This window comes from Martes martes, assembly GCF_963455335.1.
Source record: "Martes martes genome assembly, chromosome: 8".
Taxonomy (NCBI): Eukaryota; Metazoa; Chordata; class Mammalia; order Carnivora; family Mustelidae; genus Martes; species Martes martes.
In genome coordinates, this window is record NC_137895.1 from 100,948,068 (window position 1) to 101,013,571 (window position 65,504).

Consider the following 65,504-nt stretch of genomic DNA (forward strand, 5'->3'; position numbering starts at 1 on the left):
GGGGTTGTGGGATCGAGCCCCACATCGGGCTCTCTGCTCAGGAGGGAGCCTGCTTCCCCCTCTGTCTCTCTGCCTGCCTCTCTGCCTGCTTGTGATCTCTCTCTGTCAAATAAATAAATAAAATCTTAAAAAAAAATAAATTACCACCTGTAATAGTATGAGAAATACCAAATACCAACATATAAATATAACAAAATATGTGTAAGACCCATATATAGCAAATTATAATTTATTGTGAGTTATTGAAGAAAACTAACATAAATGAAGAGATATCATCATGTTCATGGATTAGAAATCCCAATATCATGAAGACGTCAGTTCTCCCTAAAGTGATTTAAAGATTCCAGTGCAATTCTAATCAAAATCCCAGCAGGCTTTTTGTGAGTGTATAGAACTGGCAAACTGATTCTAAAATTTACATGGACAAACAAAAGCCCAAGAACCTCCTCTTGAAGATTAACAAGGTGGAGAAACTTGCCTTACCAGATACCAGGACATAATTATAAAGCCATAATAATTAAGATAGTGTAGTACTGACACAAGATAGATAGATTGAGTACAGGGACACAATACAAGCCAAAACAGATTTACACATATATAGACATTTGATTTATGATATAGTTTGCACTTTTGAGCAGGAGGAAAAGGACACTTTTCAATGTTGCTGTGACAATTGTGTGCCTATATGAAAAAATAAAACCAAACCCCTACCTTAAGTCATACACAAAAATTATTCCCCACTGTAATATAAGCTAAATACAAAAGGCAGATTAAAAACCTTGGAGAAGATAATATAGAATATATTCATGAATTCAGTGTAAAGAAGCATTTTCTTTTTTTTATTTTATTTTTTAAAGATTTTTATTTATTTATTTGATAGAGAGAGAGATCACAAGTAGGCAGAGAGGCAGGCAAAGAGAGAGGAGGAAGCAGCCTCCCCACCGAGCAGAGAGCCCAATGTGGGGCTCAGTCTCAGGACCCTGAGATCATGACCTGAGCCAAAGGCAGAAGCTTAACCAACTGAGCCATCCAGGTGCCCCAAGAAGCATTTTCTAAGACTCAAATACACTATGAAGAAAAAAAATTGATCCATTTGACTATATTAAAATCAAGAACATCTGTTCATCAAGATAGGCCACAGAATAGAAGGAGGTATTTATAACATATAACTGACAAAAGATATATCCAGGATGTGTAAAGAATTCCTACAAATTAATAGGAAAAAACCAACTCCTAACAATAGAAATTACAAGCATGAACTAAAGATTTCAATTAGCACTTCACAAGAGGAAATTCACAAGGTCAAGATGAAAAGGTGCTCAACTTCATTAGTAATCAAACCAATGCAAATTAAAGCCATAATCAAATATCATTGTATGCGCCTGATTAGCTAAAAATAAAGTCTGAAAATAACAAGTGTTGGCAAGACTATGGAGTAAAAGCAACTCTCATATAGAGTTAATGAGAATACAAGTGGTTAAACCACTTTGGAAAATTTAGAAAATTAGCATTATCTAATAAAGTGGAAGATGCCTTATGATGCATTGATTCCACTTCTACATACATAGCAAATACATACAGCATTATTATAGATATATCTTCAAAAGCAAACCAAAAAAGCTATACTGTTAAGGAATGCACACACATAGGAGGAAACTATTAAGAAAAGTGAATAAGTGATTTCCATAGAAGTTAGAATACTGCTTACCTATGGTGAGGAAGGAATGATGTATGAGGAAATAGGGACACACAAGTCCCTTTCAAATACTCGTAAGGTTCTTTTTGTTAGCTTGGTTGGTAGTCACATGAGTATTCTTTCTGTAAGTATTCTGTTTATAAGTATTCAATATATTTTACATTTATGTTTTGTTGCATTTGTCTTTATGTGCGTTGTATTTCACAATAAAAATGAGCTTTGAAGAGCATCTAATTCAACAACCCATACTTGACAACCTCTTAGCAAACTTGGAATAAAAGGGATTTTCCTTAACTTAATAAAAGTTATTTTACAAAAAACAACACAGCAAACATTATTCTTCCTGGGAAAACATTGGAAGCATTTCCTTTAAAATCAGGAACAAAAGAAACATGCCAGCTATCACTGCTTGTATTCGACATTGTACTAAAGGTCCAGGCCAGCACAAGAAAAGGAAATTATAGATATAGTGTTGGAAAGGAAAAAGCAAAATGCCATCAGTTGCAGATGACATGATTGTAGAAAATTCCAAAAGTCTATAGAAAAATTATACAGAGGAGAGAGCTTATCGAAGTAGTCGGCTCTAAAACCAATATTGAAAATCAATTGCGTTTCTATATACCAATAAAACCCAATTTGAAATGGCATCTTAAGGATACCATTTACCATAAATAGAAAAGCAATAAAGTGCTTAGGAATAAATAAAACAGACGTGCATACTTTGTGTTTTTTTTAAGATTTTATTTATTTACTTATTTGACAGAGAGAGAGATCACAAGTAGGCAGAGAGGCAGGCAGAGAGAGAGGAGGAAGCAGGCTCCCTGCAGAGTAGAGAGCCTGACGTGGGATTCGATCCCAGGACCCTGAGATCACGACCTGAGCCGAAGGCAGAGGCTCAATCCACTGAGCCACCCAGGCATCCCCAGACGTGCATACTTTGTATGCAGAAAATGATACAAAGTCACTGAAAGGCATTAAAGACCTAAATAAATGAAGAGATATCCCAAGTCCATGATAGGAAATTTCAGTACCAAAGGATGTCAATTTGACTCAAATTGAACTTTGCTTCTCCATCTCCCTCTCCTGCCACTCTGCCTGTTTGTGCACTCTCTCTCTCTGTCAAATAAAAATATATATATTTTTTAAAAGCTATAGGACAATGTGTTATTGGTGCAGGTTTTAAAAAAGTTGACTAATGGAATAGAATAGTGTCCAGAAACAGATCCATGTATATATAAAACTTTGATACATAACCAAGTTCGTAAAGCAGATCAGGCAGAAAGGAGGGACTATTTAATAAATGACATTGGGATAATTCATTTTCCATATTACAAAATGTAAAATAGACTGTTAAAAAACACCATACACAAAAAAATAAATTCTAGGTAGACTTAGGGCTTAAATATAAAGAACAAAAGTTTAAAATCTTCTGAAGAACATGTAAGAAGAGGGTTTTCTGACAAAGAGGGTAGATAATGATTTTTTTAAAAATATTTTATTTATTTATTTATTTGACAGAGAGAGACACACACAGAGAGAGAGAGGGAACACAAGCAGGGGGAGCAGAAGAGGGAGAAGCAGGCTTCCCTGCTTCCCTGAGCAGGGAGCCCGATGTGGGCCTTGATCCCAGGAACCTGGGATCATGACCTGAGCCGAAGGCAGAGGCTTTAACCCACTGAGCCACCCAGATGCCTCTCGAGAGTGATTTTTTATACAAGATTCAAAAAGCATGACCACAAATGATAAATATGCCTATGATAAAATAAAGAACTCCTGACAATCAAAAGACATCATGAAAAAAGTAAAGTATAAAAAAAAAATTAAAAAAAAAAAGTAAAGTATAGGTCAGAAATGTCTCACAAAAGAGAAGATATTTGCAACATACAAAGCAGACATAAGATTAGTATCCAGAATATATAAAGAACTCCTACAAATCAATAAGAAAAATACAAACAACCCAAATGATTAGGGATTTCCCAGAAGAGGACATTCAAAGGGCTAATCAGAATATGAAAAGATTCTCAACTGCATTAATAATTATAGTAATGCCAAACAAAACCACCATGAAATACTATTATACACCTACTGGATTGGCAAAACTTAAGAAGTCTCAAAATATAAGTGTTAGAATGTAAACCAATGGGAACTCAAATATCAATGGTAGGAGTGTACGTTGAAAAACAATTTGGCATTCTCTCGCAAAGATTAGTATTCTTATGCCTCACAACATAGCCCTTTCACTGCTAGATACACACTTCAGAGAAACTCTTGCACATATGTTGGAGACAAATACAGGAATCCTCATAGCAACAATGTCTATAAAAGAGAAAAAAAAGAAAGAAACAATTCATAAATCCATCAATAGGAGAATAGACAATGATTTATTTGACATAGTCACACAGTGGCCCATTACATTCCAATGTAAGTGTGTGAACTCGAAGTGTTTCATGAACTCCAGCTACCTGCAACAGTATGGATAAATCTTGGAAACACCATATTGAATGAAAAAACAAACATGTACCAGAAGACAACATATCATACCATCCTTATCAAGCTTGAAAATCGACAAGACTAACAAGTATATTTAAGCTTAAAAAATAATGGAACAGGATGCCTGGGTGGCTCAGTCGGTGAAGCACCTGCCTTTGGCTTGGGTCCTTATTCCAAGGTCCTGGAATCGAGTCCCAAATTGGGTTCCCTGCTCTGCAGGGAACTTACTTCTCCCCCTCCCTCTGCCTGCTGCTCTCCCTGCTTGTGCCCATTCTCTCTCTCCCTCTGACAAATAAATAACATCTTTAGAAAAAAATAAATAAAAAACAACAGAATAATAAAAAATTGGAGAGAGTGATTATAGGGAGGAGACAGGGGAATGAGAGGATAGGGGAATCTCACAGATATAAGTTATTGGCAACTTTCTAGTCCTTGGGTTGGGTGGTGGGTTTACAGATATTAATTTTATTTTCCTATATCTATCATACATAACTATCATATATATAATATTTTGTGTGTCAAACTTTATATGTATGTCAAGTTATATTTGTATATAATAGAAATATGTATTTCTTAAATTTTTTGTTTATTTATTTGAGAGAGAGAGAGAAGTCCACTCCCCATTGAGCATAGAGCTTGACATGGGACTGGATCCCAGGACCCTGGGATCATGACCTGAGCAGAAGACAGACGCCTAACCGACTGAGCCACCCAGATGCCACATACATATGTATTATATTTGTATACCTATATACTTAAAGATAATAAAGTTGAATAAAAGAAAATACTAGCCAGCTATACAAACATTAAAAAAAAAAAAAAAGGATGACTCCAAGGTTTTTTCCCGGACCAACTGGAAGAATAAAGATGCCATTTAAAAGAGAGGAAGTGCTAAGGGAGAGGGACATTTGCAATTGAAAAGTCTGGAAGGAGGGAAGAGGCTGGATTGGAGACAAAAATGTAGGGGTCATCAGGAAAAAAAATGATTATCTATTTTAGAAAAAAAAAAGAGATTTAAAGCCCAGACACTGAATATCCCCTGGGGTGTGACCACAGGTAGAGAAGAGGGCCAAGCTGCGGCTGTCAGGACATGAGGAGCTAGCAAAGGGGCCTGAGAGGGAGGAATCAGTGTGGTAGGACAAAAATTAGGACAGTGTAGTATCTTAAAAGTCAGGTGAGGGGCACCTGGGGGTCTCAGTCTCAGCCAAAATAAAATCAATCTGACTCTTGATTTCGGCTCAGATCACCATCTCAGGGTCCTGGAATGGAGCCCCACATCAGACTGTAGGCTCAGCAAGGAGTCTCCTTATCCCTCTCTCTCTGCTCCTCAGCACACCCATGCTCACTCTCTCATCCTCTCTCTCTAAAACAGGTAAATAAGGGACGCCTGGGTGGCTCAGTCGGTTGAGCGTCTGCCTTCATCTCAGGCAGTGATCCCAGGGTCGTGGGATTGAGTCCTGTGTCAGGCTCCCTGCTCAGTATGGAGTCTGCTTGTCTTCCCTCAGTCCCTGCCCCCCTCGCTTGTGCTCGCTCGCTCTCTCTCTCTCTATCTCTCTTAAATAAATAAAGTCTTTATGATAAAATAAAACAGGTAAATAAATCTTTTTTAAAAAGTCAGTTAAGAAAGTTTCTAGAAGGGGACATGATCAACTGTAACAAAGGCTGCTGATCACCGAGTAAAATGACACTGACAACTGAACTTTGGCTTTGGAAACATGAAGGTCACAGGTAACCTTGATGAGAGGAATTTCAGCAGGGTAGCTGGGGCAAAAGCCTGAAGGGAGTAGGCTGAGAGATTGGGAGGACATTTATATGTCAAAATATGATGAGGCTGGGGCGCCTGGGTGGCTCAGTGGTTTAAAGCCTCTGCCTTCGGCTCAGGTCATGATCCCAGGGTCCTGGGATCGAGCCCCGCATTGGGCTCTCTGCTCATCGGGGAGCCTGCTTCTTCCTCTCTCTCTGCCTGCCTCTCTGCCTACTTGTGATCTCTGTCTGTCAAATAAATAATAAAATCTTTTAAAAAAAATGATGAGGCTATGGGGTGCCTGGGTGGCTCCATCAGTTAAGTGTCTCCTTTCAGCTTGGGTCATGATCTCGGGGTCCTGGAATGGAGCCCCTCATTGGGCTCCCTGCTCAGCAGAGAGGCTGCTTCTCCCTCTCCCTCTGCCCTTCCCTCTGCTCATGCTCACTCTCTCTCTAAAATAAATAAAAATAAAATCTTTTTTTAAAAAAGAATATGATGAGGCTGCATTAAAAAGGGTGATGAGGGCGCCTGGGTAGCTCAGTTGGTTGGGTGACTGCCTTTGGCTCAGGTCATGATCCTGGAGTCCCAGGATCGAGTCCCGCGTCTCGCTCCCAGCTCCATGGGGAGTCTGCTTCTCCCTCTGCCCTTCTCCCCTCTCACGCTCACTCTCACTCTCTCTCACCCTCAAATAAATAAATGAAAACTTTAAAAATTTTTTTTAAAAAGGGTGATGAAGATCCCTATTCATTGATAAATCAAAATAGCAATAAGTCAAAAAGGAAAGATGTAGGGGCACCTGGGTGGCTCAGTCATTAATCGTCTGCCTTCAGCTCAGGTCATGATCCCAGGGTCCTGGGATCGAGCCCCGCATCGGGCTCTCTGCTCAGTGGGATGCCTGCTTCTCCCTCTCCCACTTCCCCTGCTGTGTCCCCTCTCTAACTGTGTCTCTCTCTGTCAAATAAATAAAATCTTTCCAAAAAATGAGAATTTTCACAATATATCTTTTTATATATTGGAAACTTCTTTTTTTAAAGATTTAAAAAAAAATTTATCTGAGAGAGAGAGAGCACGAACAGAGTGAGGGGCAGAGGGAGAAGCAGACCCCCACCAAGCAGGGAGCCCAACGCAGGACCCAATCCCAGAACCCCAAGACCATGACCTGAGCCAAAGGCAGATGTCCAACCAACTAAGCCACCCAGGTGCCCTTATTGGAAATTTTCTTGCACATGTGAATGTACTACCAATTCAAAATAATGAATTTCAGGGGCACCGGGTGACTCAGTCAGTTAAGCATCCGACTCATGATTTTGGCTCAGGGTATGACCTCAGGGTCCTGAGATCAAGCCAGTGTCAGGCTCCAAGCTGGGCCTAGAGCCTGCTTAAGGTTCTCCCTCTCCCTCTGTTCCTCCCTAAAAAAAGAAAAGAAGAAGAAGAAAACACTAATGAATTGCAAAAATTAAATAGTTTAATTTGAATTAATAAAAGAGAAAGGAATGGGTGGAGAAGTGGAAGAGATGATGAATACAGACCATCACCATCTTTTGAGATGCTTTGCTGTAAAGGGAAGCAGAGAAGGGCAGACACTGGAGGGGGAGGAGGAGCTAAGAAAGCTTGTTTCAGGCTGGAAGAAATTACAGCGTGCTCACATGCTGCTGGGATAATCAAGTAGAGAGGAGAGTGATGCTGCAGAAGAGGGAGGACAGCCCTTGGAGTGATGACTTCGGGTGGTTGAGAAGCCCAGGGATCCCTCAGAGAAGGAGAGGTGGGCTGCGATGCAGTGGCAGTGGGGGGTGGGGGAGAGTTCTCTCCTGCCTCCTTCTCTTGGAGAAGCACCAAGCGGGGTCATCAGCTGAGAGTGAGAAGAGCTCGGAAAGACATTGGACATTTGAGGATAGGAAACAGACAGAAATTTACCCTGTCTGACAAATACTGGGAAAGCCCAATGAACACAGAGGTAACGATAAAGATACCAGCTGAGCCAGACACAGGGAGAGAGTTTATAGATTGCGGGGTGTGGGAAGGTTCTCATATTCATCTGAAGACACATTTATCATTCTGTATTTCATTGTCTCCTTCACTAGATTCTAAGTTCCATGAGGACAGTGATGACTTTGTTCTTGCTCTCTGTTATATCTTCAGCCAGTAGCACCGTGCCCAGCCTGTAGTGGGTGTTACAGAAAGAGTCATCGAAAGAATGAATGAATCAAGATTGCTAGAAATAGGGGCGCCTGGATGACTGTCGGCTAAGCATCTGCTTTCAGTTCAGGTCACGATCCCAGGGTCCCGGGATCGAGCCCTGCATCGGGCTCCCTGCTCCGTGGGGGAGCCTAGTTCTCCCTCTCCCTCTGCCCCTCCCCATGCTTGTGCTCTTTGTACATGTCCAATACATACATGTCCAATACATAAGTAAAATCTTTATTAGAAAAAAGAATACTAGAAACAATGGGTAATGACCCAAAGTCCTCAGTAGTGTAAAAGGCACTTCCACGGGGAGTGAATATTCACTTGGTAAGTCTGACCCACAAGCACCACATAATGAGTCCTCTTAGAGCATATCCTCAGGACATGGGGCTTACTGGGGACCAGGATATGGGGACCAGGATATGGCGTGATTTGCACACCCTGCTTCGCACGGCCTGCTTCGTGTTCAACGGGTACCGTCTTTCCCTGGCCACTGGGAAACCCTAGGAGGGCAGCATCCTCACTGCTGTTCTGACCTCTGAATGAAAGGCTGTCAGGGACGGACAAGCAGGAGGGCAACTGCCGCAGATGCTGGTTAGAACAGCAGGCTTCCTTCCAGCAGGCGGGAGTGCTAGGCTAATGACAGTAATAACACAGAGCATGAAGGGCAAGAGTCTGGAGGGGCGTGGGTGTGAGCAGAGACTCAACCTACAGCATTCAGCACAGGGCAGAGATCAGGGAGGGCAGGCAGACAGAGAGGAAAGGCAGGTGGAGAGCAGAGCAGAGAGTGGGCAGGGGTCCCGGGTGAAGTTTACCAAGCAATAAATAATGAGCATCTACTATGTGCCAGGCTCTGAGGTGAATAAGAGAGTGAATAAGACAAATGAGATCTTTGTTCTCTAGTGTATGGTGGCTGGGGGGTGGGGTGGGACAAGGGCAGGGGAGGGAATAGACAGTACACAAATATAAGATCATTTCAGAGAGTGATGAGTTGCAAAAACAATGAAACATATTGAAGAAACAGGGTGGGTGAGTGAATGACAGAAGGGAACCAACCAGGTAAAGAAGCGGGTGAAGGGTGGGCATTTCAGGAAGAGACACTCAAAAGTGTCAGGGTGCTAAGGGAGTCATTTCAGATGTTCTAGAACATCAAGAGATCTGATCTGGCAGGAGCATTGTTGGAACATCGAGGAGGAGTACAAGTTGGAGGGCTTCACCTAACAATGAGCTCATATTTATTCCAAGTACAATGAAAAGCCACTCAAATATTTTAAGCAGAGAAGAGCATGAAATGATGTGGTTATAAAAATATTACTGGATATTGTGAAGACTAGTTTGTGTAGGGCAAGGGCAGAAACAAACAACCAGCTAAGAATCTATTGTGCTATTTCCAGGTGAGAGATGATGGCTTGAACCAGGATGGAAGTAACAAGGGTGGAGAAAAGTGGGTAGATTCGGGATATATTTTGCATGCAGAGCTCACAGAACTTGCTGGTGAATTAGATACAGGGCAAGAATCCGTGAGAAAATGGAAAGGAAAAAGATGTTCCCTAGGTTTTCAGCCTGAACAAGTAGTTGTCGTGTCCCAGGATGGGACACAAGGAGAGAAATGGATTGGTGGGGGAAGAATTCAAGCCATTTATTTTAGCTACATTAGCTTCACATGGCCATTAGACATCCAAGTGGAGATGTCAAGCAGGCGGTTGGATAAATGAGTCTGGAGCTTTGGGTATAAATTTAGGACTCACTGACATTTACATAGTATTTAAGCCCTGGGACTGGATGACATCACTGGACAGAGAATGTGGAAAGAGAAGAGAGCCAAGGACTGAGCCCTAGCGAGCGCTAACATTTAGAGGTCAAGCAGAAGACTGAGAAGGGAAAGCCAGTGAGGTTGAAGGGAAACGAAGAGAGGGTGGTGTTCTAGAAGTGCAATCAGAATAAAACATGACTGGGACACCTGGGTGGCTCAGCGGGTTAAGCGTCTGCCTTCAGCTGAGGTCATGACCCCAGGGTCTTGGGATCGAGTCCCGCATCAGACTCTAAGGAGCCTGCTTCTCCCTCTGCCAGCCGCTCCACTTGATTGTGCTCTCTCTCCAGCGCACGCTCTCTCTCTGACAAATAAATAAACAAAATATTTAAAAAATAAAAATAAAATAAAACATGATTGAGAAGGATCGAGTAGGACCGAGTGAGCGTGGGGATAGGGGATACTACTTTTGATAGAGGTTAAGGAAGGCCTTTCAGAGGAGTTGACATTGGATCTCAGTGAAATTTTAACAAAAAAAAAAAAAAAAAAAAGTGAGTCATTGTGAAAAGCCAGGGGAAAACATTTCAGACAGAGGGAATAGTAAGTGCCAAGGCCCAATGGCAGGTTAAGATTCTCTAGTTCTAGGAACATGGATCATTTCCAGTGTGACTGGGCCATAGAGTGTGAGGAGAGGAAATCAGAAAGCAACCTAGTGTACAGGTCATATAGGGCCTTGTAAGTCACAATGAGGAGTTTGGATATTCTGAGTACTAGAAAAGCTGAGTAATGCGACTCGATCTACTTAAAGATCATTTGAGTAGGAGAATGCACTGTAGCAGGGCCAGAGTGCCATGGGGGATCAAGCCTTTGGGACAATCCAAAGACGGTTCGAGATCTTTACCCCCACCCCCAGCCCCACCTAGATCCCCTGCACTCTGCATCGTCCACCACTGTTGAAATGGAGTTGGGGATGCGGAGCCTTTGGTGACTCAGAATCTCAGAAACTGGCATGACCATGGGTATCCATGCAGTTGGGTGAAAGGGTTGCAGAAGCCCACTCCCAGAACCCCGGGAATCAGACCGCCGGTCACCCTCCGCTGCCCTCTCCAACACTCCACCTGGGACCCAGCTGGGCGCAACTCCTGTGGCGCGGCAGCAGGAGGGTTAAACCGTGCGCGGCCCACCGCGGGAGGGGGAGAGGCGGAGACCTTGCGCTGGGAGCTGCCGCGCCGAGCCCAGCCGAGCCGAGCACCTCCCGAGCCGAGCCGAGCCGAGCCGAGCCGAGCATCTCCCGCCGCCGCCGCCGCCGCAGCCGCCGCCGCCTTCCCGCGCCCCGGGCGCCCACCCCCCACCCTCTCCAGCGCCCCGGCTGCCGGCCAAACCCCCCGACCATGCCCCGTGCCCCACACGCCCCCGCGACCCCCCAGCCCCGCGCAGCCCCGAGCGCCCGCAGCGGTCGCGCCGCCGCGCCAGGCATGCAGGTGAGTGAGAGGGACCCCCCACGCCCCCGCCCGCGGGAGCCCGGCCCTGCCCTTCCCGACTCCGCGCCCTCGGCCCCCCGCCCCTCCCGGCGCCGTCCCTCGCCAGGGCTCGAGCAGCCGGCCCCTAGGCACGCCTTGCCCGCGGTGCTCTCCATCCCTCCGCGGGTCCCGACTCCATCCTGCCCTCCTGGCGCAGCGGTCACCGTCCTCGCGGCTGCCTCTATCCCGCCTTCGCTTCAGCCCTCGGCTCCGTGCATCCTCCTGCCTCGGGTTCCCTATCTGCTCTCGGCGCTGCCTCCCTCGCAGTCCTTCGCTGCCCTCCTGGTCCTCGCTTTCCCCCCCACTCCCGCCGCTTTCCAGCCTGTCCGGGGAGCGCGGGCCCGTGGGAGGGGTGGGCCCGGGGCAGCGCTGGGGATGGGACCCGGTTCCCCCACCCTAAAGCTCCCGCCCCACCCCCAGCTCATCTCCTGCGCACAACAGGTCGGTGAGAAGCGAGGAGAGGGTGGGGGTGGCGCGCCAGGCTGGGGACTGCGGGCTTCCTGGAGGGGGTGGCTAAAGGGGATGCGGGGCTCGGGGACTGGAGTTGACGTAGGTTTTGGGGCGGGGGGATGCACAAGGCAGAGAGGCGAGTGAGTCCTGGAGTCGGCTGGCCACAGATGTCCCCATGAGCCCTTCTCCGCTTCACTGGTTCGCTCTAACCTCCTTCCTCCCTCCCTCGCTCCCTCCCTCCAGCTTCCTTCTCTTCCCGTCCCTCTCTCCCTTCAGCCCACCAGGCTCCCATCCCCGTATCTTTCCAGAGCTCCATATCCCTTTACATTTGAAGAAACACTTAGCAACTCCTCCATTTTTCCTGCTCTGTTTTCAGTCCCTCGTCCCTTCCTCTTCTCATTTTGTCCTCAGTGTGATGTTCTCTCCTTTTCCATTTCCTTTCTCTGCGTCCCTAGTCTTTTCCACCCCTTTTCTCTCTTCCCCTTCCACTCTCTCCACTTCCCGTCCTGGCTAGACCTTTTCGTCCTGTCCTCCTGCCCTGTCCCCTTCTTGCCTTGATCCTGCGAACCCCTCGCCCTCCCTGTTTCCCTCTCTCACTTGTACTCTTAGCTTATTCTCCCTTCAGCATCCTCCAAGCTTCCAATCTTTGCACCCACACCCTTCCCAGTCCTTCCCAGTCCATCCTTTCAGGCCCTCCTTTCCCTCCTCCCATGCTCTGGGCCCACTTCTTCACCTTCCTCCTCTCCTCACTCCTAACTAACCCTCCCTCTCTCAGCCTCTTACCCTTCACCCTTCTCCCCACTGCCCACTTCCGCTTGCCCTTCCCCAGACTTTCCCATCATATTCTCCTGTAATTCTCTGAGAGCACTTAGTGTGCAGGTTTAGACCCAGAATCCAGAGCACCTAGGTGTCATATCCTCATTCACTCTGGGGAACCTGGCCCCCTTGGAGCCACCTCCCCCCCTCCCAGCTCTGAGAACATGTCCTTCCTCTTTCAAAACCCAACTATCCAGCTTCTCCCAGGACTCTGCCCAGGAGAGCTACATTTGAGGGGTGGCCTCTCCCCAGCTCCACCTCCCTTCAGAGATCACCTATGGATTTGGATGATTTAACACTGAGCAAAAATTATACTCTGTAGTTTCTCTCCCACCTACTTCTGTCTTTCTCTGCTTCTTTCTTTCCATCCTTCCATCCGTTATTTCCCTTCTCCTGAAGATGTAGATTCCCCGGGGGCCCATCGGAAGAGAAAAGCTTGGGACTCCAAGCAGGCTAGGCAGGCTGGAGTGTTCCCCTTGTGCGCTTGCCACACACACACACACACACACTCACACACTCACTCAGATTGACTTCCTCTTCCCTCCCCCACTGTCAGACTCCCTCCCTAGCGGTAGGTGCTCAAGGAATCACAAGGTTCTTGGCTCTAAATTAAGCTCCAACAAGAGCTTGGAGCTGTGGGCAGAGGAAGTGAGAAGGAAGGAAGCCAGAGAAGTTAAGAGTAGACCCCGAGGTGGGGAAGTTGCAAGGATCTCTGGGCATTAGTAGCTAGGGGCTGGGGGCTAGACAGGAACCACTCTGGGAGATCCATGCCCACCCCCCCCAAGAAGGATGTTAAGTGGCAGCTGGCAGCCTAGGGGGATAGATCCAGGTAGGACTGGTGGCTGAAGGAGCTGAGGAAGTGCTAAGGGCAGGGTTGGGATGTGACGACCCCTTCTCTCCCCCAGTAAAGGCTGAAAATCTGGGTCACAGCCGAGGAAGAGCTCGGACATGAAGTCCAAGATGTGGTAAGTTTGGTACAGCAGAGGAGCCTGGAGGCCACTTCTCCTGGGATATGGGCCCCTTCCCTCCTAGGTCCGCCCTGGGCCTTCCTTCTTGAGGGCCAGACTAGGAAGGGAGGAAATGGGACCAGTCTTCCCAAGGCCCACCTGCTTTTCCAGAGAAAGCTGGAGGAAGACAGCTGGGATCTCTGGTATAAGCCGGTGCTCCGCATACAGAAGCCCAAGACGGGCTTGTGTCTCACCCCCTTTCTCTCCCTTCTTGCAGGCCTGTGCTGCTGCTGTCCCACCTCCTCCCTCTTTGGCCACTGCTGTTGCTGCCCCTCCCACCCCCTGCTCAAGGTTCCTCCTCTTCCCCTCGAACCCCACCAGCCCCAGCCCGGCCCCCCTGTGCCCGGGGAGGCCCCTCTGCCCCACGCCATGTGTGCGTGTGGGAGCGGGCACCCCCACCAAGCCGATCCCCTCGGGTCCCAAGATCGCGTCGGCAGGTCCTGCCAGGCACGGCACCCCCTGCCACCCCGTCTGGCTTTGAGGAGGGCCCACCCTCATCCCAGTACCCCTGGGCCATTGTATGGGGCCCTACAGTGTCTCGAGAGGATGGGGGGGACCCCAACTCGGCCAATCCTGGATTTCTGCCCCTGGACTATGGTTTTGCAGCCCCCCATGGGCTGGCAACCCCACACCCCAACTCAGACTCCATGCGGGGTGATGGAGATGGGCTCATCCTTGGAGAAGCGCCTGCCACCCTGCGGCCATTCCTTTTTGGGACCCATGGGGAAGGTGAGTGCGAGTGGGAGAGGCTGGTGGGAGGTACGAGGAGGTGGGGAGGCTGGTGGAAGTCTCGAAGGGCAGTAACAGAGATCTTATCTGTTAGCTCCTCCCACAAATGTGTCAGGCACTGTGTGGGCACAGGGACAGAGATGAAATGTGCTCCGAGCCCTGGAGGAACTCAGGCCCACCAGCGAAAACAGATGTGTAAACACTCGGGGACGAGTAGACGAGTCAATGAAACAAATGCTCTAATAGAGCACACACAGAATGTCTTTAGGAAAAGAAGGAAGGGAGAGATTACCTTTGCCTGGGGATCAGGAACCTTCCAAGAATGACATTGGAGCTGGACCTTGAAAATGGAGTGGGAGTATTCCATGCAGAAGAATACCGGGAATGAAAGGAACCTTCAGGGTGACATTTCTGCTCAAGGAATGCCAAGCTAGGGACAGTGGTTTGGGGGTGGGGCTGGTGCAGAGATGGACATTTCCACCCCCTAGTTTCCATGCAGAGAGAGGGGTTGGTTCTGACCTTGGAGCTTCCTCCTCACCACATGCATACAGAAGATTTGGAAATGTGGAGGAAAAGGACTAAAAACTTCCGGGAAAGCTGATGCTAAGAATGAAGGTGGGGGAGGGGGGCAGTTCAGGAAAGCAGAAAGAGTTGGGCACTGTGGATTCGAATGGCAACACTCTGCAAGATTATTGAACCCGAAGCCTGATCCCACCCCCACCCCCTCTTGGCTCCTACCACCTCCGGCCTCCCTAAAACTTTCTCCCCACCCCAATCAGGTGTGGACCCCCAGCTCTATGTCACAATTACCATCTCCATCATTATTGTTCTCGTGGCCACTGGCATCATCTTCAAGTTCTGGTAAGCTGCAGGGAGGAGGGTGCTGGCGGATGGGGCAGGAGGGCAGAAGCAAGGGCAGCATTTTTGCTGGAGGTGGGCTAGGAAGTGGTAGATTTAAGCAGGAAAACCCTTGGGGAAAGTTGGTAAGGATTTGGGTGGGGGAGACTGTGAGAAATCGGGCAAATTCCTTTTCCCAGGGAAACACAAGGATAATGGAAGAAGCAGGGGAATTATTTACATGCACTGAGGGCCTGGACATTTCCTCCAAGACAGAGAAAACTGACCCATTCTGCAGAGCCCCTTCTTGGGGCTGTCTGGGGAGGAGGAATTAAGTCTGGAGCTTTCTTTGCACGCATTTAATAGTGGGTCACTCAGTCCTTCACACTTTACTGCGAGAATCATTAGACTCAGGTGTCCAGGTCATTAGCTGATTTTGAACTAGAACTAAATCTTCCAGGCGCCTGCTGAGGAGAGAAATGGCTCTTCTGGGTATGCATGGGGGAGGGTCAGTCTCGAGGGACTCCGTGTTGATGGGGAGGAGGTACTGATTCCGCAGGTCTGGATCAGGTCCAGAGGATGGTTTACATCCCTGAGCCCCCTAGGAGGGTAGGAAAAGTAGCTTTATGGACTCTCAGTCTCAGATATTTGATATAGGGAACTGTTAAGAGGCCAATTTCTATCCTGTAGGATGTTGGGGTGTCTGAGGGAGGCTGGGCTTGGCCAGCACTGCAGGCCTGGGATGGGGGCTTCTTAAATGTGTGAGAGAACCTCTTTCCTTCCCGTGTACCAGCTGGGACCGAAGCCAGAAGCGGCGCAGGCCCTCTGGGCAGCAAGGTGCCCTGAGGCAGGAAGAGAGCCAGCAGCCGCTGACAGACCTGTCCCCAGCTGGGGTCACTGTGCTGGGGGCCTTCGGGGACTCGCCTACCCCCACCCCTGACCATGAGGAGCCCCGAGGGGGACCCCGGCCTGGGATGCCCCAGCCCAAGGGGGCTCCAGCCTTCCAGTTGAACCGGTGAGGGCAGGGGCAAAAGGCTGGGAGGGTTGGGAGGTAAGGCAACTTTGGTCCGGAGCCTTGGTTGGGGGTGTTCCCTCCAGGGTGGGTGGGGAGGAAGTAGACCTACCCCCCCTGCACAGCCCCTGGCCCTCCCTAGGACTGGACCAGGTCCTTTCTAGGGTACCCTTCCTTCTCCCGTTCTCTGTGGATCTCTGTCCTGTTCTCACACTGTCATTTAACTCAACTCTGCCCTCTTATCCTTGAGTCCCTTTCTTTGCCTTGGACTTCCCTTCGATTCTGGCCTACCCAGTGGTTCCTGACTATGCCCTTTCCCTCTTCCTCTCAGGATTCCCCTGGTGAATCTGTGATGCCCCCCAATGTTGGGGTGCCGCCAAGCAGGAGGCCAAGGGGCCGGCACAGCCCCCATCCCACTGAGGGTGGGGCAGCTTTGGGAGCAGGGGGCCACAGGGGCTCCTGGCTGCTGCCCTTGCACACCACCCTGGAACCCTCACTGGCCCCATAGGCGATCCTACCTGCTCACCCTCCTTTAGGTGGGGGGCCTCACATATTTGTGGCTTCTGGTCCCCCAGCCCTCCCTTGCACACTCACATGAAAGCCTTGCACACTCACCTCCACCCTCCTGGGCCATCGCACATACTTGCGCTCTTGTACAGCTAGTCTTCTGCACCCTCACTCCACTCACCCCACCCCTGCCGACCCCTCCCATTCTCCGTTTGTTTCACACTCTTCACTCTCTCTTCCTCCCACATTCTAGGCTCAGCTCAGTCACTCAGTGGTCAGTGGGCGACTCTCCAGTTACCTCTCACTCGCATTTCCTGGCCCCATGTTGTGGTGTTGTGTGTTGTGCTCATGCTGTCCCTCATGAACACCCACTGATCTCATTTCTGTGGCCCCTGCATGCTGCCCCAGAGGTGGGTGGGAGGTGAGCTGGGGGCTTCTCATGCTCCCATCTGTCATGGCCTCATTTCATTCCATGTCATTGTTCCATTGTCTCCCCCATCCCACTCCAAGGGCGTGCTCATTACCCTGAGGGCTCCCCCATGGGAATGGGGGTAGTGAGGCCCCAAACTTCTTCCCCCTGAACTGCTAAATTCTGTTGTCTGGGAGATGGGTTTTGGGGAGTCACCTGCTGCACTACATGAGAAAGGGGCTCCCATTTGCCCTTCCCTTCCTCCTAAGTCCCTTTTGTCTTGTCTGTCCTGGCTGTCTGTGTGTGAGTCACTCTCTGGAATTCAGAGTCCCTGAGCCAGTCCTCCACTTCCCAGCCTCTCTGAAGGCCTCCCTAACCCCACCTGGGCTGCCAGGGACTGGAGCCAGCTGGTTCAAGGCCATGGGGAGCTCTGCCTCCCAATCTATCCCTCCCCTTCCTGGGCTCCCTCACACTTCTCCCTCCCCGCCCTCCTTGGTTTTTCCATTTCTCCTTCCTTTTGCCTGTCCGCCCCCCCTTCCCCTCATATTTGTCCCTATGTCTCACCATTTTTCCACCTTCCTCCCTTCCTCCTCTCTTACCTGGCTCCTATGCTGTGATATATATTTTTGTATTATCTCTTTCTTCTTGTGGTGATAATCTTGAATTCTTGTGGGATGTAAGTTTCAAAATTTTCAAATAAAGCCTTTGCAAGATACCAGAGTCCCCTGGTTCTGCTTATGAACCCTGAAGAAAGGAGAAGGAGGAGGCAAGGGGCACCCAAGAAAGGAGGAAAAGAAGGATGGGGGGTTGGAGGGAACTCCTTAAGACTCAGTGTGACCTGGCCTGCTCTGACCTGGAGTTAGGGTTCCTGGGCTTTTTCTTGGGGGGGGGGTAGGAGCAGAGAGGGAGAGGGAGAAAGAGAATTTTAAGCAGGCTCCCAGCCTGCAGGGAACCCGACATGAGGCTTGATCTCAGGACCCTGAGATCACAGCCTGAGCCGAAATCAAGAGTCAGGCACTTAACCGACTGAGGCACAGGCGCACCTCAGGCTTTAACTTGGGAGAGAATGAAAGGGAGAAACTGAATGGAGCAGCCAGAGCAAGAAAACCTAAAAGGGTGGCTTGCTTCTTACTTGCCAGTGAAGGTCCAGAAAGACCATGAGAAAGGACACAGAGAAAAGGGATAGGCAATGAAGCAAGCAAGAAAAGGAGGAGAGAGCTGCTAAGACAGATGGAGAGTAAGGAGTAAAAGGGGGAGAGAAAAACAAGAAAGAGGCTGCCCTGCTTGGTTTATTTTCAGCCTTGCTCCCTAACTTGCCCCCATCTACAGCTGCCCCCCAAAAGCTGGGCAGCATTAGAACCCCTGTAGTTAACTCTCACTAGCTTTCCCCACTCTGCCCTCTCTGAGAGAGAGGTGCTGCTAGGGTGTGGGGGTGGAATCAAGGGATATGTTTGGAGGAGGGAACAGAGGCTGCCCAGCTGGGATCAGTCACCTCTGAGCCCCCCATTCTGGGTTTGGCTCTAGCAACGGCCCTGCAAAAGCCCACACATCAGCCTCTCAGCTGTTGCTAGGCTCTGTTGCCATGGTAACCACCCAGGTCCCATTTCTCCCCCACCCCCATCTGTGCCCCACTTGCTCCCTGGAAATGGGGAGCTCCGGGGAGGAGAGGAGACTTTAGTGAGCAAGTCTGGGCTGCCCCGGACTCTGAATGCCTCCATGTATTTATCTGTGCGGTTAGCATCAGGAGGGTATAGGTTGGGTCGGCATGTGTTTTAGGTGTCGGGGAGCTTTACTGTCCACTTAAGGAAGAGTGGCTGAATCCATAGAGCCCACAATGGGGAGTTGGGGATAAGGGAGCCTATTTCTCAGAATCAAAGCAGTATGTACCTTTAGGGCCTCAGACCCCATAAGAGAAAGAGTGCTACAGAGGAAAAAGGCAGAGCAGGGGCAAGGAGTGATGAGCCAACTAAAAGCAGAGGTGCAAAGCCAACAAGCTGCTGAGGAGGGCTCAGAGTCAACCCAGTGGGGCCTGCAAGAGATCCCAGCAGCAGCTGGTGGAGGGAGAAGGGTGGATGGAACCTGAGGGTGCAGGAAGTGCTGAGGACATGGGTCAAGGGCCGTGAGGTAGGGATTGGAGGTGGATAGGAGAAGAAGCCTCACTAACTTTTCTCTTCTTCCCCCCTCCCCCCACCCAGGAATCTAGTTTTTGTAAGGTTGGGGTGGGGGGAGGAGCACTGGCCTAGAAGAGGAAGGAGCTTAAGTGCCTGGAGAGCATGCTGGGGCTCTATCACCCTCAGCAATTGTAGTTCTTCTGAGGGACAGTGTGACCCCGAGGCTCATCCATATGCAAAAGGCACGCATGAAGGCCCCTAATGAAGAGGGAATTAATTATTGCCTGATTAGCCTGCTGTTTCTCTAAATTTAAATAAATTAAAATACACCAGCAAGACCCTGGAAACTCCTCACCTGTTCCTTCTTCCCCATGGAAAGTCAGATGGCAGGGAGAGACAGAGGTGAAAGGAGACATCCTCGCCTTCCCATTTGCCCTAAAGGAAATGTCCCAAACTAGATCACATTGTCAGGATAACTATGAAGAGTTGGGAGGCCCTGGGGAACAGATCCTAACCTTTATCTCTCATATAATTGAAACAGACTACGGGGCCTTAGGAGGTCCTTGAAGGTTGCAAGTGGTTGAGCAGAGAGTCACTGGTTAGTGACAGACCAAGAACACAAACAAAGGCCATACTACCCTTTTGGTTCTTGAAGGCCACACATCACAAGCACCACTGGGACCAGCATCTCTCATCACTATGCTTTCTTTGCCTCCTAAGCTGTGCATCAAATGACTCAGCCAGTCTTCTCTTAAGCATTTTTCTGGAATGCTTACCATTATGGCTCAGACCAAACCAGGAAATGGGGAAGCCCCCAGGAGGAGGGATCTCCCAGGCAGAGCTCAGGGTGTGGAAGTGATTCAAGATGGAAACAGTGTGCCAGCTGGAAAACCCCAGGCTAAAATTAACAGCCCTCCTCCCCCTACGCCCCACATTTATCTCTAAAGCTCTTCTGTAAGAAGTTCAAAGCACTTAAAAAACTGGCTTCTTATAGCAAGGGCAGGAGCAGGGCTGACAGTTGGAGACACTGAGGCTCAGGGAGTACCAGTTAATGAAAATAGGAAAAGAACTAGGAAGGAAGAGGAGAACTGGGAATTAGAGTGATTACTACGATTTGCTCCCACTTCTCTCAGCCCCCAAAGTCGATGTTTATGGAATTAGCAATTTCCAACCCATGCAGCAACTAGGTCTGGTCACATCTGAGCCCTTAAGATCTTATCCTGCCAACTGTTGCTACTCAGTTAACACAGACTGGGTGAAGAGCCCAAAAAATGTGATCAAGACAGTAGACACTTCCAAAAGGACACAAACTATAATTACAAACCTAGGATACATATCTTCTATTTAAACCTTTAACTTAAATGTTTATTTTTAGGTGTCCTTTGCTACTTCCTTATTGTGATTTTGGAAAAAAAATCACTTAAATCTTCAGAATCTTATTTTCATTATCCCTAAAGAGAAAATTACAATTATTTTTATTTGCATTATTTTGCTTTCTCAGCAAGGTGCTATTATTGTTAGTAAGAAGGACTTCAATTCTGCTTCAGTCAAAATAGATCTCAGTCGAAGGGGATTCTTGCCAGATCGGGGTGCAGGCAGCATTCATTACTCAAACAGCATATATTCAGCATCTACTATGTACTCAGAAAAGCAGTGGTTAGAATACCATGTACGAGACCGTTTCTTACAATGTTGCCGAAGAGTCAGATATATGAAATAGTTAAAAGAGCAACAAAAGGTACGGACTAAATGCTGTGGAAATTCAGAGAACAGAACCGTTATGCGTTCAAGCAATCCTGTAAGGCTTCCTCAAAGAGTTCATGCCGTGTTCATTTCTACGACAAACGTTTACTGACCACTCACTAAATGCCAGGCTCTGAGGATACGGCAGCTAACGATTCAAAGCCCTTGCCCTCATGAAGCCGGTATTCCAGCAGGAAGAGGTGGACAGCAAACAATACAGTATAGGGGGTGATGAGTGCTCTATTTAAAAGTAGAGCAGGGTGAGGAGATAGAGATGTGGATGGGGCAACAAGAACATAGCGACCCTAAGCCAAGAGTACAGAGGTGTGGTCGGGAGAGGTTATCAGTTACTTTGGGGGCCTAAGTAGGGACCTCAGAAAACGACTGACACATCCTCATCCTTTCCCACAATTCAAAGCATTGAGACAGTCTTGAGAGTATAGCAAAAAATAATGGTAACCTCCTATATCAGTCGTGCGCGCTGAAGGAAGGAAAACGAATCCATAGTCTTTTAGGAATTCCTACCTTCCCCCGCCCCCCACTCCAACCCCGTACCTGATGCATAATTCATAAACCTGTCGGTTTTCACCCTCCCACTTCCCCAGAAGTCCCTTCCGGAAGCCCGGGACCGTAATTCCGAAGGTTCGGCTTCTGCCCTCAGCGGAACCCGCCTTCGCTTCCGTTGTGGCGTCACATCCACAAAGGGCTCTAGCGCGTCCCTGGGCGGAAGCCACTTCCGCCCCTACTTGTCGTAACTTCTGCCCTGAGTATTCCGGAGCGCTGGCAGCGCCGGAAATGCTCTGCCGCTCCCGGAAGTGACTCGACCTTTGCATTCCCCCCCTTTCCCCATTACCACCCCCCCTGCATTGCCATTTCCCTCCCTCCCCCCTTTTCGTTTCCGGCGCTCCCGCCTTCTCTCCGCCGCAGCTCTACTCCGAGTCTGTCGGGGGGAGGGAGGGAGGGAGGGGGCGTGGAGGAATCGGGGTTCTCGGGAGCACGAGCTGCAGCACCACTTCCGGGTGAGTGTTAGGGGAGGGAGGGAGGCAGGGGGCCACCCACTGCCTCGCGCCCCCGCCCTGCGGGTGTCTCGCGCGCATTCCGTGCGTGTGAGTGTGTGGGTCTGTCTCGCGCCGAAAGTGCGTGCCCGCGCGCTCCGCCTCGCGCTCTCCCCCCTCCCCTCGCCCCCTGCTGGTCCTCCCGCCCCACTCGGCTCCCTCCTTTCCCAGCAAACGCCGCCCCTCCCGCGCTCTGGCTCAGGCTCTGGCGCCGCCGCAGCCGTCGCCGCCGGGTGAGTCTCGCGCCGCTGCAGCCGGCGCGCGCCAAGCTCTCTGCTCCTCCCCCCTCCCCTTTTCCTTGGGGGGGCGTGGAAGGGGGGGGGTCCACGGTGTGACTGTATGTGTGTCCGTCCCGGAACCGGAAGTGGTTGTGGAGGAGCGGGCGATGGGGAGGAATGGGGGGGCTTAGGGGGCGGGTGTCTGTCTGGTGGGTGGCAGAGTTCAGCTCCCTGGAGGGGAAGGAGGGACGTCCCAAAGAAGGGTCTTTGAGGAAGGGGTCGGGGGCGACACCAGGAGAAGGCTCCCAGGGGCTGTCTCAGGGGAGCGAAGGCTTTTTGGGGACAGCTGAGGTGTCCAATAGATAGACCCCTGTGCAGGCTGAGGGAGGTACTTCTTGGCGCAAGGCCTTGGGTAGGCAGGGGCGAAGTCCTCGAAGAAGTGGGGGGGAGGCCAGAGGAAGTGGCTGGGCCTGAACTGGCACTGTGCCTGACACAAGGGCTTGTGCATCCCCCTAGTCTTCAGTTTTGTCTTCTGAGCCAATCCTCTGGGGGCAGGGGCCCATCTCTGTCTCCAACTCCTCTGTTCTATGACCCCTGCTTACCTGTGGCCCGGGGGAACGAAGAAGAGCCAGTGTCTGAGCCCAGGAGTGGAACCCAAACACTGGTGATAGAGTTCATCTTAGTTCCTGGGAATTGAATTTATTTCCCTCCTATCTGCATAGTGGGTGGCACTACACTCTTTATTATACCATTGCATCTTTGGATTTGGGGGGTCTGCCTGCCTTCCAGAGTGACTGCTGAGTGTCAAAGAATTCCTGAGGTTCTCTGCGGGTCCCCTGGTGGCTGCATCCTTACTGGCCCCAGTAACCCAGACAATTTGTTTACAGAAAGTTCAGGAGCCCTGGAAAGGAGAAGGAATAAGACGACAGGAGGAAGAGAGAGAGAGGGTAAGACAATTTTGGGTTAATGGCTTTTCTGGTTTGGGGGGGGAAGGGGTCATAATTAAATGGGCTTTTTGGGGACAGTGTGACAGAATTCTTCTAGTAATAGCAATTGTGATACTTGTGTTTGATGTGAGAGAAAAATTATCTCTTGAAGGTGGCCAGGAAGTTTTTGTGTAAAAAGTTAGCACTTTACCCCATCACTTTCCGTTCCCACCAGTATTCAGAAATGATCTGTGAAATGCCTGAGTGAAATCACTGAGTAGGGCTGCATTATATCCAAAGGAGAAATTTATTCTGCTTTAGGGACAAATGAGCCCCAGTCGCCAGTATGGTCCTTGTGGTATAGCTTGTGGAATTGCTTTTCTGCATTTGGAACAAGCAGAGCTGAGTTTTTTTTTTTTTTTTTTTTTTTTTTTTTTTAAAGATTTTATTTATTTATTTAACAGACAGATCACAAGTAGGCAGAGAGGCAGGCAGAGAGAGAAGGGAGGAAGCAGGCTCCGCGCTGAGCAGAGAGCCCAATGCGGGGTTCGATCCCAGGACCCTGGGATCATGACCCGAGCCGAAGGCAGAGGCTTTAACCCACTGAGCCACCCAGGCACCCCAGAGCTGAGTTTAGAGTGGGGTTCATATTAATGTCACAGAGGGGTGCTTCAAGTGGACCTGTTGAGTGATTAGAATCTATGACACAGGGTTATTTCAGTTTGGTGTGTCAGAGTTAAGTTTTCAGGGGGAAAAAAAACCCTGGTTCGTGGGTAGATAAAATTGTATGGAGTGAACCTCAGAAGTTAGTCTGGAAGAATTCAGAATACAAGGTTTAATAGTGGTAGAGTTTTAGGTAGTCTGAAAATGACAGTGTAAGACCCAAAAGAATTTGAGTTCAGAGCTTATAATCCTAGCGATCTCTTCTGAGGACTAATTCCAGTCTGGTTTATAAAATTTATTCCCCATAGGTTTCTGAGGCAAGTTGATAATTAAATATTAAGTGCATATTTCCTCTTCAACTGCCCCGCCCCCCTTTTCCCTGCCCACTTTTTTTTCTCCCCCTCATATTTCCCAGATCATCATTTGTAGTGAAGTAGGCAGGACAGGCTGTGCTCTTCTTCCCACAGGGTACTGAGTACCGTGGTCCAGCGGTACCCAGGGTAGAAGTTGCTGGCTCGGATGGCCAACTTTGTGGTCATAGTGGTCCTCTTGGTGTGTTTGGGCATGGTGTGATGGTCTTTCCCAGGAGAATTGGGATAAACCTGTTCTGGGTTATTTTGTACTTGGAAGACTTCACAGATGGTAGGAAGGCCCCAGAGTCTATCAAGATGGCCCTTGCTGAGTGCCCTTAGAACCTGAGGAAAAAGATTTTGTTTCCTTACCGAGAAAAAACTGGCTCTCTGTGTTTCTTCATTTCAAGTCCTTTAGCTAATATTACAGCATTTCTGCAATTGTGCATTTTGGAGCAGTTTTTCTCCATAGAACGTCTGAGGTCCCTGGGTTCAAGTTCTTTCTGTAGGTGAGTTGAGTTGATTGTTCTTTGCATCTCTATTGTTAGTGCTTCTAGTTGATGATTACTGAGCTGGAGGCTATAGACCTGATACTCTTGGGTAGTGCCTTTGTAATTATGTGGTCTTTATGTAATTGTCAGTAATTGTCACTAGTAGTCCTTGGCACATGGAAGTATTTCCCTAACTCTCTTCCTTTTGGGAGCACTTGAAGCATTTTCTTTCTTTTTCTTTTTTGAGCTGCCTCCCATCACCATATGCCTTATGAATTTGTTTTAAGGGGTTTATTCTCCTCCATCTTCTACCCAAATAGAAACTTAGTAGAATAGTAAATTATTCAGAGTCAACCACTGATGTGGGACCTAGAATTAGATTCCAGAAGTCTTGATTTCTAGGTTCATTTTCCAGCTACTACACTTGGTTGCTGCAGAGTCATCTGTGATTTTCTCAAGACTTGTTGTGTTAAGGGAATATTGCTTTCCTGAAGAAAAATCGGGGTTTATTTGAAAAGCAACAATTTTTTTAAAACATAGTAAGTGCCGGGAAAGAGACTATGGTCTTTTACCATGTCTACCAAAACCACATGCTGCAGGCGGTGGCATCTTTGTTCCTGGATGGCTGGTCACGCTGGGGAAGGACGGACTGACGGACAAAGCTCTGGTGTAAGAGTTTAGGTCTTACTAAATGTCTTGTGGGTGTTACTTAATAATTGTCTTTTTTCTTCACCTCCTCAGTACTTCCAAGATTTCTTTTGAGATTGGAAAAGAAATATATAGTACTTTGATCCTCTTGAGAGAAAATACTGTTCAACTTAACTATAGTAAACCTTCGTTTTTATTAATGGAATGCTTGGAGTATGCTGCAGTAGTAAAGTTGAAATTAGAACCCAGATTTTTAATCTGCCAACATTCCTTCTACTTACTGTTTTTCTTTCTTTCCTGCTCTTTGGGTCTGTAACAAAAGCCTGCTACTTCCTTCCCAGTCTAGGGTAAACCAGTTCTTTTTATTATCATTGATATATTGGCATAACCATCAGAACTGGCACTCTGTGTAGATGGGGTTTCCCCATAATATCATTGGGCTTCTCCAGGTTTTAAGAATGTTGGTATATGCCTGCTTGAATGTTGGGATGGTTTGGGAAGGAGAATTGTTTCATGAAACATAGAAAGTTAAGAGGTTAGGGACAGTAAAAAGGTCTCGAGTGATCTGGCACCAGGAGCACCCTGTTACACAATTCCAGGGGGGCACCATTTACATTGTATTCTGGCAAGAGCCTTTTTTTTTTTTTTTTAAGATTTTATTTATTTGACAGACAGATCACAAGTAGACAGAGAGGCAGGCAGAAAGAGAGGGAGAAGCAGGCTTCCCGCTGAGCAGAGAGCCCAATTCGGGGCTCGATCCCAGGACCGTGGGATCATGACCTGAGCCAAAGGCAGAGGCTTTAACCCACTGAACCACCCAGGTGCCCCAAGAGCCTTCCTTCTTGGCTCTCCATTTGATCTCCTTTCAGGGATACAGGGATAGAAGTCAGCCTTTTCAGAACAGTAGTGTAGCATAGAGGTGTCATTTTGCAGGCAAACATTGCTCCTAGTTGGGTGAGCAGAACCCTCCGTGTACCCCCCTCTTTGGGGCAGACATATTTATCGGCAGCCCATGAGTCACATTTATCATCGTGTCCTGGGACCAGCTGTGGTTCTTGTCTTACGCTTTGTTCTGTTAAGATCCAAAGCAGAGTGATAGCCTGGGTATCCAGGGAAGTGGAGAGGGCTTTTATTCAGGTTCATCCCTCTGGATGGTCTGGCCTTTTTACTCAGATTCTTTCATTCTAAAATCAGTGACCTTGGTGGCCAAGTGAGGTCTCCCAGGTTGTGGACAGAGAGTATCCTCTTTAACTGCATTTTTAGCTATTACCAAAATTTCATTTTTGGAAACATTTATGGAGAACTCTCTAAAAAATGTATAGTCCCTTCCTGGAAATGTAAATTTTAATTGGTGCATCAAGTCACAATGTCAGAGAGTATGTTACTTCAGTTGTAGGGTTTGGGTCTGTTGTAGAACTCCCATTTTTTTTTTTTTTTAAGATTTTATTTATTTATTTGACAGACAGAGATCACAAGTAGGCAGAGAGGCAGACAGAGAGTGAGAGGGAAGCAGGCTCCCCGCTGAGCAGAAAACCCGATGTGGGGCTCGATCCCAGGACCCTGGGACCATGACCTGAGCCGAAGGCAGAGGCTTTAACCCACTTAGCCACCCAGAACTCCCATTCTTAACATGCCCTTTGGTATCTGCATTCAGATCCCCGCCCTAATATTTACTGTTTGACTCTGTGACTCCAGTTTCCTCATTTGAAACGTAGGGATCCCACTGCCTACTGCATCGAGTTGCTGTGGGGATTAAATGATGCAATCATTGTGAAGTACTTGGAAGGACTTAGAACAGTTCCTGAACACATCGAGCACTTAGTAGATGTTCATGGTGGTGGTGACATGGTCCTGTCTGCCACATCACTTTGGTTTTTTTTGTTTTGTTTTGTTTTTTAAAGATTTTATTTGTTTACTTGATAGAGAGAGATCACAAGTAGGCAAAGAGGCAGGTAGAGAGAGGGGGAAGCAGGCTTCCCACTCAGCAGAGAGCCCAATGCTGGGCTCGATCCCAGGACCCTGAGACCATGACCTGAGCTGAAGGCAGAGGCCCAACCCACTGAGCCACCCAGGCACCCCTGCCACATCACTTTGTGTGCCGCGTTGGTAAAGAACCCACAGGGGTTGTTTTCTTTCATAAAGTGTTTCACCTGAGCCACTAGTAGGACAGTATGAATGGATCTAGTCTTTACTGGAAGGGAGGGGCCTTATGCCTCAGAACCCTATCTGAAGATAGTCTTATTTTCAGGCTTTCAGTTCCTCCCTCCTAAATTTTCACATCCCTAATGTGTTTACTTCCTTTGGGGGAGATTATAAATTAGACCCCCCCTTTCTTTACTGTCCAGCCTAATTTTCTACTTCATTGCCATCATATAACACTACTCTTGTCTGTGTCATTTCTCTCAGTTAGAAGGTTAGACAGATGGGGTTGTGGGTTATGGTTTGAGCCCCTAGTATTGTTTTCAAAATCTGTATGTATAGAGTCCACTGTCATTCAGTCTATTAAATGTGGACTTGCATACTGGGTGAGGAGTTCTGTGTTCGAGACCGTGGGGAGATCCAAGATGTGATCCCTGCTTCCCAAAGGGCTTGGCAGGATTGGATCGCCTTAAACTGTGATCTGATCATTTCTTGATTTCTGTCAACTAAGAAGGATCCTAGGCCCCTTTGTAAAGTTAGTGCTGGAAGGAAAAGGTTGGCACCTGTGTTGGAGATTGTTCTGATGTATTTTTTTTTAAACCTTTTTTTAAAATTTTACTTATTTATTTATTTGACTGACAGAGATCACAAGTAGGCAGAGAGGCAGGCAGTGGGAGGGGAAGCAGGCTCCCCGCTGAGCAGAGAGCCCAGGACCCTGAGATCATGACCTGAGCCGAAGGCAGAGGCTTTAACCCACTGAGCCATCCAGGCGCCCCTGTTCTGATGTATTTTATAAGTTGGGGAGCAGGATGTGCCTGTGGTTGATTCTGGGATCGCTTAATACTGAGCCTTATTTGTGTAAAGTTGTATTCACAGATTTGGTGCAGTCCTCTCCTCTCCTCTGCTACTTTTTAGGAAAGAGTAGGCTGCAATTCAGTTCTGCTTCCCTTTATAGGTTTTGTGAAAATTGAGAATGCTGTTTAATAGAGCAGAAAAAGTGGTAAGATTTCTGGAGAAGAAGGAACAGGGTTACATCTAGAGTGATGTCCCTTCTGTTTTTCCTTCTTTGTTACAGATTTTCCTAGTTTCCTTAATCTACCTCAAACCTGGCTTCTATGCCCAGCGTACCCTCTAGTACTTAGTGGTTCTGGTATCTGCCTCCAGCGCATCCTGAGTGGGACCCACTCGTGGCTGGAAGTCACAGGTCCTTCCTCCCCACCTGAATCTTGGTTGCTTCTGGTTCAGACTAGCAGCATGATGTTAATGTTTTATTTCTGGCTCTTGGTCATTTCCCCATTCCAACAGTCTCATACTCCCTCTTCATCTACCTTCTGCTGGACTGGATCTTCCTGGGTCCAGGATTTGGGGAAACTCCTCTTGAATAATTGCCATTAACATACTACCTTGCTAGGAGAAGTGACCGGAATGGGAAAATGGCGGGATGCCTAGATTCCCTATCCATCTGTGACTTGCAACATGATTCTGAGGGATTACTCTTTTTGCTTATTCTTCCCTCCCAAAGTTTTAAGCTCATTTATCATCCACACACAGAGAAGAACTTGAACTCTCAGAAGCATGGTGTTTGAGAATCACAAGGCAGGCATCTAGTACCGTGTTATGTATTCTGGCCCACTGTGGTCCCTTTTCTGAATCCTGTAAGTAGAAGTCTGGGGTGCTGCTGCTACTCCTGGTGCTCGAAACCTCTTTTTTTTTTTTTTTTTTTTAAGATTTTACTTATTTATTTGACACAGAGAGAGAGATCACAAGTAGGCAGAGAAGCAGGCAGAGAGAGAGGGAGGGGCAGGCTCCCTGTTGAGCAGAGAGCCAGATGCGGGGCTCGATCCCAGGGCCTTGGGATCATGACCTGAGCCTAAGGCAGAGGCTTAACCCTCTGAGCCACCCAGACGCCCCTCGAAACCTCTTTTAGACTGGTAATTCCAGGTTCTCACTGCTCCGTTCAGCATGTGTGGTACCCAGTGCAGGGCTACGGAGACCTTGGTGGGATTGTTGGGGCATGGTCCCCAGGTATCATCTAGTACTGATTGGGATTCCTGCCAGTTTCACTCTTCAGTTCCCTTGGGCATTTTGTGTTCTGGCCTAGAACCTTTTCAAGCTGCATAGAACTACAAATGTGTCAGTTGGAAGTCTTAAGATGTTTTATTTCAGGGAAGATGGATCTGTGGGAAAAAGGAAAAGAGGAGCAGGGATAGGTATCCTGGCTCTTTCTAAGTTGGTCAGTGATTTACTTTATGTGACCATGGGTACATCCCTTCCCTGCTCATGACTTGAGTTTCTCTTTTTGTCACCAAAGGGAAGTACAGCCAAGTCTATTTCTTTGGCTTATGGGAGACATTCTGTGGGTAAGTGATACGTGTATTAAGTTCTTTCACGGGCATCTGAGGTAGGATAGGCTCTGTTCGATTTCATGCTGAGTGGCTCTCCGGAACGAATATGGTAGATCCTAAGATCTTCACTGTAAATTCACAGCCGTGTGGTCAGGTGCCAAAGAAGAGGCCAGGAATTCCTCAACTGCCCTTCTCCATTACTATGTTTCTTTAGAGTTAGTCGTGAGTGTGACGCGGTCTCTCTTTCTCTCTTCAGGTAGAATGGAAGAATCTCACTTCAATTCTAACCCGTACTTCTGGCCTTCTATCCCCACAGTCTCAGGACAGGTAGGTGGTGTTTGGTTTTTGCTCCTTCTCTTTCGCCTTCTTTGTTCAACTCTGAGCATAGGTTCTATCACTGTGGAGACTGAAGCAAGATAAATCACGTGCTGTTTCACCAGGTCCCTCACCACTAAGAGTCACAGCATTTCTGTCCTGGCTTCTCTCTGGAAGCACAAAGATACTGTACTTCTTGCTCTCCCAGGAGGACAGACCATGCAAAGTGCTTAGGGAACAGACCAAATCAGGCTCTTTCAGAGGTGGCCGCTCGCCTCCCCTTTCCTTTTGTTTTAGATTGAGAACACGATGTTCATCAACAAGATGAAGGATCAGCTGCTGCCAGAGAAGGGCTGTGGGCTGGCTCCACCCCACTACCCCACCCTGCTGACAGTGCCTGCCTCAGTGTCCCTGCCCTCAGGCATCAATATGGACACAGAGTCCAAGTCAGACCAGCTGACCCCACATAGCCAGGCATCCGTTACCCAGAATATCACCGTGGTCCCTGTGCCGTCTACAGGACTGATGACTGCTGGTGAGCCACTCTGCTCTTCTCCAATCTGAGGTGTTGATCTTCCATGATCAGTACCCCAGGCTGGAGGGCTCCAAGGACATGGGGAGTGGGATATGTGTTTGATTACTCAATCACATTTTCATTAAGTGCCTACTGTGTGCCTAGCAATGCGCTAGGCATTGTGGGGGATACAAAGAAGTAGAAGATGCGGTCCCTGCCTTTGAGGAGGTGACATTCTTTCCTTCTCTGAATCAAGGAGTCTCCTGTTCTCAGAGGTGGAGAAGAGAAGGGAGTCAATCAAGGGGTAAATCTCACTGTTACCGGGGGTGGGGTGGGGACAGGGGTTAGGAGACCATTATTTTTCTACAGGGTTTGGGGTTTCCTATATACTCCGGGCTGGGGTGGTGGTGGTGAGGGGTTGGTTAGACAATGATCTGGGGGGAAGTAAATAGGATCAGGACTGGACAACATGACACCATCTCCTTTTTCTCCCAATCCTAGGTCCTGGTTTGGTAATCACGTCCCCCTCAGGCTCCCTTGTGACCACAGCCTCATCAGCTCAGACCTTCCCCATTTCGGCTCCCATGATTGTCTCAGCTCTTCCCCCTGGCTCACAAGCCCTGCAGGTGGTCCCTGACCTCTCCAAGAAGGTAGCATCAGCCCTAACAGAGGAAGGAGGAGGAGGTGGTGGTGGAGGTGGCAGTGTGGCTCCTAAGCCCCCTCGGGGCCGGAAGAAGAAGCGGATGCTGGAATCAGGGCTGCCTGAGATGAATGACCCGTATGTCCTCTCCCCCGAGGATGATGACGACCATCAGAAAGACGGCAAGACCTATAGGTAAGGATCAGAGCCAGGGCAGCAAGGGGTAAGGATCACTGTCTCAGCTTACCTCCCCACTTCGTGTCTTGCCCCTAATCGGGCTCCGCGTGGACAGCTTTCCGCCTCAGATCCACTTGCATGTCAGGTGTTCTGTTGTGGGGCAGGAACGTAGAGCTTCCAACTAGCACTTCTCTAGTGACTCTTCCCCAGGACGCAGACCCACTGTACGCCTTCCTTTTTGGGGTTGTCAGCATTGACTAATTTTTGGAATGACCTAACGGAGTTTCTTCCTTATGATAAGGCTTTAGACTGGGTTTCAGACTCCGTCTCCAGCTCCTTTGTGCTTTCTACACTTTCCATTCCTATTTTTCTAAGAAACTGTTCTGATAAGCCCCTAACCTTAACCTGCGTGCCATCCACTGGTTCTTGGGCCATATCTGAGCTCTGAGACTGCCTGACCCTGCATGGTTGGGATGATGGGAGGGGTCTGTATGAAAAGATGGGAGGAACAGGATATCGCCCTTCTCTCCCGCCACCCCCCACCCCGGACTGTATGCTTATAAAATGCCTGTTTGCTCACTTTCTAATTCATGAAAGTCATTTGGATTCTCTACTTCCTTTAAGTTGTCCATTGCCAAATAGTCTTATATTTGCATGTGGCGATATACAAAAAGAATTTCAGAAGGAAACTCCCTGCCCCTTGAAAGTTGGACGTCTTTTAATCCCCTTGAAAACTGTCAGGGGCCCTAGTGGGTTTGGGAAGTCTGGTCCCAGGTTACAGAGTGGGATAACCACTGTCACAGCTTTGATGCAGACAGGGGCAGATGTGCATGGCTGGGAGACTGGGTCTGTCCTTAGTGTACCGAGATGGGCAATGTTGTTCCCATTTTAGGAGCGAAGGGAACTGCGGCACAGGAAATGGACAGAGCCTTGGGCTCATGGATTCAGTTCCCGGCTCCACCACGAACTTGCTGTGTGACCCTGGGCAAGTCCTTTTCCCCTCTCTGGGCCTCAGTTTCCTCATCTGTAAAATGGGGAGAGTTCTGTTTATGCCTCCCATTTGTTGGGAGTATATGTCATCTAAGATTTGAAATGTTGGGAACTTCAAAAGAAAGAAGCAGTAGTTGTCATTTAGCATTTATTTGTGTTTGTGTTGTACGCTTCTACCGTGGAGAGTAGCCACGACTACAGAGTGTTTAAATTCCTCTTTTAAGTGAAAGTGAGGGGAGTGTTGCTATGCAGAAAGTACTGAGCACTGCAGAATTCTAGCTCCTAATCCGAAAGTTCACTGCAGCTTTATTATTACAGGTGTATCCCACTTTATACAATAAAAGTGTTCCTGGAAAATGTTTACATCATATCATTTTATAAAGGTACCTGACAAGTTTGATTCATTTAAAAGCATCTTTTATATATCATTTTATATAGTGGAAATCCCTTTTATTTTGTAGAAATCTGGATTTTTATGTATTTGCTCAAAGTGAGGTCATTGTGACCTGGAGATACACCTCTAGAAAATGTGTTGTGAGAATAATGGGCTAGGTCTCTGACCCTTTGGAGCTTTGCACATGGATTAGGGTCCCCTCATTCTGCCAGAGGTTTCTTTTTGTTTTTGTTTTTGCATTTGCTTTTGCTTGTTTATTTTTTGGACCCTCATTAAAGCTAACTCTGGACTTCCCAAACTATGGGAAGGAATGTGAATATACAATTGGAAGGAAGCCCTGGTAGCATTTTCTACACCCTCAGTGTTTTTGGAATTCTTGACCGGCCCCACACCCAGGTGACTAAGTAGAACTCTGAAATTAAGGGCGCCTAATTATATTCTAGGTGAATCCAATTTCTTCAGAAACTCAGAACTCTGGAGTTCCCAAGGAGTCTTTTTAATCACACACACACATACACAATCCCTGTTTCCGTGCATGTGTGGGTCAACCACATCCATTCCTGTGGTCAGTGGCATTTGACTGGGTATTGTTGGACTTGGGTTCTGTTAGTCTGGACAAGTCACCTTCTTTCTAGCTCTTGGTTCCCATCTTGTAAAATGGGAAGAGCAGTCATGGCCCCCATTTATCATGTGGAAATGTTTTGATTATTTGAAATTGGTTTTAAATATCTTAGGGGGAAAATTGGGGTGATTTAAAGTTATTACTGTAAACAGGGTCATTGTATTATGTGCCCCCAAAGGGGCCCAATTCTTGTGTTAGATGTGACTGGTGCCCCCTGGCCTAGTGAAATGGGGTGGTGGCTTTGCTGTTTCCTGCTGACTCCCCACTGCTACAGAGCTCCTAAATCAGATTTCTTTCCAACCTCCAACACCTTGCATTAAAGGACTTGTGCTCTTTTATCTGGCTTCATAGGATGTTCAGAGTTGGAAATACGTTAATGGTCACCTACACCACCCCCGTCCCTGTAGTTTTAGTCTTCTGAACATTCCTGACAGATGATAGTCTGCCTGTCCTTGAGTATGTCTAGTGTGAGGCATCTCAGAATAGGTTAGAATCATAGCTTTGTGTAGTGAATAACTGTTTGCCCTTTGGCAAATTACTTAACCTCTCTGAGCCTTCTCGTTCCGTTCTGTAAAACGGATAATATTTGCCAGGTTGTTGTGAGGAGTGGAAACAATGTGTCTCAAGTGCCTGTAACTGTTATGGGGCCCTGGTAATATCCAGCACAACAAATGGCAACTATTATTATCATTATTATGATCGTCATTTGAGACTCCTTATTTTGTTGCCAGTCCATTGTCCATGGATTTAAGTTTTGTAGATTCCTCTCTAGTTGAAAACTTGGATAAAGAGAGTTATTTTCTCTCTTGTAGTTAATTTCATACTAAGGGTGCAGCTGTGTGTTCAACACTCACACACAAACTATGAGCTTTTGTTTGAGTTAAAATGAATGTGTTGTTCCACCTGTCCTAGAAATTGTAGCAACCAAGGGAAATTATGTTGTAATGTTAGTACCTTCCCCCCCCAAGTGACAAGGTGTCCAGTTTCCAACCTCAGTGGAATGCATAGTGGCATGAGCTCATCCATCAGCACTGGTACTGTTAACATTACCGCAATTTTATTATTCGAGAACACTCTTGGCTTACCTTTGACTGGCCTGGGGGTTTGCTGGCCCTACTAGGGGCAGCTGTTTATCTCTCCATTTTACAGACCAGAAAATTGAGGTCTAGATTGATAAGCAAGCCTGTAACTGCACCCTGATTAGAGCCCAAGTGTCCAAGCTTCCATTGGCTGTGTCCTTGGGCCTGTACTAACTATAAACAGAACCTCTGCGCCTCCCATATAACGTTTGGCCATGCCAGACAACGGCCAGGGATTGGCGAACTGGGAATCCAATTTCCTTCAGAGTTTTCAGGTGCTCGGAGAAACAGAAATTGACCTTAATGATTGGAATTTTAGTAGAAACATGAATCATAATTAGTAGAAACAATAATAATACCCCCCAAATAATGTCACATTTTTTCCTTTGAGGAGCACAGAGTTCTTTTTAGTCTTGATCTCATTTATTCTCTAAAAATTCTCCTAGGATCAGAAGAAAGCGGAGGTCCTCTCCCCATACCATACTGAGGCCAGATGAAAGAAAGAAGTTGGGGAGGAACCAGAGCAGAGGGGACTTTTTCCCCACTTGCCTGGCTTCCAGGTGCTGCCCTCTCTACCAGCTCATGCTGTGCACTGCAGGGTTGTTGAGGAATGAGAGCATTCCAGCTCATAGATAACTCCTACTCGATAAAGTCTGAGCGGGTGTGGCTTATCTTGCTCAGAGGCTCCTTATTTGATACGGTTGGGCAACAGCAAGAACAGGAAGGATTACCCACCCAGGTGATGGGTGAAAGTGTATCAGCTGTTCGCTGATGTCTGCCCAGAGTGCTGGCTCTGGCTCCATGTGCTCGGGAAGAGGAAAGGGTTAGCATGGAAGCTGTTTCACAGATTTTTCCTCCTAAATGTTTGAGGGAGAGACAGCTCACTCCTTGGCTCTTTACAAAAGTGGTTCTCACTTGATTGCCCAGGGGCTCAGGGGTGGAGGTGGCCGGTAGAACACCAGATCCAGGGTGGGGGCCAGACGTAGATGGTTTGGAAAAGCCCCTCTAGATAATTCCGATCCCTCTCCACCCCCATCCTTCTAGGAATCACTGGCTAAAAGGAAGTAGGAGAGAATCTGAGAGAAGGCAATTACGTGAGGAGACAGGAGAGAAGTCCTTCTGGGGAGTATAGTCAGTTTGTCCTCCTCAGCCCTTCGGGAACTTGAGAAGTACCCAAGGGATGAACTTTGTGCACAAGAAGTTGGGGCAGGGAGCCCTTTCAAAGTCTGAAATCAAGTTATAGGCAGAAGGAAAACAAGTTAGTCAATACCCCTGGCCCAATTAAATCCACATTCGCCTAGAGGCAATAATAAGGTTTACCTGTCTTTTCTGGTTGAATTTTTGTTTCTCTACATACTTAGGGAGTCAGATCATTTGAACATTTACTGGATATTTGTATCATGTGGGTCTGTATTAGAAGCGTAAACTGCCAAGATAAGTAGAGCAGATCCTCCTCTCAGGGGCCTTTGAGCGCAGTTGCGGTAAAGAGCAGATAGGCTGGCTTCTGTGGAAGTGGAGGGAGGGTGCAGCGCGCTGCTGGTGGGACGGTTCTAACCACTGCCCTCGCTTGGCCCAGGTGCCGGATGTGCTCACTGACATTCTACTCAAAGTCGGAGATGCAGATCCACTCCAAGTCACACACCGAGACCAAGCCCCACAAGTGCCCGCACTGCTCCAAGACCTTCGCCAACAGCTCCTACCTGGCCCAGCACATCCGTATACACTCAGGGGCCAAGCCCTACAGTTGTAACTTCTGTGAGAAATCCTTCCGCCAGCTCTCCCACCTCCAGCAGCACACCCGGTAAGGCTGCTCTTGGTTTTGTCCTGCCGCCCGGCTGTGACCCCTGCCCCCGAGGCCGCGTTGCCCGAGCCTACTCTTCTGTCCTCACAGTTTCTCTTTTCCCTTTCGACTTGGCCCTTCGGGAGCCTCCATTCGCTCTCGTTACTGTCTCTGAAAAATAAACTCTGTGTTTTAGCAGTTTGTCGGGGCCTGGGCAATGGTGGTCTCCAGTCCCCAAGTCTGGAACGGTCTTTGTGGTTTCTCTCTGTGTCTGTGTTTGGAAATCTTCTGCAGAGCAGGCCCTGCTTATACTATATGCTTCAGTTCAGAGCCAAGGTGTGCATTCAACTTCAGGTCCATGGGGAGCAGGCACTATTGGTCTTTGTTCAGATTACTATTTGGAAGCAGGGTATCTGTGGTGAGTGTGTAACCTTAGAACGAAACAGAGGGTTGACAAGCCTGAAATCGTTAAGGTGACCAGGAGCCAGGGGTCGCAGCTCTTCATCATCTCACTGCCATTCTAGCCACGGACGTAAGATCAGCAGCAACCTAGCTCTGGGTGTCCTCGTCATTAGCCTCTCCAGGCCGGAGTGTGTTTGGGAGGAGGGAGGAGGGGGTGCTCTCATCCGTCAAGCAACATCATTTCACCCAGCAGAGAGCTGAGCCCATGGTGTCGAACTGCTTCCTCCTCCCCCCTTCCCTCCTCTCCTCTCCTCTCCGGCAGGATCCACTCCAAGATGCACACGGAGACCATCAAGCCCCACAAGTGCCCGCACTGCTCCAAGACCTTCGCCAACACCTCCTACCTGGCCCAGCACCTCCGAATCCACTCGGGGGCCAAGCCCTACAACTGTTCCTACTGCCAGAAGGCCTTCCGCCAGCTCTCCCACCTCCAGCAGCACACACGGTAAGGGAGAGTGGCGGGCTACTGCCCCCGCCCCGCTGGCATGCCCTCCCCACCCCCGCCCCGGACACACACAACAACCCGCATGCGGGGGGCGGGGGAGAGACCTGGCTGGAGGAGAATACGACCGGCGTCTGGGAGAAGAAGAAGCCACAACCCTGGAGGCACAAGCGGACGCTCAGAACCTTTCTGGGGCACAAGCAGCGTGGGGAAGATGCAGTGACTGTGACATTCCCTGACCCATGGGAGGAAGAGACTCAATCTAAGGCGGAGACAACTTCTGCCTTCATTTCTCTTGCTCCAAACACCAATACACACATCTTGCAAGATTTTCTCGTTGGTGCCAAAGCAAGGGCATGTGATTGGAGAAGACCATACCACTAGCCCTTAGGGCACCAATTATGAACAGGAGACATAATCGGACTTTAGCTGGTTACCAGCCTCGTGAGCCCTACAGCAACCAGCAAGGCTCCAAGGATGCCAGGAATAGAGAACAAAACAAAACCTGTCCGAAACGGAGTCACACAGAATTGGCAAACAAAATGAAAAAGTTCGTACTTCGTAAGGATGCCCACTGTTTGTCCCATGAATCTGGAGTGACTTGGAGGAAGCAAACCTGCCAGCCGGGGGAGTTGATGATGTCCTTCAGGCGAATCTCAAGTTGAAATGGAGTCCAGAGTTCCTGGTCAGGAGCCCTCTCACCTGGCTGCTTCCGGATGCGGTGACCCCCCTCCAAGTGCTCAGACATCTGGCATTGCGAAGAGGAGGAGTCGGGCTTTCCTCACAAAGAAACCTGTCCTGTGACGTTTCCAAGATTATATTCGGAGGTCCAGAAAAGCACCTGGTTACAAAGCTGGCTCTGAAGTCCCTGATGAGGAGCAGGTGTCCGCAGACCCTCAAGTCCTTGGCTCATCTCAGTGGAGGGGCCAGTAATGTTTGGGAAAGAGGTCACATTGGTACTAAACTAGGCATTTCCTGCCCTTAGGGGGCCAGACTGGGAAAAGCCCCAAGGAGTTGCCATGCGTTTTAATATCACTGCTACTCTCCATAATTAGCATAACTCTCTGCTTTTCTTTGATACCAAAGCTTTTTCTGGGAGCGGTGTTCAAGGCTGAGGGAATAGGTTTTGGTTGTGTGGTGGGGGCCAAGGAAGTGTTCTATGTTTCTTTTACCCTACCAGTGTGTTTACCTTATGTTTCTGAACATTCATTAGGGACAGCTACTATAGGAGCTGACCTGTATGCCAAATTACGGACTGCCTGTCTCTTGGCTGCCAAGCCACCGGTCCCTCCTCCCCCAGCAGAGGAGCTTGAGCTGAGTGACGGAGGCAGTGAGCAGAGATCAGGCACTGTGGCGGGATCAGTGTGAGAGAGGAGCTGAGGCTGGGACCTCCTGGAAACCCAGCCTGTACTCCCAGAGGAGGACAGGAGTGGCCTTGAGGAGGTCGGTTAAGGAACCAATCCCTGAGTGGCCTTGCTGACATCCTTTTCCTGTCTCCTTTTCTCATCCCATGCAGAATCCACACCGGTGACAGACCATACAAATGTGCACACCCGGGCTGTGAGAAAGCCTTCACACAGCTGTCCAATCTGCAGGTAAATTTTCCACCCTCCACGCGGGGCCTTGCGTCTAAGACTTGGGTCATGGCGCCATTTGAGTAGTGCAGTGGTTCTCAAACGTTTTCAGGACCCCTTTACGCTCTTAATAATTGTTGGGAAACCCAAAGAGTTTTTGTCAATGTGAGTAATACCCATCTACACAGAGAATGTGAAACTGAAAAACTTGAAAAAATATTTAGTGATTCATTTAAAAATAACAAACCCATTGCAAGCTAACATATATAACATCTTTTCAGACATATACACCCCAAAAATTTTTTTTGAGAGTGCACACTAGCAGAGTCGGGGAGGGGCAGAGAGAGAATCCTAATCCTAATCCACATTGAGCGTGGAGCCCAAAGTGGGGTCAGTCTCACGACCCTAAGATAGCCCAAATCAAGAGTCGGATGCTTGACTGACTGTACCACGCTGGCACCCCGGCTGCACGTTTTGAATGTTTAGCCTACCGGAAGCTGGCTAGATGCTCCTGCCTGCCATTCTCAGTCTTTGCTCCTTTAAACATCACAGAATCTCTGTACAGTCATGAGAGAAGGAGAATGAAAAGGCAAACGTGGTCTAACCATTATTTTGAAAAGTGTCTTGACTTTGGAGGCTCTGTGGAGAAGTCTTGGTATTCCCTGTCATCACCCCCATGCTTCGCCTTGGGAACCACTGGGCCAGTGGGGCCAGCATACCCTCCTTCCCACTTTTCAGGATCCTGGAATATGCTGCAGGAGCTACGCCTCTTCCCTTAGCCTGTAACTCCTCAAGTTTTATTGAAAGCAGTTCCTACTACCTTCAGATGGAGAGAGAAGCTGGCAGGCTGACACCCAGCTCAGCGCTCTGGCATTAAGGGTCAAAGAGGCAGGAAGAATTAGTCTGATGCCCTTATCCTGATTGCTCCTCATTTTCCCAGTCCCACAGACGGCAGCACAACAAAGATAAACCCTTCAAGTGCCACAATTGTCATCGGGCGTACACGGACGCAGCCTCCCTCGAGGTGCACCTGTCTACGCACACGGTGAAACACGCCAAGGTGTACACCTGCACTATCTGTAGTCGGGCATACACGTCGGTGAGTGCTCATGCTCGTGCTTGCCCTTCATTTCTCCACAGGCCAGGAGGACTACAGTCCGCCTTACCCCATTTTCCCGGAGGGAGAGGTGCTGTCTTGCCCTAGCACCAGCTCACCAAAATCAATAAAGAGAGGAGAAATTAAATAGATCTGTAGCTAAGGAATTTGGGGGGTGCCTGATTCCTTAAGCCTATAGAGGAAGATTGCTACGCAATGATTCTTAATTTTATTTAAACGTAAGGCAAAATAACTTGCAATTTGGGGAGAAAGATTTCAGTTAGATGTTTTCCATTAGACTCCAGGAAAAGGTGGCAAAGTCCTTCCATTCAAAGATCTTTGGGGAAATGACCACTTTTCTTGAGGCAGGTTGAATGCCTACCGTGACCATGAAGGTTTCCCCTCTCCTTCCTGCCCAAGAGTGAGCACTGGCAGAGGCTCCTGGGGAGAACTTGCCCACGGCTCCAGAATGTCTCTGTTGAAGTATGGCTCTATTTATAAAGTAAAATAAGAGCCCAGGATGCTGGTTGTAAGTAATCTCTTTCCTTCTCTTTCATCCCTCAACTCTTTTTCACCATCTCCTTCAGGAAACGTACCTTATGAAACATATGCGGAAACACAACCCTCCTGATCTCCAGCAACAAGTGCAGGCGGCGGCAGCAGCGGCAGCAGTGGCCCAGGCTCAGGCCCAGGCCCAGGCCCAGGCCCAGGCCCAGGCTCAGGCCCAGGCCCAGGCCCAAGCCCAAGCCCAGGCTCAAGCCCAGGCCCAGGCCTCCCAGGCATCACAGCAGCAGCAGCAGCAACAGCCACAGCCACCACACTTCCAGTCCCCTGGGGCAGCCCCCCAGGGTGGGGGTGGCGGGGACAGCAACCCCAACCCTCCACCCCAGTGTTCCTTTGACCTGACCCCTTATAAGACGGCGGAGCATCATAAGGACATCTGCCTCACTGTCACCACCAGCACCATCCAGGTGGAGCACCTGGCCAGCTCGTAGAGACCTGTGCTGCCACCCACTGGGAAGAGGGGAAAGAAGTTCTGGTCCCTTCTTTCTCCAACTTCTCTTGGTGGGAAAAGTCTTCTTCCTTGACAGGCCTTGGCTCCATCTCCTTGGGCCTCAGGCACGGCCTTCCTACACAGGATACCATGCTTATTCTCAACTCCTCTTCAAAAGGAACATCAGCCCTCCTGATTGGCAAAGGAATAATACGCTGGTAGTATAATCCAGCAGCCTCCCCTTCTAAGCATAGCTTTTCAAAATTGGGGGTTGGTGCTCAAGGGAGGGATTTGCTATGACCTCATAGAAACTTTTCCAGTGTGGGCACTTACCCTCTCGTTACCCTCATAATCCTCAAAGTTGGGGTTGGTGGAAGACTAGAGGCTGGTCCTCCCAGATCTCTGAGAGAAGGGAGCCCTAAAGGCAACCAGCCTCCCATTCTATTCTTGCCTGCAAAAGAACAGAAGTTTCTCACATGCCCTGACCCCAGGAGCCGTCTTCCCCTCGTGGTCTCACTTTCCTACCTAATGCTGGAAGAGGGAGATCTGGGTGGGGGTCAGACCCCCTTTATTTCTAAAGGGGCAAGGGCTGAGATGTGGTCCCCAAGGGGCCAGAGATCCCCAAAATGGTCAAGGGTGGCTTAGAAGTGTGGGTTATGGTTTTCCTTGGAGCCTCTCCCCTTCTCTGCCAGCCAAGGCCCTATACTCAGTCTCCCAGTCCCAAAGCCAGAGGAGCTGTGGGAGCTTTGTGTTCTTTACGAAAGCCCAAAACAAGGGGTGTTGCAGAGAAGGGAGAGTTCAGGGCAAACACAAGGACTGGACTTAGCTCCCTAGGTGCCACGGTCAATTGCCGGACACGGATTTATATATAAATATATATATAAATATATATATATATACCCACTCATCACGGCCATCTTTGTTGTAACCATTTCTGTGTTTATAAATGCATTATCTCTGAGAATTTTCATATTTGATGTTTTGTTTATTTTTGTCCTTTTTGTTTTTCTCCACCCACCCTGTCTTCTGGCCAACGGCATTTTTATTTCCTTTTGTCCTTTTTATTTGTTTGTTTTTAAATCATGGCAGATTTCAGAGAAAAGAGAAAATGAAAAAAATCAGGAAACCAGTTGTTATAAAGCAATTTAAAATGAAGAAAAAAAAACTTATGTACAAACCAAGGGGTGTTTTTAGAACCTTGTATAGAAATAAATTCGTGTAAAAGGATCAGAGGCAGTGGAGCTGCTGATATGAGCGAGCATGGGAAGAAGCTACCTGGGGAGACGTTCAAGGACAGTACTAAGATTTTACACTAGCATGTGTATGTGTGAAGAGTGAGTGCTATGTGATGAGAATCTTGTGTGTGTATCCCCAAGCGTAGAAGACCACAGCTTCAATACTTAAAGTGAGATACTGGTTTATGAAGGTTTCTACATACAAATCCTGTCATGGGCCTGCGATGCCTAAGTATATGAGAGCAAGGTTTCAGTCATGTGTTAGTAAAACCAGTAAGCTCCCCGTTAAAGAAATGGAAGCACGACCTCTTGAAATGGCCTGCATTCCTGCTTGAGCATCACCAGGCTCAGGGCTAATTCCAGTAGGCAGAGTGTGTACATATATCTATCTATTATCCATATCCATAGGTTGGCAGTGGCGGGTGCCATAACCTGAAATGAGTAACAATGCAGGACAGTTGTAGTGCTTGAAAAGTAGAACGTGGTCAGGAAACCTGGACTTCAGCTCTGGCTCTATGGCCAACCAGTGTTTACTGGGAGGCTTCTTCAGCTGTTAATTAGAAGGGATGGGACTAGATCGCCTCTGAGGTTACTATTTTGAGAATTAAAAACCTTTGAGCACTGAAAATGTGACAAATCTCCAACATTGAATAACGGCTATCTGCGTACTGCTGGACAACCATGCTCATGACCTGGAAGAATGTGGATAGGCCATGAAGTAATACCCACTTAAATTTTGGGCTCAGCCAGTCTCTTGGGTGGGCATCCAAGACCTCTCAATCTGAGCTGTGACACTAATGAATGTGTTATCTATGATGAAATCCGTCAATGTCTGCTAGCTTCCTGAGTACTTTTTTCCTATGCTCTCGCCAATTGCTGAAAATGCCCTGACTGCACTATCTTTACCACAGGTATTAGAACCAGAATCTACTCTTTTTAAGGATTCACTCACACTCAATCATAGGAAGAACTCTATGAGGTAGGTACTACTAGTCTCATTTGATAGAGGAGGACATAAACTCAGAAATTTAATTGCTTATCCAGGGGCACTTCGAGTGAAGTCTTCTAGATCCAACTGCAGTATCTTACCACTTAGTAGTAAACCTGAGGTTTCATCTTACCCTTCTTCACATATTTGGTCTAAAGTAAGTGACTGAAAATCTTTAAAACTCTGCCCTGTGGCATTGATGATTACCACAAATGTGTGAGTTGCGGGGGGTGGGGGGGCGGGCAGACAACAGTCTAAAACGCTCTTACTAACACCACTATTAAGGTATGGGCTTTGAGTTGTTTCCCCGGTGTGGGGGCAGCCTGTCATGCACTTGATTGATTTTCCATCCTGTTGTAAAAAGTCCTTATCGTGCTGTAGCTGATTAGGATGACAGCTGGCCCAGTTGTGACAGAGCTCCATGCTCCAGTCCTTTCAGAATCATGGTGCTAGTTAAATTCATATAAAACTGGAAAACAAAAAGGGGGGGGGCACCAAAACAAGGGGCAAGGCCATAAGTACTATGTCATTTTATATGTGAGAATGTATTCGAGTGTGAAGGACAGGAACCCTGACAAGTGTAAAGAATTACAGCTTTATTGTGTAAGTCTTTGTATTTATAAGAGTTTATAAATAATGAATTTCTTCGATGTTAAAAAATAATCCCGGGGAGCTGATGTTCTTGCGACTGAAAAGAAATGCGGAGGGTTTAAATCTCGCAACACCAGCTATTTCTCCCCAACTTCGTAAGAAAGTAGCTACCTTGAAGAAAGTCTGGATTCAGCCAGGACCTGCTGTGGTTACTAGATTAATATACTGCAAAAAGGAGAAAAGGTCCCCAGTCGCTAAAAAGGTATATTTATGGAATACTATCCTAAAGAGACGGGGGGGAGGTTGCCCCTCATTACCGCACATCCTGGTTTTGGAGGGAAAAAAAAGTTTGATAGGGAATGCAAAATGGCGACCCGCAGTGACGTCATGCCTGCTTCGGTCGCGTACCGGGCTCTCAGTAAGGGCGGAAGCGGGCTAAAGCCACCTCAGGCACCTCGGCACCGGCCGCCCCGGCTACCTACGCAAAAGGGAAAGTTTCAACGTCGGGCGGATGTGTCCCCGCGAATAATTTACTGAGGGCGGAAGCTCTCCTTTTAAGGGCGGAAAGGCTCCAACCCAAGGATAATAGCTTCAGCGCCTGTTGCGTTTCAGTCACTTCCGGGGCGGATCGGAAGTTGCTTTGTTTTGCTTCAAGATGGCTGCGGGGATGTATTTGGAACATTATCTGGACAGTAAGAGCAGGCTGGAGGAGGGGGTCAGGGGTCATAGAGTGGCGGGGGGGATCGGGGCTGAAGAACTGTACGGCCCCGAAGTCCCGGTGGTCAGAAAGTCACAATTACGAAGGGGTTCCGTGAGAGAAAATATTGGAGGGTGTGAAGAAAGAGGGGGCGGGGCAGCAGGGTCGAGGCCTGGCTTTTGGGTGTAGACGAGGGAGGGGCTGCGCGGTAGGGCTGAGGGGATGTCTCTTGAAGGGCTAATGGGCAGAGCTGGGAAGATATTTGAGGAGCCCATCTCCAGGGTCTCCAGCCTCAGGCTATTCCCCGCCCCCCCCCCCGATCGTTCAGGATCGGTCGTTTTAGTATATCACCCACTGCCATTTGGAGCAACGACAAAGACCAGCTCGCAGCTCCTCCGCTCAGTTCTTTCTCAGAAGCTGTTTCTCATGGGGATCGGGGGTTGTGAGTGACCACTGTCAGATGGTAAACTGGAACGCTTCTCTTCTTGGAGTAAAGATCCATTTCCTATCATATGGAAATCTGGTGTTATGTTTATGCCATTTGTGTAAACCACCCCTTCACAAAGCCTGTCACCCTTATGCGCTTACATTTGTCTTAGTGTTCGGAGTCATCCATTCATCCATTCATTTATTGAGGCCCTGCTCTGTGTCAGACATAATGGCAGGTACTGCGGAGATACCAAAATGAATAAGACACAGACCCTGCCCTCAAGTGCTCATAGTCTAGGAGGAAACCGATTCTGCTAATAAATAATCGTAAAACTGTGGCAAGTGAAATAATAGAAATACGTCAGAAGGACAGTTGGTAGCACTGGAGAAAGAGGGGCTAATTCCCTGGGGATGTAGGTAAAGCTATCACAGATTTGAAGATTGAGTGTTTATTTGCAAGGGTGGAGAAATAAAGGAAATTTCTGATTGGGGAAGGCATCAGCAAAGGTATTAAGGTGGGTTTGTGGCAGGTCAAGGAAAAATGAAATCAGAGTGCTTGATATATAGGACTCTAAGGTGGGAGATTGGGAAGTGAGGCTGGAGAGAGGTTGGGGCTAGATTATGCAAGGTCTTTTAAGTCAAGCTAAGAGGCTTGCACTTTAGATAGCATAAAGAACCAACAGATTTTAAAAACAGGTTTTAATAAAGGAAAACAACTGATGTATGATAAGTTCAGTTCTCAGAGAGTGACAGAAGTCTTTAAGAGCTAAAAGGACAACACTGATTGATTGACTGGTTGAGAGAGAAGGAAGAATCTAAGGTGACTCCTTGATTTCCTGCTTGGGAAGCGAGGTGGATATGATACCATCAGCAAGATAGGGAATCAGGAGTAACAGCAACATACCTAATTCAGTTTAAACTTAAGCATAGGCATGGTAATTGTGAGAGTGAGTGAGATGGAGATCATTCAGAGAATGTTAAAGAAGGTGGGAAAATGAGAGGATTAAAGTATAATCTCAAGAAAACATTAACATTAAAAGGACAGGCTAAAGAAACATCACTGTTGGAATTATCAGAAAGTCTATGAGGAGATTTGGAATCCTAAGAGGAAGAAAGTTACTGAAGGGAAGAAGATGGTGCCAACTGCTGCAGACATATTTGATAAGATAGGACTAATAACAGATCATTTGTTTTGGTAAGTCACTGGTGACTTAAAGTAGTCTCAGTAAACTGGTGGTGGGCAGACCTGACGTAATAGGTTAAAGCAGTGGAGGTATTTTAGAAGTTTGAAATGGAGTCATGGGAAGAGATTTTTCTTTTATGGAGAGACTTGAGTTATATATGCAGCATTCAGGTATTTATGGAAGACCCTCTGTATGTAAGTCATAGCAAAATAAGCAAGACAGATGTGTCCAGTCCTTCTGGAGGGCTAGGGAGATAGATACCAAATAACTGGTTGCACAATTCATGATTTAATTGCAGTTGGATAAGTGCCCAAAAGGGTAGAGCCAGAAAAACTTGACGGCATCATCAAGGGCACTTGGAGTCTGGAGAAGTCGGAGTTGAACGGAAACTTGAGGAATGAACAGTTTAGTAGGCCAAGAGGTATGGTGGAGGTGGGATGGAAGAATAAGCAGTCATTCAGGACAGAAAGCAGCACATGGAAAGCTGGGCAGCAGGACAAGCCCTGGCAAGTTGGGGGCACTCAGAGAAGGCCAGTCTGATGAGAGCCGAGCACAAACGGGGAATGACCTGAGTCAAGGCTAGAGTAAGGCGAACATGGGCCAGAAAGGATAAAGTAGGAATAGGAGTTGTGTGATAGGAAGTTACCAGATGGTTATAAAGCAGGAGGGTGATTTGATGAGATTTGCATTTTTTAAGAGACTCTTCTGACTGTGATAAAGAGAGCAGATTGGAAGCGTGTGTGTTATGAGTGGAGGATACCAGGTGGGTATTTAGGTTGAGGTCAAGGAGTTTGGAGGGAATCAAGGAAAAGGAGGGGCTGATTGATTAAGGAAGGTCACTGAAGGGGCAAATGGTGGGAAAGCTGTGAAGAGATGGCAGAGTGAATCGTGGAGAGATACAGACACGGCCTCCACTGAGAAGGGAATGATGAGTACTGTTCTGGATAAATCCAGCCATTCCAAGGAGGGACTCTTTTCCTGAGTCCCCTTTTGGATCTGTGCTATAAAAGCAGCTATAAACCTATAAAGGGCTGTGATTCTCAGTTTTTCTTCTTCTCCCTAGGTATCGAAAACCTCCCCTTCGAACTGCAGAGAAACTTTCAGCTCATGAGGGACCTGGACCAAAGAACAGAGGGTACGTACAGAGTAAGGAGTTTGTGTGTATAATGAGTGTGTATGATCTTTTCTTTCTCCTGCTTGGTGTTACCATATCATCTGGTCTGATCTGGAAAACTGTGGCTTCTCTCTCTTTGACTCTCTTGCAATTCTTAAAAGGAGAGCAGTGAAGTTCTGCATTTCTAGATCAGCGTTTCCATAATAGAGTACTGCAATAAGGCCTCAAGAATTCAAAGGTGCTCTGTTCTTGATATCTGCAAGAAGAATTGAAAAAGAAGTCAACTCGAGAATCATTGCCATTCTCTGTATTCAGTAAATCTATAGAAGGACTAGGATATTTCTACTCTGCTGGATTGTTAGTCATGGTGGTAGAGAAGTTCTTAAAAAGAGAGAGAAAAAAAAGAAGGAAAAGCGACAATTAACAACAGGATCGCTACACTGTGTTCTTCAACCTTACAGAAGCACTAGATACCATCTGTGGCCTTCCTTGGATGTTGAGTAAATCTGGCTGTATTGAGGCATTCACTTGGAGCCTGAGGCTACACTGCAGTGGTCAGATTGGTCTCTTCAAGGGCAAAGATGTCATCTGTTGGAGCCATGCCCCATACCTGCTGAAGGATATATAGGTCTTACCTTCCATTCTTAAGTAGCCATGCTCAAGGTTATGACAAGCTGGTGTTAGAAAACCTAAAGCTGGGGTGCCTGGGTGGCTCAGTGGATTAAGCCACTGCCTTTGGCTCAGGTCATGATCTCAGGGTCCTGGGATCGAGCCCCGCATCGGGCTCTCTGCTCAGCAGGGAGCCTGCTTCTCCCCTGACTCTCTGTCTACTTGTGATCTCTCTCTCTGTCAAATAAATAAATCTAGAAAAAAAAAGAAAGAAAGAAAGAAAGAAAGAAAAACCTCCCTCTGTAAAAAAGAAAAAGAAAACCTAAAGCTTTGATTTCAGTTACTCTGGGTAAGTTTACTCATGAAAAGGTGAACATCATGTAAAATCCTGGAGGTAGGCTCCCCTATCCCCCACCCCGAGAACCGCCTGCCGAATCCTGAGAACCAGCTTGCTTCCTTTGTATCACAGTCCCTACTCTTAAGTTCACACGCAGAAAGACCGGTTGGGAGATTATCAAACTACATGCATTTTCAGCTTCCTCCAAAGGCCTCCCACGAAATGGGGCACAAACATAGTGTGTACACAGATCCTTCCAGTTGTCTGTCGTTGCACCATGTTACAGCCACTCTTTTGTCTCTTTTCATTGACATGTTTTATGAGTCCTACCAGAGAGCAGGCAGTAAGCATCTACAGTCTAAGTGTCTGGGGACATCGCCAGCCTTCCAGTATGAAAACATTCAGAGCAATGTCTAAGATGAACAGAGAAAAAGTGACGAGAAGTACGAGCAGGTTGCAGACGATGAGCAAAGTAGGGTAGAAGAACTGTTACATAAATGAACTAGGGCCTAGTTTTAAACGATGAGTCACAGATGTACAGACCTGGAAGGCGGCCGCAGCAGATGACCCAGCTGGCTTCGCAGCACTCAGAGCTGGAATGTTTTTGAGACAAGAAATCCGGAAGCCTGTGAGACAAGATTCATGGTTCAAGAAGCACCAAGCCTTTCAAAGCAGCATCTGCAGACACGAACAAAAACATACTTCATATTAGTATGGTGTGCAAAGACTCCCTCCTCATTTTTCACTAATAAGTTCAGTTCCAACTATGGTAGCAATGTTTTCCTCACCTGAAGGCACCTTTAAAACAAATTCTGTCACTATGTTGCATTACTTGAGTAAATGGCGCAGTACCTATGAACTTTCAGGGCATTTTAGTTCGAAGGTTATGATGATGGTCAATGGAAAAGGCCCAAGAAACAAGAGGAAGAAGTGTGTTTCACGTAGCCACTCAGGGGCCTTTGTGACCAGGCCTCTGTCTCTGTTGTAGACCTGAAGGCTGAAATTGACAAGTTGGCCACTGAGTATATGAATAGCGCCCGCAGCCTGAGCTCCGAGGAAAAATTGGCCCTCCTCAAACAGATCCAGGAAGCCTATGGCAAGTGCAAGGAATTTGGTGACGACAAGGTGCAGCTTGCCATGCAGACCTATGAGATGGTATGGCCCTGTTCACGGCTCCCCACCTACCTCCCATCTAATCCTTGGGGTCCTAGACCCCTCCTTCAGCTGTGTCGGGATCTGTTTTGGGTCTGGGAGATACATAGACTGTGCCTTAGCCTTATTTTCTTTGGCCTGAACCAGCCTTTTAGCTCTCTCTTTTCCTTCCTTGCACCTAGGTGGACAAACACATTCGGCGACTGGACACAGACCTGGCCCGTTTTGAGGCTGATTTGAAGGAGAAGCAGATTGAGTCCAGCGACTATGACAGCTCTTCCAGCAAAGGCAAAAAGAGTGAGGAGGGGGGCGGGGCCTAAGGGGGGGGGCGAGGATTCCGAGGGAGAAGCAGCCACCCTTGAGCTACCAGGGAGGGGCACCAGCTTGGAAGGAAGGGGAAGCAAGAAGACTTAACCCATCTTTCTGTCTCCCTGCCTTCTGGCTTTCCCCCTCTTTCCTAGAAGGCCGGACTCAAAAGGAGAAGAAAGCTGCCCGTGCTCGTTCCAAAGGAAAAAACTCAGATGAAGAAGCTCCCAAAGCTGCCCAGAAGAAGTTGAAACTTGTGCGCACGTGAGTGTATGGTGGGGGGGGGCACTTTGCCATGAGGCATATTTTTTTCTCCTGTCCCGCACTCCCACCCCACACTGCCCCTTGCCACTCTCTCCATCTTCTGTGCCAGTAACTTCTCCTCATCCTTGTGGTATTTGCTGGATAGAGACGAGACGCCACAAGTCATTTGCCCCACCAGGATGTCTTTCTACCACCTCTGTAGCTTCCCTTTCTGCAGATGACACGTTCTCTTCCTCTCGGCATGCAGAAGTCCTGAGTATGGGATGCCCTCAGTGACCTTTGGCAGTGTCCACCCCTCTGATGTGTTGGATATGCCTGTGGATCCCAACGAACCCACCTATTGCCTTTGTCACCAGGTCTCCTATGGAGAGATGATTGGCTGTGACAACCCTGATGTGAGAACCAACCGTTTTGCCTCCAGATGGGGTTCTGGGGGCCACGAGGGAGCGGGTACAAGAGGGGAAGAAACGGTTGAATAGTGGGACTGCAGAATAAGAGGAAGGTGGAGTTGGTTGGCCTTGGGACCTCCAAGATTTCTCCAAAGGGACGGAATACGGGAACACTTCTGAGGAATCTGTGGAGGAAACTTCTTTTCTTTCCTCAGCCCCCTGCCCTGGGCCCCTGACTTCTGCTTCTTCCATCTTCCTCCTTTTCAGTGTTCCATCGAGTGGTTCCACTTTGCCTGTGTGGGGCTGACGACCAAGCCTCGGGGGAAGTGGTGAGTGAGAGATTTGCGGCAGGCGCCGGGCTGCCCCTGAGCTGCATGGAGGAGGGCACCCCCTCTCACTCACTTTCTCCCTCCGCCTCTCTGTCACATTGTTCCTCTCTAGGTTCTGCCCACGCTGCTCCCAGGAACGCAAGAAGAAATAGATAGGGGCGATGGATTCCCATGGTTTCTTCCACATCCCTGGACCCAGGCTAGTGGGGAGAGGAAAGCCTGTGCTGGGGCCTGGGGGCTCAGGGAGAGTGGATGGCACAGTGTAGTCATCCCTTCTCCTCCCCTCTCCCTACTCCTGGTGCTGAGGCTGCATCCAAACCCTGGTAGGGAGGGTGCCGCAGCCGCTAAATGTCTGTGCTCTCATTCAGCCTGCCCCCCTCAGAGGGAAGTGGTCTTGCCCACTGTCCTTTTGCCTCCATGCTGAGGTTGGTGCTGTATTTCCAAGGGATGGTCCTCTTCACTCCCCTTGCTTTGTATTTAAGGACTGGGGCAGTAGCATGGGGGCACTCCCCAGCCCTGACTCCCTCCCCCTGTAGGGGGGGCTCTGGTGTGATAAACTCTCTTTGTTCTCTTCCTGCTTTTTCCATGGTGGGGGCTCCCCCAGAGCATCTGGGCTGTGGCCTTAGTTGAAGGGGCACCCCTTCTTCTGTGCCAAGAGGATTCATCCTGGCCTTGTGAATGGGAGAGGGGGCAAGGCAGAGTGCACGTAACTCACGTGTAAAGGAACTTGAGTAGGTGAATAAAAGCTATCCATGTTGGCCTGCTGTGTTTATTGTAGAGACTGTATTTTAGTACATGTGCTATCCGTTTTGTTTGCATCGTCTGGGTTGGATTAGACGTGGGAGGAAGTAGAACAAGACATGGAACCAGAAGTGGTACCTCTGCACCAGAATCCACAACATCTCACCTTGGGAAGGACAGAGCTGGGGGCGGGGGAGGGGGGGTGTGCCTCAGACCCGGGCTTTCCCAGACTTCTAAAATTATGCATCTTTTCTCCATAAAGCATCTTTCATTTAATTTCCAATAAATGTGTATTTGTGTTTTATGCACGTACTATTATACTATTAGCTTGATTTCTTATTTTAAACACAACACCGAAAAGCATTTTTCCCTTGTGCCGATGGCTTGTCTTGCTTGCGTCCCACTGGGAAACCACTTCCTCAAACTGAACCACCAGGTGGAATCCTGAGCACCTCCTCACCTGAACCCGCTTGTATCCCCTTTTGGCTCATTTCTTACCTGGAGACTCCCTCTAGTTCCTACCCAGGTGGACCCTGACTTTCCCATACACTCCTTCCCTGCCTGCCCCAGAACCCCGCCTACATTCCCGTCCAGGCCTCACCACCCGTGGGGCCGATTGGTTCTCCAGACCCCGGTTTTGTCATGTGTAAGAGAGGGATAACTACCCACTTGCTGGGACTACCTCGGGAATGAAGCAGGGTAATACAAAGAACAACACGGGGCGTACTCCGTCGAAGGTTCTGGGTCAGTGATAGCTTTTGCCGTCACTTTCCCCTGGGGGTGGGATATGACTCGCGTGAGGACCCTTACGCCTCAGGCCAACGCGGTGAACGCCGAGCGCGCGGCGGTTCCCGCGGCCCCACCCCCGGCCCTTTGTGACGTCAGCGCCGCACCTTCTACTCCCCCGTCGGCGAGCCCGCGCCCGCCGGCTCTCTCTGGCTTGGCCCGTTAGAGGCCGCTTTGGTCCGGGAAACGCGGGCAGATCGACTGGGGCCATGAGGAAGCTAGCCGCTGGCTTCCTTCTCTCCCTCCTCGAGGGTGAGAGCTTCGCGTCTGCCCGAGCAGTGTCTTCCTCCCGGGGTTCAGTCCTCCACCTCCCAAGAGCCCATGCTTTAAGGTTTTGAAACGCCTTCTCAGGGTGGTCGCCTTGGCTTTGCTCCCTGGCTTCTGGGGTCAGACCTTAGCCTCTGCCCCTGGAATCTCGTCACCCTGATCCGCTGGGATCTCCGGCCAGACGCCCCCCCCCCCCCCAGTTGCTGCTTTCCACGCAGTCCGCTCGCCAGCCTATCTGCCAGGGCCCCAAGCGGGTTTTGGAGTTCGGTCTGTTTCCCTGCCCCGCAGTGCTGCTCCTGCTTCTGGCACCTGCCCCAGCCCAGGATTCAGTTTCGGCCTCCACTCCAGGCAGCCCTCTCTCTCCCACCGAATATGAACGCTTCTTTGCACTGCTGACCCCGACCTGGAAAGCAGAGACCACCTGCCGTCTCCGTGCGACGCACGGCTGCCGGAATCCCACCCTCGTCCAGCTGGACCAATATGAAAATCACGGCTTGGTGCCCGACGGTGAGGGCCAGACTAGTGGGGCAGCCCTGTGCTCGCTGGGGCTGTGCTCGCTTGAGTCAGGAAGGGTATGGCCTGCTCCTTACCCTGAGGCCATATTCTCCACTCTGTGGACCCAAGGAGCCCACTGCCCCTCCCCCTCAGGGAGGGAGTTCCCCTCCACTTCTGTGTGTTCACCTTCTCCATCCCTGTCCATTCTCAGGCGCTGTCTGTTCTGACCTCCCTTATGCCTCCTGGTTTGAGTCCTTCTGCCAATTTACTCAATATCGTTGCTCCAACCACGTCTACTACTCCAAGGTGAGGCCCGGGACAAATGTTGTCTTTGGCGTCCTAGGACCACGGGGAGGTGGAAGGGGTGATGCGTTGAGGAAGGGCTCCAGCAGGGCCATCCTGAGATCCTTCCTCCCTGCCACTTTGCCAATCCTTTACTCAGATTCCATAGGAGTACAGCCTCACCTTGGGCGTTCAGACGGTTGGAACAATCTCGTTCCTGCAAGAGAAGTAGGGAAGAGGGAAGGGAAGAGGCAAAGGGACAAGCCCCCCCTTGCTTCTAACACTTGAGTGATCTCATTCAATTCAAACACAAGAGTGAAGGCAGAGGTGTGGCCCAGACATGGAGTCTTATCTCACAGGGGAAACCTTTCTCAGGTCTAGAGGGTTCTACCAAGGAACATATCCCTTCATCCCTGCCCAGCAACTGTGAGAGAGGAGACATGCCGGAAAAGGACTGAGCCGGAAGCTGGAGTAGAAGTCTGTCCTATGGGAAAGGCATGCCCATGGTCTCTCTTTCCTTACAGAGGGTCCGCTGCTCCCAGCCAGTCTCAATCCTCTCTCCCAACACTATCAAGGAGATTGACGCTTCCTCTGATGTCCCTCCCACCACAATGACTTCCCCCCTTTCATCTCACATCACAGGTGAGACCCTCCCAGTACCAGTGAGGCTGCCTGCAAGCCCTTCCAGAAATCCCAGAGCCCATAACTTTAGGCGTTGGGGGTCAGGAGGGAATGGGGAAGAATGTTGAGCAGGGCTGGGGGGTGGGGGGCGCTGGCAGCACACAGCCAGTTACAAAAGGCGGAAGACTGCTTTTTTATGAGTACAAGGTGAGGCTTTCCCCAGCCCAGAGTATCTTCTGACAGTGCTTACAATTCTAGGAAAAATTTGCTTTTCTCAGCTCCCCAAAATATTCCTGCATCTGGAAGTCCTCTGGGACTTTCAAAAGCCACCATCTTCATCCTAGAAAGGGTTCCTTGCTAGCTATTCAGCATCTTTGGAGTTTCCTAAGTGAGAGGGACAAAAGGTGGGATTTGAGGCGGGAGTTAGGGAAGAGGAGCTCTTGTCAGGGAGATGGAAAGGAGAACCACGATTGCCATAATCACCATGGCAATTTTTCTTTTATTTTGATATTCGTATTCTTCCCTGTGTCTTTTAGACTTGACTGTGTGAATAAGTGTCATTTCTTGTGCCTTTGTGTTTCTGTGTGTGTCCCTCTGTAACAAAGACCCTCGGGGGCCAGAAGCATGACTGTTCCCTTTCCATTTTCTTTCTCGGTCCTTCCCAAACCCTTCTGCAGCCACAGAACGACAGGCCTTCCAGCCCTGGCCGGAGAGGCTTAACAACAACGTGGAGGAGCTGCTACAGTCCTCTCTGTCCCTGGGGGGCCAGGAGCAAGGGCAGGAGCGCAAGCAGGAGCGCGGGCAGGAGCGCAAGCAGGAGGAAGGGCAGGAGCAAGAAGAGCAAGAGGAGGAGCTGGAGGAGGAGGGAAAGCAAGAGGAAGGCCAGGGGGCAGAGGAGGGACTGGAGTCAGTGGCTGGGCTGCAGACAGACCCAGAGCTCAAGTTCCAGTCTGAATTTGTGTCTTCCAACCCTTTCTCCTTCACTCCCCGGGTGCGGGAAGTGGAGTCCACTCCCATGATGATGGAGAACATCCAGGAGCTCATTCGATCAGCCCAGGAAATGGATGAAATGAATGATCTGTATGATGAAGAACCCGTCTGGAAAAAACCAACCCGTGACAGGTACAGGCAGTTCTGAACACCCCTGCCCCCGCCCCACTCCCAACCCCAGCCACCAGCCCTATCCCCACTGCTGCCTTTTTTTGGGGAGGAGAAACTGCCTTTCCCAGCTTCCAAGACCCACTCAGACGTGCTTGGGCTTCAGGCGTGCCTAGCAGCTGTCTGTCTCACCTGCTCTGTCACCGTCATTGGGTTTAGCGCTGCCCTAGACACCCGTCCTCCACGTGACGGAGTGCTACGGACCCTGGACCTGGGCCTGGGTTCTGGTCTTGTCTCTGCCTCTGATTAGCACTGCAGCTTTGGGGAAGATTACTTCCCCTTCCTGGACCTCAGTTCCTTCTTTGTAAAAGGAGGCAATTGGTCTGAAGGCCTCTAGAGCCTCATGGCCATGCTGAATGTGTGTGACTGAGACCAGACACCAAGGGGAGGGGCAAAGAATGGATGTGGCTTTCAACCTCAGCCCTCCAGCCCATCCCCACCAGCCTGCACCGTCTTCTTGCAGCCTCCTGCAGATGCCCCACGTGGAGGCCTTGCTGGTGCTGTGCTACTCGATTGTGGAGAACACCTGTACCATAACACCCACAGCCAGGGCCTGGCAGTACATAGAGGAGGAGATCCTTGGTTTCGGGAAGCCGGTATGTTTGCAATGCTGCTTAATGGATACGTGCTCATTGGCCATCCTCTGGGCCCGGCACTATGCTGGGCCTTGAGAGTGTGGGGGAGAGACAGGGATGCAGAAAGCATAAGGCGCCATTGGAGAGAGTCTCTGCATGAGAATCCCTTCTTTGGGAGGACATCTCCAGCTCACCTTCAAAGATGAAGGCCCAGGACCTAGTCTGGAATCCATACCTGTCCAGAGTTCATTCTTCATCTCTCTGAGCTGTTCGGCTTGAATTCCCTCCTGAACTAGGTCACCCATCTTCAGTACTTGGCTTCACCTTGGATGCGGCTCTCCTTTCCAGAGGGGTCATAGATCCCATTCCAAGGATCGGTAGAGGGATCCCAGCCTCAGTGTGCCCTCAGTACCCAGCGAGTTCTATTCCCGGGAAGGTATTCTGTACATTTTCAAATTAGACAAGTTAGCAAACTTGTCTTTGCTAACTTCAACCGTTTGTTCAATATTGCATAGTGTCAAGCCCAGAGGATGGCCAATGAGCAAGTTAGATAATTGATTTTTTAGTACAGCGTACCAACTCTGTACTAAGTACTTGAGATGTCGGTGATGAGTAAAATAGATCCAGTCATCTTTAGTGGGAGAGGCGATGAGGAAACAGGCAGAATAGTGTGATGGATAAAGGCAGCCATGGATTAGTGCACAGTCCGGAGGCAGCAGATGGGGGTCCCCACGGTCCATGTTTGGGAGGAGTAGAGAATTCTTAGAGGAACTGATGTTTAAAACAGAGACCTGAAAATGAAAGATGTTTGACAGGCAAAAGAAGGGGCTTTGGTAGAGGTTCCTGCCAGAGGGAGTAGTAGGACACCAAGAACGGGCATACTGCTCCTACCTTTAAGGGGTCCAAGAATCATGAGGGATTCCGTAGCATTATAAAAGAAGTATGCAGTAGTGTTGGAAAGAGACTTTTTTAAAATTATTTTTTACTTTTTTATTTTTAAAGATTTAATTTATTTATTTGACAGAGAGAGACACAGTGAGAGAGAGGGAACACAAGCAGGAAGAGTGGGAGAGGGAGAAGCAGGCTTCCTGCTGAGCAGGGAGCCTGATGTGGAGCTTGATCCCGGGACCCTGGGATCATGACCTGAGCTGAAGGCAGACACTGAACGACTGAGCCACCCAGATGGCCCTGAGACTTTTTTTTTTTTTTTTTTTTTTTTTTTGAGTGTAGGAAGTTCAGGAGTCACGGAGAGTTCCCTAGATATCAGGGTTTCATTACAGGACCAGGCAGGAGCCCATTTTTACCTGGAGCAGAGTGGCAGGAGATAAGAGTCCGAAAGATAGGAAGGGTCCTAAGGGGGAAAATCTCAAATAGCAGTCTGGGGCATTTGTATCGAACTTGGTAGAAAAAGCTAACTCGGTAACGATTTTGAATCAGGGATATGATGATGCTTCCTTATGTGCTGGTATGAGTAAGCAAGGTGACATGAGATTCTTTGCGCCGTGACGTGGGTACCCATGCATGACGGGGGACGGACAGCACTGAAGGGACGTGGTGGTTAGCAAGCCCCGCCCAAGAATGGGGAGGAAGCCCAGTGGGGGCACAGACTCCAGCTAGGAGATGGGTAACTCCACTCTGAAGAATGTCTTCCAAGAACTGGGAGGTTTTGGACCTAAGTTCTTGGGTAGAGGGTAGGTCTGGGAGTTGGCTGGGACAGAGTTCCGCCATCTATTAGATGTGTGATTCTGAGCAGGTTACTCGGCATCAACTGAGCCCGTTTCCTCATCAGGCAGTGGGAGATGTTTCTCCTACCTAGGCTAGTATAGGGCTCCGGTGAAGGCTAACGGAAGTGAGAGCATTTATGGCCGTGGTGCCTAGGACCCCTGTCAGGCTCCCTGCTCAGCGGGGAGTCTGCTTCTCCCTCTGCTTCTTCCCCTCCCCACTTCCGCACTCATCCACTCTCTCTCTCAAATAAATAATTTTTTTTTAGATTTTATTTATTTATTTGACAGAGACACCGTGAGAAAGGGAACACAGGCAGCGGGAATGGGAGAGAGAAAAGCAGGCTTCCCACCGAGCAGGGAGCCTGACATGGGGCTTGATCCCAGGACCCTGAGATCATGACCTGAGCCGAAGGCAGGCGCATAACTGAGCCACCCAGGTACCCCTCAAATAAATAAAATCTTAAAAAAAAAAAAAAGGAGTAATTATAGGTCACCTGGTGGTAGACATCTGTCAGGCACTTGGCAATGAGGATTTGGAGCTCAGGCAAGAAATGGGAACAGATGATAAAGATTTGGGTGTTGCCTACAGAAAGGTGAAGGTTCTCTGGGAGTAAACACATCATCCAGGAAGAGGGTGAAGAGTTAGAGCGCTGAGGAGAGGTCCTAGAGGAGCCTTTGGGGAGGGAGCAGGGAGGAAAGCCAGAGAAGCCTTCTGAAGAGCCTTCATGCGAAGACATTCTGCGGGGACAGCTCCGCAGGGCTGAAAGTGTCTCAGCCTCAGTTTGTCAACCACACTCCTGCCCCAGGTCTGTGACAGCCTTGGGCGGCGACACACAGCCACCTGTGCCCTCTGTGACTTCTGCTCCCTGAAGCTGGAACAGTGCCACTCGGAGGCGGTCCTGCAGCGACAGCTGTGTGACAGCTCGCACAAAACACCCTTCATCAGCCCTTTGCTCATAGCCCAGAGCATGTCCATCGGTACCCAGGTACCTAGCCGGGCAGCCCACAGTGGGGGAGGCCTCGGCTCCACGCAGGACTGGGCAGCGGGAAGGGAGGTCTGCAGGGGAGCGGGGGGCATGCACCTCTCCCCTGTCCCCTGTGCCACAGGTAGGGACCCCAACATCAGGCCGCTTCTATGGGCTGGATATGTATGGTGGGCTCCGCATGGACTTCTGGTGTGCCCGGCTTGCCACCAAGGGCTGTGAAGATATCCGAGTGTCCGGCTGGCTCCAGACTGAGTTCCTTAGCTTCCAGGATGGGGATTTCCCCACCAAGGTCAGCGTCTTTCCCCAAAGCTCAACCCTACCCAACTGTCCCCATTCCTTCCAGTGATTTGCTCCAAGTAGCCCTAAGATGTGCAAGGGAGGGTTAGGCCTCTGGTTTCTGGGAAACCAGTCCTCACTGAGCCTCCTGCCTCTTTCCAGTAGACACCCTTCCATCCCCCCTTCCTCCTCTCAAAAAGAAAAGAAAAAAAAAGAAAGCAGGTTTGTGTTTGTGAAAGGAGTAGGAATCAGAGGGGTGGGAGAGCACAGGACGGGGAGGCAGGAGACAGAGCTTCTGATCCCAGCTCTGCAGGGTCCCTGCTGAGGGCCTTGGGTCAAGCTACTTCCCACGCTGGCCCAAAGTGAGACTCACCTCTACAACCAATGATGAGGGGACGCCTGAGGTTCAAGGACCTATGACCCCGTGTTGCCCTGCTCCAGTATGACAGGCTCCTTGACCTAGGTTCCAGCACTTTCCCTGCTCAGTAGAATCAGCTTTGCTCCCCCTCTCCCCAGAGTGTCCACCCCTGTAGTTCTGGGGGACTGTTGACTGACAGCCAGGTCCCTTTCTTCTGTGGTTTAGCAGGAAAAATCAAGGCCAGGAAAAGCCGGGCAGCTTAAGAAAGGGTTGGTAGCTGAGATGAGGGGCCCCAGCGCAGCTCTTATCCCTGGGGCTGAGGAGAGGTCCTGGAGGAGCCTCTGGATCTAGAAAGGGTCTCAGAGATCATCCCTCCTCCTCCCCTGGATTTACAGATGGGGAGGCGAGGTCCACAGAGGGAAGTGATTCACCCAAGTTCACACATGAGAGGCTCTTCTGCCCTCTCCCTCACTTGGCCATCACTAGAAGACTCCCTGAAACTGGACCCCTGATGGGGCTCCCTTCCCCATGCCCTGTTCCTCAGCTGCTTCCCCAGCAAGCTGACCAGCAGAGCAGCCACTTAATTCTCCAGCTCCTGGCTTCTTTTCAGCATGGAACTGTGACTTGAGGGTGGGGCAGGAAAGGCAAGGGGGACAGAGACCTAGTCCTCAGAGAGGGGCACCCCAGGTGTGGAAGGTCTGGTTCTCAAAGGCTCTAACCCTGGCCCTGGTTCAGCCATTATGGGCTCTCTCTGGAGGACTGGTGTGTTAGCAGGCTTCTGATGTCTCCCCACCTCTCCATTCTGGCTCCTGGCTTAGATTTGTGACACAGACTATGTACAATATCCAAACTACTGTGCCTTCAAAAGCCAACAGTGCCTGATGAGAAGTCGCGACCGGAAGGTGAGCCCCTCACCCCGCCCCCTCCTCCCCTCAGCCCCTCCATCCGCCACCACAGGGCGGATCTATTCTGAGCACGCAAGCGCATGAACACACACACACACACACAAACACATACACACACACACCCCACTCTGCTCTGAGCAACATCAGAATAGTACCTTGCTTGCATCCCTGGGCTGAGGCCTCCACCAGAGCCCTCTCTCCCACTCTCTCCTGTCTTGGAGTAAGTGAAGCCCTCCCAGGCAGAGGTGGCTGCATCCAGGAGGGATGTTGCAAATAAAAGGAGAGGGCACTGCAGTGAGAATCCCTAGCTGGGCTGGGCATTGTATATTGAGGTCTCCGGCTTGCCTCTGGCTCTTACTCACCAAGAGTCTGGAATAAGTTACTTCCTCTTCCATCCTTAGCCTCCTCGCTTCTTAAAGGAGAGGCTGGGCTACTCGGTGTCTCTTGTAGCCTTAAAAACCCACATCTGTTTCCTCTCTGCTTCCACTGCCCTGTGCCCATCCCTACTTGCCTCTGGTTCTCGTGGGACCAATGCCACTTCCCCACCTCGGCGCCTCTGCCTCCTGGGCTCTGTGACACAGGCTGTGTGTCCCTGATCCCCGGGTAGGTGTCCCGTATGAGATGTCTGCAGAACGAGACTTACAGTGTGTTGAGCCCGGCCAAAAGTGAGGACCTTGTGCTGCGATGGAGCCAGGAATTTAGCACCTTGACTCTAGGCCAAGCCGGATGAGCTGGGGTCCGTCCTGTCTCCACCCCAGCCCGACCTTTCCACATTCCACTGTTGCTTTTAGACCCCATCTGTCAGTTTGCTTCCTGGCTGCCCCTTACGGGTCTCTTACCCTTATGGGTCTCTTACCCTTATGGGTCTCTTACCCTATGGGTCTCTTACCTGGTCTCTTACTCACATTTTCCTTGGGTTGGGGCAGCAGTCCCAGAGAGGCCCATGATGGGAACTCCACCCGCCTTAAAGGATGTCTTTACATAAAGTGTTTATTTTCAACCTGTGTGGCCTACTTTGGTTCCGATCCCATCCTCAGCACTGCGGTCCTGCCCCATGAGAACCAACACCAACCCCTGAGATTTATGGAACTTCTGAAGATGAAAGGGCCTCAGGGATGGTACTCAGGGAAGGAGCCAGGAGAAGACCTAAGGAATCAGGAAGTTAGACTGAAGAAGGCCATGGCCGGGGTCTTAGGGATTGTGTGGACCATGAGGGCACGTGTCTATTTCTGAAGCCCGTGACTTCAAAGGAGTATAATGATGGTCCCTCTGGAGGATAAAGGCCGGAGCCTGCCTGAGGTCCTGTTCCAGGGGTGCGGGAATAAGCCCAGGGAAGTAAGGCGGAACTTGCCCTTCATCAGGAGGGAGGAGAGAGCTGGGACCTGGAGCTCAGAAAACCCTTGATTTGACATCCAATGATGGGCCAGATGATCTGAACATTGAGGTGACAACATACATTGAGGTGTGACTCCAGCATTGACCTTTAAGAACTTGGGACCTCCCAAAATGTGTTCAAGGATACATGTGTTTGGGAAACTATACAGTCTCTCCTCCTACAGGTGCATGGTGTTTAACAGCATTTTTAAAAAAAACAAAACTTTTTTTTAATGGAAAAGTTCAAATATGCACAAAAATAGAACAACACACCCCATGAACCCTTCACCCAGCTTCAGTTATGAACACATGATCAGTCTTCTTATGGCATGGTAAAGACCATGAGAAGCCCTGTCATAGAGAAACCTATTCAGCTTAGAGTTTCTCAGACTGACTTGACCACAATATCCTTTTTTACCTACAGTCAAAACCTTTTAAGTTGTTTTTGTGTACTGGGCACGGCCAACATGCCTAACCTTGTTGATACAGAAGGTCAGGGGCTCAGCCAGAGGGTGCAGAACAAGGGGCTGCCATCTGAGTCCCCCATTCCCCAGAAGAAGGAGCTCCTTAGGGGAGCCAGACAGAAGCAGGGAGGAATGGCCCTGGGTGACCATGAATGGCAAGAGCGAAACTACCTGCTGGAACCCAAAAAAGAAAGAGGCACCAGGGGGAACTTGTGTAAGTACAGCTCAGAGTGGGTGGTTAGTCATCCATCCCCGTGGGTGGGTGTGCCAGTTGGGCTTCCCGGAAGCTAGGGAGTGTGTGAGCAATGGGTGGGGGGAGCCATTAGTAGGCAAGAGTTGGGGCTGGACTAAGTGCCACTCTCTGCCGGGGTTTTTCGCTGACGGGCTGCAAAGGCCACGGAGGGCACTGCTTCCTCTCTCTCTCTCCCTGCCCTGTGTGGGGTTGACTGAGTGCAGGGAGCTGGGACACGCTGAGATCTGCCGGGAGAATGTGTCCCCACCCACCTCAGGAGCAGGTCCTGCCAGCCCAGCCCACAGCAGGCAGCGGAAGCCACAGGGAACACAGGTATGGGGCTGTCACCGGTGGGGCTGAACTCTGCAGGGGGCACAAGTCCCTCATTTAGAATGGGGTTCATGGGTGGGGCTGGAGATGAGGAGGGCCATGGGACCTGGAAAATCTTTCTGAATAGAGTAAAAAGCTAAATGGGGCTGCCTCCTGCAGTCTTTTCCGGAGCGAGCCTGGGGAGGTAGCCACCACACTAGGCACATCGAGGAGTGCCCCTCTGAAGCCCGAGGCCCCCACACTGGAGAATCTTGGGGAGATGTGTCTTCCCCTCCCCCCGAAGCCTCCACTGTTATGCTGAACCCTGGGCTTCCCACAGCCACTGAGGAGGGCTCTCTGGGGGTGGTGTCTAGCCCTGTCCCACTCTCCCAGACCCTTTCCCCCCACCCCCCAGGCCAAACCCTCTGCTAGATGACAATGAACTCATCTGATTAAACTCCACTAATGGTATTACTGGCACAGATGTGTTCTTGTAGCTATCCTTCCCAGCTAACCAAGGTGTATCTTAAAGAAACTCTTTTTTTAAAAAGATTTTTATTTATTTGACAAGCAGAGATCACAAGTAGAGAGGCAGGCAGAGAGAGAGGAAGGGAAGCAGGCTCCCTGCTGAGCAGAGAGCCTGCTGCAGGGCTCGATCCCAGGACCCCGGGATCATGACCTGAGCCGAAGGCAGAGGCTTGAACCCACTGAGCCACCCAGGCACCCCAACCAAGGTGTATCTTAATGGGATTTTTGAGAAATACCACTTCAACCCAGTGTGTCCATCTTCTGTACGAGATTAGACAAGATGCTCTCTAATGTCCCTATGACTCTGATAGAATGTGGCTCATGAGTGGCACAAAGGGGATGGAATTTCAGATACTGAGCACAGGTGAGGGTTGGCAAGGCCTTATAATAACTTCGGGTCCCACTACTAAGGGCAGCTGCTTACCTGTTACCTCTATTTAGGGGAGCCTCCATGACAAGAAGGATCACTCCCACCAGGTTGTATCTCCGGCTCCTTTTAGGGTGAGAAAGTTGTAGCTCCCAGGGGGAGATGGAGGCAAGGATTGAGGGGAAAATAGGAACTTGCTGCACCTGTGAGCCTCCCATCCTGGCCACTCAGAGACTCTCGAACCCAGCTCCTCATGTCTCTGCCTGATGTTGACCCTCCCCAGCCTGCTCCCTGCAGAGTACACCCCAGCAAAATAGACACCTTGTGTGTGTTGGGGTGGGGGTGGTGCCATGGGAAGGAGGCAGCGGAAAGGTGGAGGGCGAAGCCAGAAGCTCGGGAAAAGTGCCGTCCAAGTTCAGGGCAAGGTCAAAGAGGTCAAAAGGCTCAGGCTTTCGGTGCGTGGGCAGGACCCAACCAGGCCCCAGAGCAAGGGTAGGATGCGCAGGGACAACTCAGGGCACAGGGCTGTGGCAGCGGGCTGATCCGGTCCCAGCGACTTCTCTGGATGGTGACTTTACTTCCTGTTTTTCCAGCTCTTGAAAGCAGGGTGGAGGGAGATGTGCGGGTGGTACGGTGACATCCACCGACATGGGAAACCAACTCCTGAGCTGTGGGCCACCTTTGCTTTTTGCTTTGGCCCAGAAAAAATGGGAGAGGTGATGTCAGAATATCCAGAGGGAGAAGACGTGGCCGAGGAGGATACTGGAGGATGCAGGAAGTGACAGGCTGAGGTGGGGCCAGGTGGGGAGAGGCCGGAGCAGGAATTTTGGCTGGAGACAGCAGAGCAGGCCTGGAACAGGAAGAGGGACCATGGAGAGAGAGGGCACAACAGCCCTGGGGGGCCTGTGCCAGAGGCTTCTCTCCTTGGGAAGACTGTGGCCACCCCCCCATCCCCAGGGGAAGGAAGAGGCCATCCACTCACCGTGGTGTCATTGTACTATCTCCACGCCACAGGCCCCTCAGGCGAGCGGGGTTCATCTGTGTCCTCAGAACAGCCCTAGGACAGAGCTGTTCACAAAGCCTTCAAACTTTGGTAAGCTTCTGCTGGAGGCTTCAGCCTGGTTTGTATCTGTTAGGGGCACCTGGGTGGCTCAGTCAGTTAAGTGTCTGCTTTTGGCTCAAGTCATGATCTCAGGGTCCTGGAACCAAGCCCCATATGGGGCTCCCTGCTCAGCGGGGAGCCTGCTTCTCCCTCCCCTTTGGCCCCTCCCCCTGCTCATGCATGTGCGCTCACGCTCTTGCTCTCACAAATAAATCTCTTTAAAAAAAAAAAATTTAATTTAGAATTAAACCTGTCTGTGGGTAAAGGGGACATCCTGCCAGTGTTGCCGGCTCACAGCCGCGGAGGTGGGCTTAGCTAATGGGGGATGGGGGGTGGGTAGAGCGCACAGGGGTGGGACACGTTGGCTCACTGTGACTCTCAGCTGTGGCCTCTGGAATCTAAAATGAGGTTTGGGGGGCACCTGGGTGGCTCAGTGGGCTGAGCCTCTGCCTTCTGCTCAGGTCATGATCTCAGGGTCCTGGGATCCAGTCCTGCATCGGGCTCTCTGCTGAGCGGGGAGCCTGCTTCCCCCTCTCTCTCTGCCTGCCTATCACCTACTTGTGATCTCTCTCTCTCTCTCTCTCTCTCTCTGTCAAATAAATAAAAATCTTTACAAAAAAATAAAATAAAATGATGTTTGGGGCTATTCTAGAATGCATCTTCTGGGGCAAGGAGGATGAGATCTGAGGTTCCTTCTTTTCAAACTCCTGGAGAGCGTGAATGACTAAAGAGAGGAGACAGAGCAAGGCATTTGGCGGGTGTGCAGGAGGGGCGGGGGGGGGGTGTACATGGAGAGTGTGGTGGACAGGAGGGAGCTGGACAGAGAAGAGTTATTTCTTTCCCCACCCTGCCTCCACCATTGTCCGGAATCACCTATTCTGTTCTCTTCAGCCCTCTCTGCATGGCTGGTCAGCCGCCAGAAGGGTGGATAGCACAGGCAGGTTGTGTGGAGGAGAGGGAGGGATGATCATGACCTAGCCTCCTGCACATTTTTACTCAATTCTCACTTCCTGCCTGGCAGAAAATAGCTCTGCCCCTCTGGCTTATCTCAGCAAAGAGCAGCGCCCAGCCCAGCTCAGAGGGCAATGGGACAGGTTCAAGAGGCCTGAGGCCATCAGGAACCTGGCCCTCTGATGTGCACCTAGGAAGCCGAAAGAGACCTGAAAGAGACCAGGGGAGGAGGAAGGTGGCTGTCCTGGCTCTGGTGTGTGAGTGGTGTGGAGGGCGGGTGGTGTGCCCTGGGCAGTCCCCAGGGTGTTTCCTCAGCCCCTCAGTGTCTTGGCGCGGGGATGTGTTGTGGGGATGGCTCCTGAGGCTGCCTGATGCGCTCTGTCTCTCTGGGTAAGAATACTGTCCCTAAGGCAAGGGCTGTGTCCGCTCTTCCTCCTCTGGCCTAGTTGTCCGCGCCTCTGTG

At 49.4% G+C, this 65,504-nt stretch overlaps 4 protein-coding genes across 15 annotated transcripts; all 4 read left to right on the plus strand.

The window, feature by feature from the left end:
- Window positions 1–13,595: 13,595 nt before the first annotated feature.
- Window positions 13,596–16,585, plus strand: PIANP (PILR alpha associated neural protein; the record flags this gene model as incomplete). The annotated part of the gene is made up of 5 exons (XM_080812446.1): window positions 13,596–13,612; window positions 13,872–14,383; window positions 15,163–15,244; window positions 16,014–16,235; window positions 16,564–16,585. The coding sequence occupies 5 exons, from the start codon at window positions 13,596–13,598 to the stop codon at window positions 16,583–16,585; spliced, it is 855 nt and encodes a 284-aa protein (XP_080668572.1).
- A 5,318-nt stretch (window positions 16,586–21,903) lies between these two features.
- ZNF384 (zinc finger protein 384) lies at window positions 21,904–42,092 on the plus strand. 9 transcript variants are annotated; one of them, XM_080810163.1, is made up of 13 exons: window positions 21,925–22,021; window positions 22,229–22,290; window positions 23,163–23,222; window positions 30,094–30,164; window positions 30,450–30,687; window positions 30,923–30,970; window positions 31,168–31,501; window positions 32,376–32,468; window positions 36,145–36,369; window positions 37,073–37,255; window positions 38,769–38,847; window positions 39,767–39,925; window positions 40,510–42,092. In XM_080810163.1, the coding sequence occupies exons 4-13, from the start codon at window positions 30,099–30,101 to the stop codon at window positions 40,915–40,917; spliced, it is 1,833 nt and encodes a 610-aa protein (XP_080666289.1). In that variant the 5' UTR covers window positions 21,925–22,021; window positions 22,229–22,290; window positions 23,163–23,222; window positions 30,094–30,098; the 3' UTR covers window positions 40,918–42,092. The 9 variants fall into 9 exon arrangements, with proteins under 9 accessions (XP_080666288.1, XP_080666293.1, XP_080666291.1 ...); XM_080810162.1 differs by lacking the exon at window positions 22,229–22,290 and having other exon boundaries at window positions 21,904–22,021; XM_080810167.1 differs by lacking the exons at window positions 22,229–22,290; window positions 37,073–37,255 and having other exon boundaries at window positions 21,904–22,021.
- A 2,070-nt stretch (window positions 42,093–44,162) lies between these two features.
- Window positions 44,163–51,602, plus strand: ING4 (inhibitor of growth family member 4). 4 transcript variants are annotated; one of them, XM_080812064.1, is made up of 8 exons: window positions 44,163–44,422; window positions 47,104–47,175; window positions 49,089–49,255; window positions 49,435–49,549; window positions 49,717–49,822; window positions 50,070–50,217; window positions 50,479–50,540; window positions 50,653–51,602. In XM_080812064.1, the coding sequence occupies exons 1-8, from the start codon at window positions 44,386–44,388 to the stop codon at window positions 50,690–50,692; spliced, it is 747 nt and encodes a 248-aa protein (XP_080668190.1). In that variant the 5' UTR covers window positions 44,163–44,385; the 3' UTR covers window positions 50,693–51,602. The 4 variants fall into 4 exon arrangements, with proteins under 4 accessions (XP_080668190.1, XP_080668192.1, XP_080668189.1 ...); XM_080812063.1 differs by having other exon boundaries at window positions 44,357–44,422; window positions 49,714–49,822; XM_080812065.1 differs by having other exon boundaries at window positions 44,357–44,422; window positions 49,435–49,540.
- A 466-nt stretch (window positions 51,603–52,068) lies between these two features.
- ACRBP (acrosin binding protein) lies at window positions 52,069–60,712 on the plus strand (the record flags this gene model as incomplete). Its single annotated transcript, XM_080810285.1, has 10 exons — window positions 52,069–52,191; window positions 52,535–52,841; window positions 53,041–53,135; window positions 53,636–53,753; window positions 54,410–54,854; window positions 55,354–55,486; window positions 57,996–58,175; window positions 58,297–58,464; window positions 59,628–59,711; window positions 60,322–60,712. The coding sequence occupies 10 exons, from the start codon at window positions 52,069–52,071 to the stop codon at window positions 60,442–60,444; spliced, it is 1,776 nt and encodes a 591-aa protein (XP_080666411.1). The 3' UTR covers window positions 60,445–60,712.
- Between the last annotated feature and the right edge of the window lie 4,792 nt (window positions 60,713–65,504).

Bases quoted from the DNA above. Each gene is read 5' to 3' on its own strand.
- ZNF384 (XM_080810162.1), top strand. From the start codon at position 30,099: ATGGAAGAATCTCACTTCAATTCTAACCCGTACTTCTGGCCTTCTATC. The intron at 32,469-36,144 runs GCAAGTCCTTTT...CGCTTGGCCCAG, and splicing joins AACTTGCTGTGTGACCCTGG to GTGCCGGATGTGCTCACTGA. The intron at 39,926-40,509 runs GTGAGTGCTCAT...CATCTCCTTCAG, and splicing joins GTAGTCGGGCATACACGTCG to GAAACGTACCTTATGAAACA.
- ING4 (XM_080812063.1), top strand. From the start codon at position 44,386: ATGGCTGCGGGGATGTATTTGGAACATTATCTGGACA. The intron at 49,823-50,069 runs GTGAGTGTATGG...CTCGGCATGCAG, and splicing joins AAGTTGAAACTTGTGCGCAC to AAGTCCTGAGTATGGGATGC. The intron at 50,218-50,478 runs GTGAGAACCAAC...CCTCCTTTTCAG, and splicing joins TTGGCTGTGACAACCCTGAT to TGTTCCATCGAGTGGTTCCA.